The sequence below is a fragment of the Coregonus lavaretus genome (genome assembly GCF_964263955.1).
Source record: "Coregonus lavaretus genome assembly, contig: HAP1_SCAFFOLD_438, whole genome shotgun sequence".
Lineage (NCBI taxonomy): Eukaryota > Metazoa > Chordata > Actinopteri > Salmoniformes > Salmonidae > Coregonus > Coregonus lavaretus.
The window spans coordinates 246,740-299,360 of NW_028159714.1; the positions used below are offsets into that span (position 1 = coordinate 246,740).

General features: G+C 43.5%; 3 protein-coding genes and 1 long non-coding RNA gene across 6 annotated transcripts in view; all 4 read left to right on the forward strand.

Annotated features, from left to right (window-relative positions):
• The first annotated feature begins 1,660 nt into the window (after positions 1 to 1,660).
• LOC311122524 (sulfide:quinone oxidoreductase, mitochondrial-like) lies at positions 1,661 to 16,157 on the forward strand. The gene is made up of 10 exons (XM_084196868.1): positions 1,661 to 1,963; positions 8,826 to 9,072; positions 9,273 to 9,443; positions 12,663 to 12,716; positions 13,248 to 13,448; positions 13,688 to 13,897; positions 14,327 to 14,510; positions 14,695 to 14,762; positions 15,049 to 15,227; positions 15,676 to 16,157. The coding sequence occupies exons 2-10, from the start codon at positions 8,848 to 8,850 to the stop codon at positions 15,731 to 15,733; spliced, it is 1,350 nt and encodes a 449-aa protein (XP_084052994.1). The 5' UTR covers positions 1,661 to 1,963; positions 8,826 to 8,847; the 3' UTR covers positions 15,734 to 16,157.
• A 45-nt stretch (positions 16,158 to 16,202) lies between these two features.
• On the forward strand, positions 16,203 to 36,229 carry LOC311122525 (CTD small phosphatase-like protein 2-A). Of its 2 annotated transcripts, none has more exons than XM_084196870.1 (13): positions 16,203 to 16,304; positions 21,475 to 21,731; positions 27,607 to 27,739; positions 28,301 to 28,438; positions 29,093 to 29,326; positions 29,502 to 29,595; positions 29,821 to 29,932; positions 31,486 to 31,572; positions 32,407 to 32,469; positions 33,739 to 33,818; positions 34,081 to 34,207; positions 34,373 to 34,468; positions 34,574 to 36,229. In XM_084196870.1, exons 2-13 carry the CDS (start codon positions 21,495 to 21,497, stop codon positions 34,637 to 34,639), a joined length of 1,467 nt encoding a protein of 488 aa, XP_084052996.1. In that variant the 5' UTR covers positions 16,203 to 16,304; positions 21,475 to 21,494; the 3' UTR covers positions 34,640 to 36,229. The 2 variants fall into 2 exon arrangements, with proteins under 2 accessions (XP_084052996.1, XP_084052995.1); XM_084196869.1 differs by lacking the exon at positions 16,203 to 16,304 and adding an exon at positions 18,839 to 20,342.
• Positions 24,100 to 26,300, forward strand: LOC311122526. Its single transcript, XR_014612464.1, has 3 exons — positions 24,100 to 24,884; positions 25,105 to 25,901; positions 26,068 to 26,300. It is a non-coding gene; the product is annotated as an uncharacterized lncRNA (long non-coding RNA).
• A 4,984-nt stretch (positions 36,230 to 41,213) lies between the features above and the next one.
• LOC311122517 (uncharacterized protein) overlaps positions 41,214 to 52,621 on the forward strand; it is a 12,443-nt gene continuing 1,035 nt past the window's right edge. Inside the window, exons 1-6 of one of the 2 annotated variants that reach the window (XM_084196857.1) lie at positions 41,220 to 41,266; positions 41,387 to 41,484; positions 48,519 to 48,573; positions 48,669 to 48,757; positions 49,539 to 49,737; positions 50,300 to 52,588. In XM_084196857.1, the coding sequence (XP_084052983.1) occupies positions 41,245 to 41,266; positions 41,387 to 41,484; positions 48,519 to 48,573; positions 48,669 to 48,757; positions 49,539 to 49,737; positions 50,300 to 50,547 (711 nt within the window). In that variant the 5' untranslated portion in view covers positions 41,220 to 41,244 and the 3' untranslated portion in view covers positions 50,548 to 52,588. Of the gene's footprint in view, positions 41,267 to 41,386; positions 41,485 to 48,518; positions 48,574 to 48,668; positions 48,758 to 49,538; positions 49,869 to 50,299; positions 52,589 to 52,621 lie in introns of those variants that run through there. The other variant, XR_014612463.1, reaches the window with a different exon arrangement.

The following is a 52,621-nucleotide window of genomic DNA, read 5'->3' on the forward strand; positions in this document are numbered from 1 at the left end:
CCAGAGCGCTCAGGACCTCAGACTGGGGCGAAGGTTCACCTTCCAACAGGACAATGACCCTAAGCACACAGCCAAGACAACGCAGGAGTGGCTTATGGACAAGTCTCTGAATGTCCTTGAGTGGCCCAGCCAGAGCCCGGACTTGAACCCAATCGAACATCTCTGGAGAGACCTGAAAATAGCTGTGCAGCGACGCTCCCCATCCAACCTGACAGAGCTTGAGAGGATCTGCAGAGAAGAATGGGAGAAACTCCCCAAATATAGGTGTGCGAAGCTTGTAGCGTCATACCCAAGAAGACTGCCAAAGGTGCTTCAACAAAGTACTGAGTAAAGGGTCTGAATACTTATGTAAATATGATATAAACGTTTTTTTTTTGTGTGTGTGTGCAAAGAAATCTAAACAACTGTTTTTGCTTTGTCATTATGGGGTATTGTGTGTAGATTGATGAGGGAAAACACTATTTAATCCATTTTAGAATAAGGTTGTAAAGTAACAAAATGTGGGAAACGTTTTTTGAGATTACTAATGTAACTGTCACCACTACAACAACAACATACTTAAATACATGTCATTTTGTCCTTGAAACAGTTAATTGAAATAATGTAGAATTCCATTCATTCCTATGGAAAACTGCTCCTTCTGGGGAGAGACAATATGGCCGACCAGTGGCTTCAAAGCCTCTCAAACCGTCTCTCAATGGCTAATACATAGCATCTGCATCCAGGGTTTGTTTATGTACTTGTACGTTATTGGCAGTGACCCATTGTCTCGCCATCACGGTTGACAACTCCGTTGTGTCCTCCTCCCAGAGTGCGAAGAGCCTTGGCGTGACCCTGGACAACACCCTGTCGTTCTCCGCTAACATCAAGGCGGTGACCCGATCCTGTAGGTTCATGCTCTACAACATTCGTAGAGTACGACCCTGCCTTACACAGGAAGCGGCACAGGTCCTAATCCAGGCACTTGTCATCTCCCGTCTGGATTACTGCAACTCGCTGTTGGCTGGCCTCCCTGCCTGTGCCATTAAACCCCTACAACTCATCCAGAATGCCGCAGCCCGTCTGGTGTTCAACCTTCCCAAGTTCTCTCACGTCACCCCGCTCCTCCGCACACTCCACTGGCTTCCAGTTGAAGCTCGCATCTGTTACAAGACCATGGTGCTTGCCTATGGAGCTGTGAGGGGAACGGCACCTCCGTACCTTCAGGCTCTGATCAGTCCCGACACCCAAACGAGGGCATTGCGTTCATCCACCTCTGGCCTGCTGGCTCCCCTTCCTCTGCGGAAGCATAGTTCCCGCTCAGCCCAGGCAAAACTGTTCGCTGCTCTGGCACCCCAATGGTGGAACAAGCTCCCTCACGACGCCAGGACAGCGGAGTCACTCACCACCTTCCGGAGACATTTGAAACCCCACCTCTTTAAGGAATACCTGGGATAGGATAAAGTAATACTTCTATGTAAAGATTTTTTTTTTTTTTATAAACAATTGTAAAGTGGTTATCCCACTGGCTATAGGGTGAATGCACCAATTTGTAAGTCGCTCTGGATAAGAGCGTCTGCTAAATGACGTAAATGTAAATGTCAGGGATCTCTTTTGACAATGGTGTCATCATGTGGACATTGCGAGTAATGCACTAACGTGTTGTGTTCAACAGGTCGATGAGCTTGCGCATTCATTTCTGTTTACAACTCACGTTTCTGTACATGCAGTCGTTCATGTCTTTATTGTAGGCGGAACGTTATTTCAAGCGGCATGAAGTCTGGGTTTTGTGAAACGAGGCCTATTAGTACTTACTGTAGTGGCTAGCTTCGAAAACTAATTACGCAATCGGTGACACACTGTCTAGGTGTGTTGAAGACACTGAAGGTAGATCGCCACTACATTTGGCCGGAGCAAGGAGTCTGAGTAGCCTGGTATAGATCGCAAGGATCAAATCCGTTTTCGCAACTTTCTTCTTAATAAGGTAGGTTTCTAGCTTCGACGCAACTCATTCTGGGAGTCTGTTGGGACATTGGGGCTCGACTCAGGCCAATGTCTTTTTTTTAGCAATTCAAAATATACAATATAGAAAAAAGTATACAAACATTTCAAACAACAGTACAAAAGTACAAACATTCAAAGTTTTGATAGCTTTTTTGTTATGAGAAAAAGAAGAAATTGTGTTTATATTGTTCAATTTCATTCTCAAAAAATAGTGGTTTTCGACTCATACGTTTAACGTACATTTATGAATTTGGAATTGAGCTAAAATAACGATGAGGTTGATTAAGAAGGCTTCGCGTAGTCTTTGCTATACTTTGTAAAACCAAATATAACATTTTCAAGTAGAAGTGCAAAACGTGCATGTATATGATCCAAAACAAATCTACATATATCTTGCCACAGCTTCCGGGTTTAAGAGCGATACGAAAAGAAATGTAAAACAGTCCGGCTGTTCATTACAGAAGGTACAATAAACATCAATGTCTTTAAAAACGGTTTAAGTTCATGTTTAGTAGGGTAGCACTTTTGGATTCATTTATATGAAACTAATGTAATATGATTACTTAAAAGAAACTTCTGAGAAAGAGAGCAACCATTTTTTGCAAATAATATTTCTTAAAAGGCCATTCCAAAAGCTTGGAAGATGCGACAAGATAAATGTTATACTTGAAAGGTTTTTATTTTGTTTTCTCAATAGTTTTTCACTGCCGTATTCGGCATTATTAAATAAAATACCTTTATCATTGAACAGTTGACTCACCGATAGAAGATTGTTTTGGAACCATTTCTCAAAAAACAAGGACTTGCCTTTGGATAAAATATCTAAACTGTTTTTTTCCAGATAAAATATCTGTGTGGATAAAAATGGTGCTTGTAGATCAAAGACCATGCTAAAAGGGATTGTTTATGGAAATTAGATAAATTAGTCGGGATACACTGTAGGAGACATTTGAGGCCACCTATATGTAATGATTAAGCCGCATAAGTGAGCCTGGAAATACCCTCAGCCTCTGTGAGCAATATTCTACCATTTACAGTAGAGATACATCCCTTTGTAAACAGTGATTACGTTTATTTTGAGTTTTCTCTATGAGGGGGTTAAAGTTCAGAAAACATCTAGCTTTTGTTTCTTAGTTATTGTTATTCCCAGATAAGTGATTGTATCCTTAACTGGGATGTCAGAGATTGAGGGCATATCACAGGTTTTTACTGGCAACAACAGTTCAAATTTATTTACGTTCAAACCAAGACCAGATGCTTTAAAGAATAAATGAATCACATTAAGCGCAATTGGAATCTGAAATAAATATTTTAATGTGCCATAAACTCACTCCAGAGCTAGCATGGAATGTATCCGATGGAGCTACCAAATTGGTACCTTTCGCATGTTGTCAAGGAGTGCGGTCAGGTGTGTTGAAAGTAGAGGATCTCTGGTTCCAGCCAGGTATGGGGACGGGGGAAGCTGGACTGTTAGCAGCATACTGACTTCTGTTTCACTATTGCCGCTTGTATACAGACATTTAATAGTTGTACAAAATGTATCTCCAAAGCCAAAATTAAGGGCATGAAAAATAGTAATGTTCTACTGTATTAAAGGTTTTATAAAAATCCCAAAAGAGTATAGTTTATTTTTATTTTATTTCACCTTTATTTAACCAGGTAAGCCAGTTGAGAACAAGTTGTCATTTACAACTGCGACCTGGCCAAGATAAAGCAAAGCAGTGCGATAAAAACAACAACACAGAGTTACATATGGGGTAAACAAAACATAAGGTCATAAAATACAACAGAAAATATATATACAGTGTGTGCAAATGTAGCAAGTTATGGAGGTAAGGCAATAAATAGGCTATAGTGCAAAATAATTACAATTAGTATTAACACTGGAATGCTAGATGTGCAAGAGATGATGTGCAAATAGAGATACTGGGGTGCAAAAGAGCAAAATAAATAACAATATAGGGATGAGGTAGTTGGGTGGGCTAATTTCAGATGGGCTGTGTACATGTGCAGTGATCGGTAAGGTGCTCTGACAACTGATGCTTAAAGTTAGTGAGGGAGATAAGAGTCTCCAGCTTCAGAGATTTTTGCAATTCGTTCCAGTCATTGGCAGCAGAGAACTGGAAGGAATGGCGGCCAAAGGAGGTGTTGGCTTTGGGAATGACCAGTGAGATATACCTGCTGGAGCGCAGACTACGGGTGGGTGCTGCTATGGTGACCAATGAGCTAAGATAAGGCAGGGATTTGCCTAGCAGTGATTTATAGATGGCCTGGAGCCAGTGGGTTTGACGACGAACATGCAGTGAGGACCAGCCAACAAGAGCGTACAGGTCACAGTGGTGGGTAGTGTATGGGGCTTTGGAGACAAAACGGATGGCACTGTGATAGACTACATCCAATTTGCTGAGTAGAGTGTTGGAGGCTATTTTGTAAATGACATCGCCGAAGTCAAGGATCGGTAGGATAGTCAGTTTTACGAGGGCATGTTTGGCAGCATGAGTGAAGGAGGCTTTGTTGCGAAATAGGAAGCCGATTCTAGATTTAACTTTGGATTGGAGATTCTTAATGTGAGTCTGGAAGGAGAGTTTACAGTCTAACCAGACACCTAGGTATTTGTAGTTGTCCACATACTCTAGGTCAGACCCATCGAGAGTGGTGATTCTAGTCGGGTGGGCGGGTGCCAGCAGCGTTCGATTGAAGAGCATGCATTTAGTTTTACTAGTGTTTAAGAGCAGTTGGAGGCTACTGAAGGAGTGTTGTATGGCATTGAAGCTCGTTTGGAGGTTTGTTAACACAGTGTCCAATGAAGGGCCAGATGTATACAAAATGGTGTCGTCTGTGTAGAGGTGGATCTGAGAGTCACCAGCAGCAAGAGCGACGTCATTGATATACACAGAGAAAAGAGTCGGCCCAAGAATTGAACCCTGTGGCACCCCCATAGAGACTGCCATAGGTCCAGACAACAGGCCTTCCGATTTCACACACTGAACTCTATCTGAGAAGTAGTTGGTGAACCAGGCGAGGCAGTCATTTGAGAAACCAAGGCTATTTAGTCTGCCAATAAGAATGCGGTGGTTAACAGAGTCGAAAGCCTTGGCCAGGTCGATGAAGACGGCTGCACAGTACTGTCTATTATCGATCGCGGTTATAATATCGTTTAGGACCTTGAGCGTGGCTGAGGTGCACCCATGACCAGCTTGGAAACCGGATTGCATAGCGGAGAAGGTACGGTGGGATTCGAAATGGTTGGTGATCTGTTTGTTAACTTGGCTTTCAAATACTTTCGAAAGGCAGGGCAGGATGGATATAGGTCTGTAACAGTTTGGATCTAGAGTGTCACCCCCTTTGAAGAGGGGGATGACCACGGCAGCTTTCCAATCTCTGGGGATCTCAGACGTTACGAAAGAGAGGTTGAACAGGCTAGTAATAGGGGTTGCGACAATTTCTGCGGCTAGTTTTAGAAAGAAAGGGTCCAGATTGTCTAGCCCAGCTGATTTGTAGGGGTCCAGATTTTGCAGCTCTTTCAGAACATCAGCTGTCTGAATTTGTGTGAAGGAGAAGCGGGAGGGGCATGGGCAAGTTGCAGCGGAGGGTGCAGCGGAGGGTGCAGCGGAGGGTGCATAAAACTCTCATCAGATACCAAATCTGAGTGATCTATGATATTTAATACCAGTCTGACATTATTCGAGATGTCTATTTCTCATAAACCCTGACTGGGACCTATCTATAATGGTTGAAGGCCGACCGCAGTACTGGAGGCATTGTTTCCAGAAAACAGGATCCCCCCCATTATGGTGAATGGGTAAATGGCGATCTTCGTGGTCAATATTTGTGTATATAAAAAAATAAAAATATCGAACACAATTATGGTACCAATAATTGCTTCTATTTCACCAGATGTATGTCCTTGAACCGATTACTTGAAAATCACACACAAAACGAAGTTATAAGGATAATTTAGTTGCTATTGGCAGGCTGCAGTACCTCGGTCAGCCTTCAATTTGAGTTACTCCATGAGAGGGGGCAGCACTGAGCTAGCCTGCAACGTCACTTCCTAGAGTAGCTCAAACTGCGCATGCAATGTTTCCAAAAACTCCTCCATGTAGCAAGATGGCGACGCGCTGAAATCACACTTCCTGATCATCAAATCACACTTCCTGATCACTGAGCATTCTCATAGGGAACAATGGGGTGACGTCATCAATCGCTTCGTCCATATGTTTTACAGTCTATGGGATCATCACAGATCCTATCGTTCACCTTTTAACTGTTGAATGGTGTTAGAGTGGTCCCAGCCCAAAGTACCAACAGACTCCCAGAATAAGTTGCATTGAAGCTAGTAGAGGTCTTGGTAGAAGGAGATGAATAGGAGTGAATAGGATGCTCTGCAAAGACTTCAAATCAATTTGCTCAATGCTATTATTATTTTTTGACATGGGGGCTATGAAATATGCATATGTATATGCCTAGGCCCTATGTAATCACTGCCTGTCAATAATCTCAGTCACTCGGCCTAGGCCCTATGTAATCACTGCCTGTCAATAATCTGTCAGTCACTAGGCCTAGGCCCTATGTAATCACTTATGGGCAGAAAGACAAATTCAACTCCATCTTTCATCGAATCAGATGGCTTATTCATCACAAAACCATTTGATGTTGCCAATAATTTTTATGATTACTTCATTGGCTAAGTGGGCAAATTTAGGCAGGAAATGACAACAATGAACAGTCAGCCATCGTATTCATGCCTAAAAAAAACAAATAATGAAAGAAATACATTGCAAGTTAGAATTTTGTAAAGTTAGTGTGGGAGAGGTGAAAAAATTATTGTTATTGCTCAATAATGACAAACCTCCTGGCATTGACAACATGGATGGAAAGCTACTGAGTATGGTAGCTGACTCTATAGCCACTCCTATCTGTCATATCTTTAATCTGAGCCCAGAGGAAAGTCTTTGTCCTCAGGCCTGGAGGGAAGCCAAAGTCATTCCGCTACCCAAGAGTGGTAAAGCGGCCTGTACTGGTTCTAACAGCAGACCTATCAGCTTGCTGCCAGCTCTTAGCAAACTGTTGGGAAAAATGGTGTTTGACCAAATACAATGCTTTTTTTCTGTAAACAAATTAACAACAGACTTTCAGCATGTTTATAGAGAAGGGCACTCAACATGTACTGCACTGACACAAATTACTGATGATTGATAATTGATAATAAGAAGATTGTGGGAGCTGTACTGTTAGATTTCAGTGCAGCCTTTGATATTATTGACCATAACCTGTTGTTGAAAAAACTTATGTGTTATGGCTTTTCAACCTCTGCCATATCGTGGATTCAGAGCTATCTATCTAATAGAACTCAACGGTTTTCTTAAAAATGGAAGCTTCTCTAATGTCAAACATGTAAAGTGTGGTGTACCACAGGGCAGCTCTCTATGCCCTCTACTCTTCTCTATTTTTACCAATGACCTGCCACTGGCATAAAACAAAGCATGTGTGGCCATGTATGCTGATGATTCAACCATATACGCATCAGCAACCACAGCTAATGAAGTCACTGAAACCCTTAACAAAGAGTTGCAGTCTGTTTTAGAATAGGTGGCCAGTAATAAACTGGTCCTGAACATATCTAAAACTAAGAGCATTGTATTTGGTACAAATCATTCCCTAAGTTCTAGACCTCAGCTGAATCTGGTAATGAATGGTGTGGCTGTTGAACTAGTTGAGGAGACTAAATTACTTGGCGTCACCTTAGATTGTAAACTGTCATGGTCAAAACATATAGATTCAATGGTTGTAAAGATGGGGAGAGGTCTGTCAATGATAAAGAGATTCACTAGAGCGCGACGGGACAAGGACATCCCGGCCGGCCAAACCCGGACAATGCTGGGCCAATTGTGCACCACCTCATGGGTCTCCCGGTCACGGCCGGCTGTGACATAGCCTGGGATCGAACCCGGGTCTGTAGTGACGCCTCAAGCACTGCGATGCAGTGCCTTAGACCGCTGCGCCACTCGGGAGGCCCATGCTCTGCTTTTTTGACACCACACTCCAAAATGCATGTCCTGCGGGCGCTAGTTTTGTCTTATCTTGATTATTGTCCAGTCGTGTGGTCTCGTGCTGCAAGGAAAGACCTAGTGAAGCTGCAGCTGGCCCAGAAGAGAGCGGCACGTCTTGCTCTTCATTGTAATCAGAGGGCTGATATAAATACTATGCATGCCAGTCTCTCTTGGTTAAGAGTTGAGGAGAGACTGACTGCGTCACTTCTTATTTTTATAAGAAACATTCATGTGCTGAAAATCCCAAATTGTTTGCATAGTCAACTTACACACAGCTCTGACACACACACTTACCCCACCAGACATGCCACCACGGGTCTTTTCACAGTCCCCAAATCCAGAACAAATTCAAGAAAGCATACAGTATTATATTGAGTCATTATTGCATGGAACTCTGTTCCATCTCATATTGCTCAAGTGAACAGCAAACCTGGTTTCAAAAAACAGATAAAGCAACACCTCACGGCACAACGCCTCTCCCCTATTTGACCTAGATAGTTTGTGTGTATGTATTTATATGTAGGCTACGTGTGCATTTTGTAAAAAAAAAATGTTTTATGTTGTTTTGTCCTTGAGCTGTTCTTGTCTATTAATGTTCTGTATTATGTCATGTTTCATGTTTTGTGTGGACCCCAGGAAGAGTAGCTGCTGCTTTTGCAACAGCTAATAGGGATCCTATTAAAATAACAAAAAAATAACAAAAATACTTCCAGTCAATAATCTGTCAGTCACTAGGCCTAGGCCCTATGTAATCATTGTAGCTGAATCCTGACTTTGAATCCATTCTAGAGGATCACACAGAAGGGAATAGATGGCGACAGTCAGAGCGGTGCATCGGCAGCCGGCCCTGTGGAGGCAGTGCCATAGGACTGCTGCTATTGGCGTCTGTCATCTCCACACCAGCAGCAGTCACGCCTCCTCCAAAGAACACTACAAGGTCCTGGTGCTGGGAGGAGGAAGTGGTGGCATCACAATGAGCGCTCGGATGAAGAGGAAGCTAGGGGCGGAAAATGTGGCAATAGTGGAACCCAGTGAGGTATTAAAGACTATGGTTGAGTCCCAAATGGCATCCTATCCCTATATAGTCCACTACTTGACCAGGGGCCTATAGTGCATTACATAGGGAACAGGGGGGCCATTTGGGACGTCCCCAGGCTATTGGGGGAGGAACATGTAGTCTGCTGTCTGGTGCACAATACTATATATTGAGCAGAATTCTTCCTCTGTGGTTTACAGATGCACTATTATCAGCCCATCTGGACATTGGTTGGTGCTGGGGCCAAAGGCTTGGCCTCTTCCGGTCGCCCTACTGCCAGCGTCGTGCCGTCTGGAGTCAAGTGGGTTAGATCCAGGGTTCAGGAGATCAACCCAGACACAAACACTGTGCGCACAGGCAATGGCATGGAGGTAGGGTAGGGCTGTTTACTTTTCGTATCGTTTATTTGATTTAATACATGTTGATTGAAGTGATAAAACGTAATTATAGGGCTTGGTCTCAATCTGGGACAAAGGTCAGTCAAGTGTCGGCATAATCTACACTGAACAAAAATATGAACGCAACATGTAACAATTTCAAAGATTTTACTGAGTTACAGTTCATGTAAGGAAATCTGTCAATTTAAATAAATTCCTTAGGCCCTAATCTATGGATTTCACATGACTGGGAATACAGATCTGTCGCGCTGCATGAGGTAGGGGCGTGGATCAGAAAACCAGTCAGTATCCGGTGTGAAGATTATTTGCCTCATGCAGCGCGACACATCTCCTTCGCATAGAGTTGATCAGGCTGTTGATTGTGGCCTGTGGAATGTTGTCCCACTCCTCTTGAATGGCTGTGCGAAGTTGCTGGATATTGACGGGAACTGGAACATGCTGTCTTACACGTCAATCCGGAGCATCCCAAACAGGGATGTCTGGTGAGTATACAGGCCATGGAAGAACTGGGAAATGTTCAGCTTCTAGGAATTGTGTACAGATCCTTATGACATGGGGCCGTGCATTATCATGCTGAAACATGAGGTGGCAGATGAATTGCACGACAATGGGCCTCAGGATCTCGTCGCGGTATCTCTGTGCATTCAAATTTCCATTGATACAGTGCAATTGTATTCATTGTCCATAGCTTATGCCTGCCCATACCATAACCCCACCATGGGGCACTCTGTTCACAACATTTACATCAGCAAACCACTAGCCCACACGACACCATACATACTGTCTGCCATCTGCCCGGTACAGTTGAAACCAGGATTTATCCATGAAGAGCACACTTCTCCAGTGTGCCAGTGGCCATCAAAGGTGAGCATTTGCCCATTGGTTACGACGCCGAAATGCAGTTAGGTCAAGACCCTGGTGAGGACGACGAGAATGCATATGAGCTTCCCTGAGACGGTTTCTGACAGTTTGTGCAGAAATTCTTCCGTTGGGCAAACCCACAGTTTCGTCAGCTCATCTCAGACCATCCCGCATGTGAAGAAGCCGGATGTGGAGGTCCTGGGCTGGCGTGGTTACAGGTGGTCTGCGGTTGTGAGGCCGGTTGGACGTACTGCCAAATTCTCTAAAACGACGTTGGAGGCGGCTTATGGTATAGAAATGAACATTAAATTCTCTGGCAACAGCTCTGGTGGACATTCCTGCAGTCAGCATGCCAATCACACGCTCCCTCAAACCTTGAGACATCTGTGGCATTGTGTTGTGTGACAAAACTGCACATTTTAGAGAGGCCTTTTATTGTGCCCAGCACAAGGTGCACCTGTGTAATGATCATGCTGTTTAATCAGCTTCTTGATATGCCACACCTGTCAGTTGGATGGATTATCTTGGCAAAGGAGAAATGCTCACTAACAGGGATATAAACAAATTTGTGCACAACATTTGAGAGAAATAGGCTTTTTGTGCGTATGGAACATTTCTGGGATCTTTTATATCAGCTCATGAAACATGGGACCAACACTTTACATGTTGCGTTTATATTTTTGCAGTGGTGGAAAAAGTACCCAATTGTCATACTTGAGTAAAAGTAAAGATACCTTATTAGAAAATGACTCAAGTAAAAGTAATCCAGTAAAATACTACTTGAGTAAAAGTCTAAAAGTATTTGGTTTTATATATACTTAAGTATCAAAAGTACATGTAATTGCTAAAATATACTTAAGTATCAAAAGTAAAAGTATTAATAATTTTAAATGACTTATATTAAGCAAACCAGATGGCACCATTCTCTATTTTGTAATTTTTTTACGAATAGCCAGGGGCACACTCCAACACGCAGACATTTACAAACATAGCATTTGTGTTTAGTGAGTCTGTCAGATCAGAGGCAATAGGGATGACCAGGGATGTTGTCTTGATAAGTGTGAATTGGACCATCTTCCTGTCCTGCTAAGCATTCAAAATGTAACTAGTAGTTTTGGGTGTCAGGGAAAATGTATTGAAGTAAAAGTTGTGAAAAATATAAAGTAAAGTACAAATACCCCAAAGAAACTACTTAAGTAGTACTTTAAAGTATTTTTACTGAAGTACTTTACACCACTGTATTTTTGTTTAGTATATTTAGCTCATCCTTTCTGGGGATAATAGGCTGAATCTACCGCACATGGCAAAACAGATTAGTGAAGGTGCTGGAGGCAAAATGCAAAACAGGAAAAAGCCTCCACATGTCAACATCAGATGGCAACATCGGAGGCTATAGAGCAGGGCTCTCCAACCCTGTTCCTGGAGAGCAACCCTCCTGTAGGTTCTCTCCAACCCTGTTCCTGAAAAGCTACCCTCCTGTAGGTTCTCGCCAACCCTGTTCCTGAAAAGCCACCCTCCTGTAGGTTCTCTCCAACCCTGTTCCTGGAGAGCCACCCTCCTGTAGGTTTTCAATCCAACCCCAGTTGTAACTCACATGATTGAGCTTATCAAGCAGCTAATTATTGGAATCAGGTGCGCTAAATTAGGAACAGGGTTGGAGAGGCCTGCTGTAGAGATCCTCTTGATATGAAACAGGTCTTGATATTCAAGGAGCCAAATGACGATGAAATACACTGAGTATACCAAACATTAGGAACACCTTCCTAATATTAAGAGCACCCCCCTTTGCCCTCAGAACAGCCTCAATTCGTTGGGGCATGGACTCTACAAGGTGTCAAGCGTTCCACAGGGATGCTGGCCCATGCTGACTCCCAATGCGTCCCACAGTTGTGTCAAGTTGGCTGGTGGACCGTTCTTGATACACACAGGAAACTGTAGAGCATGAAAAACCCAGCAGAGTTGCAGTTCTTGACTCAAACCAGTGCACCTGGCACCTACTACCATACCCCCGTTCAAAGGCACTTAAATATTTTGTCTTGCCCATTCACCCTCTGAATGGCACACATACACAATCCACGTCTCAATTGTCTCAAGGCTTAAAAATCATTCTTTAACCTGTCTCCCCCCCTTCATGTACACTGATTGAAGTGGATTTAACAGGTGACATCAATAAGGGATCATAGCTTTCACCTGGTCAGTCTATATGTTTAAAAGAGCAGAGTTCTTAATGTTTTGGACACTCAGTGTATGTTGTGTTAATAACAAGGAAGTAGGTCTACAATCATTTTACTTTTCAACTGACTGGAACTTGTATTGTCTTCCCTGTAACAGATCTCCTACCAATATCTGATAGTGGCACTAGGTTTACAGCTACACTATGAGAAGGTAATAATGCACATCATGTTTATTTCATGGCCTTTCACCACTCTCTCTCAATATTGTTTTAAAGGTCCAATGCAGACATTTTTATCTCAATAGGAAATCATTTCTGGGGAACAATTAAGTACCTTACTGTGATTGTTTTCAATTAGAATGGTCAAAAAGAAACAAAAATAGCTTCTTAGCAGACTGTCTGGGAGTGGTCTTAGTGGGGAGGGGGAAACTGAAAACAAGCTGTTATTGGCAGAGAGGTTTGGAACTCTCCTATTGGTCTATTAAGACATTTACCGCCTGGTGATGTCACCAGGCAGGCCAAAACTCCATTCTACCAAAACAGGCTGAAATTTCAGGTGGTCTTTTCAAACAGCTCTTACACTAAAAGGGCATTATCATAATGTTCACAATTTCACAGTACTATTCCAACCTCATAGTGTGGAAATATATATAAAATACAGGAAAATCATGTTCTTGACTGCACTGGGCCTTTAACATAAGTTTCTATATAGTATGAGACAGTCTCTTACAATCACTCTCTAGATCAAGGGCCTGCCTGAGATTGAAGATTGGGTCAAATTTAAGATTGGTTCAAACTACTCCGTACAAACTGTGGAGAAGACTTGGAGCGTACTGCAGAACTTCAAGGAGGGAAATGCTCTATTCACTTTCCCAAACACTCCGGTGAAGTGTGCAGGAGCACCACAGAAGATCATGTACCTGACCGATGCTTATCTTAGAAAGGTATTACAATACTAGTGATACAAAATGCATCAGATAAACCATTACATAAAGGTATTATGAATCTACGTTTTTTTGTATCTGGGTTGACTCGTGTTCATTAGTGCACACCGTAGCAAAACGTTTTGAAACGGTAAAAGTGTATTTCTTACTGGTACCTACTGAACACGACCCAGCTTTCATCTGTGTTATGCCCTTCCTCAATAATGTAACAGCTTATTCTGATCTGATCCCTCTCGAAGACAGGAAAAAGGGCTACGGCCAACGTCGTGTACAACACATCACTGCCAGTGCTGTTCGGGGTCAAGAAATATGCAGATGCATTGTGGGAGATTGTGAAGAGTCGCGACATCCAGGTGAATCTCAGACAAAATCTCGTCGAGGTCCGGGCCGACAAGCAGGAAGCTGTGTTTGAAAACCTCGACAACCCTGGAGAAACCAAAGTGTTTGAGGTAAGTTCCAGGTAGCCTGATCCCAGACCTGTTTGTGCTGTCTTGCCAACTCCTATGCTTATGGTCATTACCATGTATCACAACGACCGTAGGAGTTAGCAAGACAACACAGACGCATCAGGGACCAGGCTAAGTTCCAGGAAGCTATGATGTGCAAATGGAAAAGAAAACAATGTAGTTGAGGGGTTCTCTCACAGTTTTGTAACATATTATCTAAGTTGACATAGAATTCTGATGCTAAGTAACGTAGTATGCAGATGTATTCATAGTTATTGGAGCATTCACCAACTCAGTGGCCTTGTGGTTAGTGTTTCTGCCCTAAGATAAGAAGATTAGGAGCATCCACTGGGCAACAACGACACAGTAATATGATTTGATTTGTTTGTGCTAATTTTCAGTCAGGGAATCAAGCTTTTCTTTCTTTGTCAGTATGAGATGCTTCATGTCACTCCTCCGATGGGACCCAACCCGGTGGTTAAAGGATCCTTATTGGCTGATGAGGCTGGCTGGCTGGATGTCAACAAAGAGACCCTTCAAAGTAACAAGTATCCCAACGTGTTTGGGATCGGAGACTGCACCAACCTGCCGACATCCAAAACAGGTGCTGCGGTGGGTAAGTCCTTTTGGTTCTTCTAAATAACAGAGTTACCACAACTAAACACCATGTGAGTGGAAGCAGCTCTGGCAAAACTTTTGCTGTGGTATTTGGCTACGCAATTGCAAGGTTGAAAACCTGTACCTACATGTACTACGTGGGGAAGAGTATAAGAACGTGACATGGTGTATTTTATTTCCAGCTGCCCAGTCTAGTATTCTGGACAGAACAATTTCAAAAGTGTTGAAGAATGAAAAGCCGGATAGGAAGGTATGTTACCTGACTAACACTAATTACACTTCACATTATATATAAAAAAATATATATATATATATACGGATACGTTGCGTATTTGTGTTTTCAGAATCTTCAAGATAACACAGATGGTATTGGTCAAAAGTAATGCACTATGAAGGAAATAGGGTGCCATTTGGGATTCAGGCTGTATTGTTAACTACCCATAGGGTTCTGATCAAAAGTAGTGCACTATGAAGGAAATAGGGTGCCATTTGTGACACACAACAGTAATAGAGTGCTAAAACACTTGTGTTTACAGTATGACGGCTACACGTCCTGCCCTTTGGTGACGAGCTACAACACTGTCATTCTGGCTGAGTTTGACTATAATGGGCAGCCATTGGAGACATTCCCTATTGACCAAAGCAAGGAGAGATGGACCATGTACCACATGAAAGCTGACGTGATGCCTCATCTGTACTGGCATGGACTTCTCAAGTAAGTAGCTATCAAAGACAATTACTGGCACCAAAAGCGGGGGGGGGAAAAAAAACACAAAACGGGATGGATTTACTTTGATTTGACCAATAAGAAACGCTCATTTTCATTTTCCGTCACACAATGTTTAAATATTTTCCGGTGTGCCCTAATGAACACAACCCTTCATGTAGACTAAACAGGGAACACATGTTTTATGGAGCTCTTTGTTGCTAATATTACATTAAATTTTTTTTTTTTTTACATTTTAGTCATTTAGCAGACGCTCTTATCCAGAGCGACTTACAGGAGCAATTAGGGTTAAGTGCCTTGCTCAAGGGCACATCGACAGATTTTTCACCTAGTCGGCTCGGGGATTAGAACCAGCGACCTTTCGGTTACTGGCACAACGCTCTTACCCACTAAGCTACCTGCCGCCCCGAACATACATCTGATCTTTTTCCCGTAGGGGGTTCTGGGGTGGACCAGGACCATACAGGAAAATCATGCACCTTGGGATGAAATAGACGCTTACAACCAATTCAGCTGTTCCAGACTGCTACAATGTAATCAACTTTTTTCACTGATCTTTGATTCCCAGATAGGGGTTGCAAAATTCCTATAACTTTCCCAAAATTCCAAAGATTTCTCGAAAAACCTGGCAATTTTGGGAAAGTTACTTGAAATGTGCAACCCCATTCCCAGACCACCATTACAATAACCATCATTTCATGGATAAGAGCGTCTGCTAAATGATGTAAATGTATAATACAATTAAGCATCCATAAAACCTCAAGTAATATTGTAAAGTGCTTAATTTGAGCCAGATCCTGCAGGAACTTGATCCGGCACCTATTTTCCCGGATCCGGTACCTCTCACGGCATGATGTATTAATTATTTCACTGTTCGCACTGTAAACATTCTAATAAAAGCGATCAGAGTCAAATCAAGTTGCCTGCTTGTTATTTCTCCTGCCCCCCAGGAAAACCATCAGGTAAAAGTGTGGGGATCCTGTGCAATCATCATCCTATCCTGCCACACTGATTCCAGACCTGCTCTCTTATGTGTACTTCAAGGTTATGGGGAGGGCCGGTGGGGTAAGTAACTGATCTTGACACAGGTCTTGGTAGTGGTGGTCAGCTAGGGAAGAGGTCCCTACGTAATCACGTCACGTAGCTTAGGCTAGCCGTCTCCCTACTGAATTTAAAACGTGGGAAAGACAAATAAAAAATGGATAAGAAAAGGCAATCGAGTTTGATTTAGAAGTTAAAAAATCCAGAGAAAATTGTGAATCAAACCCGAAACGAGCCAGAGAACTGTCAATGCCAGAGGAGAGGAGTGGGGGCAAACTGCTCCTGATGGCGATGCCTTAGCTAGCAGCACTGCTAATCCTGCCAGTTCAGCATCACCACCGGCACCTCCACTAGCAAGTAGACCTTCGAATCTCATCACAGACAACTTTAGCATTTTAGCAACTTTTCAACGACTTACTACTTTGCGACTACTTAGCATGTTAGCTAACCCTTCCCTAACCCTTTAACCTAACTCCTAAACTTAACCCTATCCCCTTAGCCTAGCTAACGTTAGCCACCTAGCTAGAATTTGTAACATATTGTACGATTTGCCAATTGGTAACATATAATACGAATTGTAAATCATAACATATCACAAGAAATGGGTGATAGACACCCACAAAATAATATTTACGTACAAAATAATACGAAATGCTCTGAGTCCAGGTTGATCCACCGAATGGAGGCTCAGTTCAAGAACAAGCAAATGTATAACCCCTGGCTTGTCATGCGAAATTAAAAGCTGGGCTGTACAACATGCACAAATGTAGAGAGCTTGGGTCTAGAAATGACTGGATTAATTAAAGTAGCAAAATATTGGGTGGAATGTACAGTAATGCCTCTGCCTCCGACAAAAAAAAAAAAGCCCTCTGATTAAAGTTTTTTTTAACATGCCCGAACCAAGGCGCATTTAGTGGAAGCAAGCATTGTAGACGAGGCTAAAGAGGACATCCAGGTTATACACTGCTCAAAAAAATAAAGGGAACACTTAAACAACACAATGTAACTCCAAGTCAATCACACTTCTGTGAAATCAAACTGTCCACTTAGGAAGCAACACTGATTGACAATAAATGTCACATGCTGTTGTGCAAATGGAATAGACAACAGGTGGAAATTATAGGCAATTAGCAAGACACCCCCCCAATAAAGGACTGGTTTTGCAGGTGGTGACCACAGACCACTTCTCAGTTCCTATGCTTCCTGGCTGATGTTTTGGTCACTTTTGAATACTGGCGGTGCTTTCACTCTAGTGGTAGCATGAGACGGAGTCTACAACCCACACAAGTGGCTCAGGTAGTGCAGCTCATCCAGGATGGCACATCAATGCGAGCTGTGGCAAGAAGGTTTGCTGTGTCTGTCAGCGTAGTGTCCAGAGCATGGAGGCGCTACCAGGAGACAGGCCAGTACATCAGGAGACGTGGAGGAGGCCGTAGGAGGGCAACAACCCAGCAGCAGGACTGCTACCTCCGCCTTTGTGCAAGGAGGAGCAGGAGGAGCACTGCCTGAGCCCTGCAAAATGACCTCCAGCAGGCCACAAATGTGCATGTGTCTGCTCAAACGGTCAGAAACAGACTCCATGAGGGTGGTATGAGGGCCCGACGTCCACAGGTGGGGGTTGTGCTTACAGCCCAACACCGTGCAGGACGTTTGGCATTTGCCAGAGAACACCAAGATTGGCAAATTCGCCACTGGCGCCCTGTGCTCTTCACAGATGAAAGCAGGTTCACACTGAGCACGTGACAGACGTGACAGAGTCTGGAGACGCCGTGGAGAACGTTCTGCTGCCTGCAACATCCTCCAGCATGACCGGTTTGGCGGTGGGTCAGTCATGGTGTGGGGTGGCATTTCTTTGGGGGGCCGCACAGCCCTCCATGTGCTCGCCAGAGGTAGCCTGACTGCCATTAGGTACCGAGATGAGATCCTCAGACCCCTTGTGAGACCATATGCTGGTGCGGTTGGCCCTGGGTTCCTCCTAATGCAAGACAATGCTAGACCTCATGTGGCTGGAGTGTGTCAGCAGTTCCTGCAAGAGGTAGGCATTGATGCTATGGACTGGCCCGCCCGTTCCCCAGACCTGAATCCAATTGAGCACATCTGGGACATCATGTCTCGCTCCATCCACCAACGCCACGTTGCACCACAGACTGTCCAGGAGTTGGCGGATGCTTTAGTCCAGGTCTGGGAGGAGATCCCTCAGGAGACCATCCACCACCTCATCAGGAGCATGCCCAGGCGTTGTAGGGAGGTCATACAGGCACGTGGAGGCCACACACACTACTGAGCCTCATTTTGACTTGTTTTAAGGACATTACATTTACATTTTACATTTTTAGTCATTTAGCAGACGCTCTTATCCAGAGCGACTTACAGTTAGTGAATACATATTTTTTTTATACTGGCCCCCCGTGGGAAACGAACCCACAACCCTGGCGTTGCAAACGCCATGCTCTATCAACTGAGCTACATCCCTTCCGGCCATTCCCTCCCCTACCCTGGACGACGCTGGGCCAATTGCGAGCCGCCCCATGGGTCTCCCGGTCGTGGCCGGCTGCGACAGAGCCTGGATTCGAACCAGGATCTCTAGTGGCACAGTTAGCACTGCGATGCAGTGCCTTAGACCACTGCGTCACTCGGGAGTACGCCTTGGTCATCAGAGTTGGATCAGCCTGTAGTGTGGTTTTCCACTTTAATTTTGAGGGTGACTCCAAATCCAGACCTCCATGGGTTGATACATTTGATTTCCATTGATCATTTTTGTGTGATTTTGTTGTCAGCACATTCAACTATGTAAAGAAAAAAAGTATTTAATAAGATTATTTCATTCATTCAGATCTAGGATGTGTTATTTCAGTGTTCCCTTAATTTTTTTGAGCAGTGTATTAAGCACTTCATACTGTACACATCGTTTAAAGTGCCACAAGGCAGGATTTGTTTCACATATGGCCTATAAACATATACAAATATGATAATGGATTGTATATAATTGATTGTCTTATAAATGGGAGTAACAGGGATTCTCACAACTCATGAGGATCATTAGGGGAGAATTGACCAGCTTTATACTTCAATGCATTTAAATACGAATTTGTAACAATCAGCCTTCAATAGATCTCTAGGGCTAATGTAACAATCAGCCTCACCTCAATAGGATTTTATTACATCTGATTTTCCTGCTCTCATTTATATATAGGAAATCATAAATAATATTATGCTATAATAAAAATGGAGTAATTTTAATAAATAACAATTGTATTATTTTGTAATTGATTTTCTTCCAGTATTCTATTTTGCTGATAATCTACACTGAAGGGCTACTCCTATGCCTGCCCCTTTGTATGTTTGAGAAATTCTATAGTATGACATCCTTCTCGGCTTACAATGACCACACCATATAAGGCATCCACACATACCGTTACTCACTATGCTTAGTAGGCTATGGAAGTATGTGAGATCAGACTTTGCTTTCCAAACCTATTTTTGAAAACTGCTGGACTGTTTTTATAGATACATTTTTGTACCTGTAATGCTGAGGTGCGCCTGCGCAGGTCAAATGTATCAATCACCCAGGGTTTCTGACGAGGTAGCTAGCGTTCGCATTACGTGGGTGCACTCGGTTTACACCCGTATTGAAACAGATCTGAGCCGTCAAACCATGTCATGAAAATAATACATTTCTTACCGCGTACCTGTGACGTTATTCAGTGGTTGCTTTTAGCTGCTTTTGCGATGTTGGGCACGGTGGTGGTACACTGTAAATTGCATGTACTGTAATCCACATTCCTATATATACCAACCGCCGATAAACCCCACTGAAGAAGAAGAAGACACATTCCTAGACATCACAATAGCGCTGGAGTCAGTGTAGATTTATCGAGTGCACCCATAGGGTTTGTGATGAGGCGGGAAATGGCGTCCAAAGAGCCCGTCGATGGTCTGTGGTTCTAAACCCAGCTGGTAGCGATAACGACGGCCAGACCTCTCTCTCGGTGGCCGCCCCGTTGCGGCTACCAGTGTGGACAGGCAAGCGGCAAGTTTGGTTACGAATTTCTTGGACCATCGGTAAGTAACGTTAATTGGTTATGGCTGGTGTCAACATGTTTTTTGATTCAAACGATTGCCATATCACCAGACAGTGAGGCAACTTGGTGTGTAGCTAAATGCTACCAGCTAACGTTACTAACTAGCGACATGTTTTGCAATACTAGTCTACTGGCCATTTTTTTTTTATTACAATACTTGCTAGCTAATATTAAAATGCTGACCGACGCTATGCATGTTCGTTGTTTGGTTGGCAATCGTGAAATCAAAATGGCTAGTTAACCTGCTAATGTGAAGTGGATACCGTTAGTAAGCTCTAACGTTAACTACTTCGCTAGCCAGACAGCTATTCCGTTACTTTTATCGTTAGTCCCCATTTCGTTGGCTAGCTAGCCATTTTACTATGTGAATACCGGTAGATTATTTTTTGAATGGCCGTAATCAAATAATTGGGTAGCTAACTGTTAAGGTTAGCTAGCTAACACTGGTTACATAAGTTATCTAAGCTAATGCAATGTTCATGCTTGTCACTCGCTGTTCACGGTCTTGCGCTTACATTTTTGCTAACAAATTAGTCAAGTGTAGCGCTAATATAGATGGCTTTGGTCAAGTCTCATATTTGGTTTAACGTGTGAAAGGGAATTGTCGTGGTTTTCTAGCTGGTTACCTAGGCCTCCCACTAACCGCTAGCGAAGTTTGCCAACAACTTCAGCTATAGAAAACTAGCAGAGCGAACACCGCCCACTTTTATGGCAGCGTTCATAAAACAACTCAAAGTAGTGTAGCGTAGATCCATAGATATGTTCCTGTGCTCCTGGACTATGTCTTTAAATGAGTTGTATTTAAATCTGTATTTTGAAATATTTATAAACTATAATTACAATGACAAATATAATTATTAGCATAATTATATAGTTAATTATAATTCTCAATCTTTTTAGATGTAATACTTTTTGGGAATTCAAATGTCAAGAATATGCCTAACATCCTAACAAAGTAAAATAAACACATTGTTAGGGCTATAATAAATAAAAACGTGTTGTGGCTGTTGAAGCTCTGATATTGCTACATGGCACCTCACGGGTTTCCTGTGTTCTCTTTGTTGTACCTGTAATATATATTGCCCTGCCTGCTTGCCGTGCTGCCACACCAGACTTCCATGTAACGTGTAGGATGATGAGGCTGAGAGTGCGGAAAGCTTCTCAGCAGCCCAGCGCTAAACCGAAACCTGGTCCCAAATCCAGCCCCGGCCGTCAAGCCCAAACCTCACCCCCCCGCCCAGCCCAGGCCAAGAGGAAACACTGTGAGGTGGAGCCCACTGCCCCGACCAGGAGAGGCCTCAGAATGCAGAAGAATGAGACGGGTCTGTTTTCCACCATCAAGAAGTTCATCAGGGGAAATGCTGTCAAGGTGTGTTTGTGTGAACTGATTCCAAATGCTGACATTTAAGCATTTGTTGCACATCCCATTCATGTCATGGGACCGATATTAGCGGGGGTTTTTTCTTCACGCTTTGTGTTCAAATAATCCAATTCACTTTGTTGAGCTTCACAATCAACTTGAGATACTTTCAATTGATTTGGTCATGATGCGGGGAAAAATGCTAATATCGGTCCCATGACTTGAATGGGATTTGTACCGCAAATGCTAAAACATTAGCATTTGGAAACAGTACCAGGGACAGTTTACAGGGTAAGGAAACCAATATGTTTTGGTAATTTGGGTGAACTATCCCTTTAACATTAAAAGTTAAAGCATGCACTCTTGCAGGCTTTGTTTACTAGTCCCTTTCCCCCCTCTGTTGGAGCACTTAACTAGTCCCTTCCACTCCTCTGTTGGAGCACTTAACTAGTCCCTTCCCCTCCTCTGTTGGAGCACTTAACTAGTCCCTTCCCCTCCTCTGTTGGAGCACTTAACTAGTCCCTCTACCCTTGTTCCTCTCCCCCAGGTGACAAAGTATAAAAGCTACCAAAAGTATGTGGACACCTGCTTGTCGAACATCTCATTCCAAAATCATGGGCATTAATATGGAGTTGGTCTCCCCTTTGCTGCTATAACAGCCTCCACTCTTATGGGAAGGCTTTCCACTAGATGTTGGAACATTTCTGCGGGGACTTGCTTCCATTCAGCCACAACAGCATTAGTGAGGTCGGGCACTGATGTTTGGCGATTAGGCCTGGCTCAAAGTCGGCGTTCCAATTCATCCCAAAGGTGTTCGATGGGGTTGAGGTCAGGGCTCTGTGCAGGCCAGTCAAGTTCTTCCACACCGATCTCGACAAACCATTTCTGTATGGACCGCACTTTGTGCAGGGGGGCATTGTCATGCAGAAACAGGAAAGGGCCTTCCCCAAACTGTTGCCATAAAGTTGGAAGCACAGAATCGTCTAGAATGTCATTGTATGCTGTAGCGTTAAGATTTCCCTTCACTGGAACTAAGGGGCCTAGCCCGAAACATGAAAAACAGCCCCAGACCATTATTCCTCCTCCACCAAACTTTAGTTGGCACTCTGCATTGGGGCAGGTAGCGTTCTCCTAGCATCCGCCAAATCCAGATTTGTCCGTCGGACTGCCAGATGGCGAAGTGTGATTCATCACTCCAGAGAACGCGTTTTCACTGCTCCAGAGTCCAATAGCGGCAAGCTTTAGACCACTCCAGCCGACGCTTGGCTTTGCACATGGTGATCTTAGGCTTGTGTGTGGCTGCTCAGCCCTGGAAACCCATTTCATGATGCTCCCGACGAACAGTTCTTATGCTGACGTTGCTTCGAGGCAGTTTGGAACTCAGTAGTGAGTGTTGCAACCGAGGACAGACAATCTTTTAAGCGTTTCAGCACTCGGTGGTCCCCGTTGTGTGAGCTTGTGTGGCCTACTACTTCGCGGCTGAGCCGTTGTTGCTCCTAGGCGTTTCCACTTCACAATAACAGCACTTACAGTTGACCGGGGCAGCTCTAGCAGGGCAGAAATTTGATGAACTGACTTGTTGGAAAGGTGGCATCCTATGACGGTGCCACGTTGAAGGTCACTGAGCTTTTCAGTATGGGCCATTCTACTGCCAATGTTTGTCTATGGAGATTGCATGGCGGTGTGCTCGATTTGTATACACCTGTCAGCAATGGGTGTGGCTGAAAGAGCCAAATCCACTAATTTGAAGGGGTGTCCACATACCTTTAGCCATGTAGTGTATGTACAAGCCACCTATTCCGGACCTGTCTGCAATTTTTAAAGAGCGACTGCTAAAAACCAACAAATCCCTTTGAAAACGGCCTATGTGGCATCTATACGAGTCAGAAACATTTTATTCTAGTGTCAGAATTGAGTAAAAAAATGTAAATAGGATCATTTTGGTCATAAAGTCAGTCTTGTCTAAAATGGAGTTTGGAACCTCCGAGTGTCACGAGTAAGTAAAGGTTGGGTTTGCATTACAATTGTCAATAAATCATGTCCCCTCTTTGCCAAGCTCCATGTGCAAATCCGCCTCTCAGCCCACTTCGCTTCCCTTTATTGAATGGGGCTCCGTTTCATCTCCCCAACCAACAAGTTCAAAGAATCACAGCCGTTTTTGAGACTGAGAAGCCCTATACGGATTGACCATGCAACGCATGCTTCCAGCAAGGATGAACAAGCAAACATAAATGGTTTGCATGCCCTGCCGAAGGACCCTATCATGCGGAATAGGTGTTTTGGAGTTCGTTGGTCCCCAGTGGTGGTGAGTATACTGGTAGCTATACCATTGACTGCTGGTTATGTATATTTTGATCATCATTGTGCTACTAACTAGCTACCTACCTAATTACCTAGCTAGCTAGCTGGCTGGCAAACGTTAGCCTACCTCAATACAACTAGGAGTTGTCTTGGAAACACAATAACATTTCAAAAGAAGGCAAAAAATGTGTAGGAAAACCTTTTTGTCATTATTGTGATGTCGCCAGATTGACTAGATGCAGTATTACTGTAGTGCGCTAACATCATTTTAGCTAGCTACCATTACCATTGCTAGCTATTTTTGACAAACTTTGCTAGTAGCAGAATGGGAACTTTGACATCCTCATAATATGGCAAAGTTGTTTCCTACTAATGATTTGCCTACTTTAGCAATGTCATTGTATTTCCATGCCACTCTGAGTTAGTGTAATTTAGACAACAGTCACATTAGCCTTTGAGGTGCAACCCGTGTCTAGGGCAGTCTACATCTGTAAAGCATAGAATTGGCTTCCAAACTAGATTATGTTATTTCTCTACATATGTTTATAATTGAGGGATGATGAGTCGTTGACTGATCCTTTGGTCATGAACGAACGCTGCGTCCTATAATATGTCTAGCGATGGTTTTTAGCGACCTCCAAAAATCATTTTTGTTCTCTGTTCACTTGTTATTTTCACCGCTTGTTAGACAAGACCTCAGAATAAAAGTATGTCATGTGACAATAGTACCCTTGTGACACCACTTCCGTTGTTGCCAGAGTCTCCCTGGACTCCTATGAAAAGGACACGCTGTCATGAGGCCTCTGATAGTGACCCTAGTTACTGCCCTGATGACACAGACAACTTAATCAACAACTACAGGTAATGTGTGTTATGTGAAAACGTATATAAAAATAAAATAAAAAAACTTTTAAAAAAAATACCCGGCTTGGTAAAATAGTAGACTAATTCCCCAGCCAAACAGATACAACTAGTAGTTAGTCATTTTGGTTGTGAAGTGCATTAGCAAAAAGCGTAGTCCTTTTCTTTAGAACAAAATGCCATTTACCACTTAGCTGTCTACTATATCAACCTGTCACAGGCCCTCCCAGTCAACACCACCTCATAAGATTGCCTGCTGCAGTTGTTCGAGAGATGTCCAGTTTGCAGCCGGACATGCAGCATAGAGAAGACCAGCAAGCGGGCCCCTCATCAACATCATGCAGACATGCCCTCGCTGTGAGCATTCCTATGAATGGAACAGTCAGCCACGTGTTGGCAAGTATCTGGCCAGCAACCTTCACCTGCAACAGCTTTCACAGGCTTATTATTTGTACAAATACAGAAGGTGACCCACTTCATTACTTTGATAACCCAATTATGAAACATAATTTATGTAAACTGACATTTATTTGTTGCTTATTTTCTACTTCTTAGATACATATAATGTCCAGTGTATAACCTAGCCTGGTGGAACCAGCCTTATCACTGTTCACCATATAATGTCCAGGGTATAACCTAGCCTGGTGGAACCAGCCTGATCACTGTGTTACTATATAATGTCCAGGGTATAACCTAGCCTGGTGGAACCAGCCTGATCACTGTGTTACCATATAATGTCCAGGGTATAACCTAGCCTGGGGGAACCAGCCTGATCACTGTGTTCACCATTCTATTTCACTTCACATGTTATGATATCTGAAGTGAAATAGAAAGGTCAATCCATTGATCAGGTTGGTTTCCACCATGCTAATCATAACCACCATTGATCATGTGTAATCAGTGCTCTGTGTGTGTGTGACCGTCCTGTATCTTTGAGTGGGCCAGGAGCTGATCCACGCTGCTATGGCCATCAACGGGCCGCTGGCGAAGACCGCATCTCTTGGCTGCTCACTAACGGTCGGTATGTTTAGTCTGACCTGTGCAAACTTCAACATTAGTACCTGTTTGTCTGTCAGATATCACCTATCCTAACTGCCATTGGTAATAGAACAGTGACTGTGTCTGTCAGATATCACCTATCCTAACTGCCATTGGTAATAGAACAGTGACTATGTGTTCACAGAAACATGTATGGAGCCAGCACATGGAGACTTCCAAGACGATGTGATGAAGTCCAGACTGACAGACAGGCTTGATACTGATGTCTCTGAATGGAGAGAGACCTGGTACTGACAGACGGGCTTGATACTGATGTCTCTGAATGGAGAGAGACCTGGTACTGACAGACGGGCTTGATACTGATGTCTCTGAATGGAGAGAGACCTGCCACTCGACATTAAACATTTTACTAGACAACTTTGACTTGTATTGTCTTTTTATTGTTGAATTGAATGGTATCAGTCAATATGGGGAGAGGGAAACCCTTTTTATTCTGCACCAGGATCAGGGAACTCCTGTTGTATACTGGACACCACACAGGAAGCTAGGACCACTCTGACATGTTACCAAGGTAACCCCATTACCACCAAACAGGAAGTTATGACCCCATTGACATGTTACCAAGGTCAACCCCATTACCACCAAACAGGAAGTTATGACCCCATTGACATGTTACCAAGGTAACCCCATTACCACCAAACAGGAAGTTATGACCCCACTGACATGTTACCAAGGTCAACAACATTACCACCAAACAGGAAGTTATGACCCCACTGACATGTTACCAAGGTAACCCCATTACCACCAAACAGGAAGTTATGACCCCTCTGACATGTTACCAAGGTCAACCCCATTACCACCAAACAGGAAGTTATGACCCCTCTGACATGTTACCAAGGTAACCCCATTACCACCAAACAGGAATTTATGACCCCACTGACATGTTACCAAGGTAACCCCATTACCACCAAACAGGAAGTTATGACCCCATTGACATGTTACCAAGGTAACCCCATTACCACCAAACAGGAAGTTATGACCCCTCTGACATGTTACCAAGGTAACCCCATTACCACCAAACAGGAAGTTATGACCCCACTGACATGTTACCAAGGTAACCCCATTACCACCAGACACAATGCAGATAGGCACAGTATCTGTATCGGCTGGGAATGACATGAAAGGTGAAAGGTGCACATTGTTATATTTTCAGAACACTGCTTCTATAATGTTATGTAAAGGGTTGTTTATTCTACATGGACCTGTTACTACATTTGAAAGTTGTCAAAACACTTCATTTAGAATATCTACATAAATTCAGCAATTGCATTCTTCTCATATTACTCTGTAGGCGACTGACCTATTCAAAGCTTCCTCCGGCATCTCTCAATACATCTGCCTGCCAGGAAGTGGTTTGGTGGTGGTGGTGGTAAGGACACACCCACATCAAACCACACCCCCAAAGCCAAGTCACGTTTGCCTTCTGTCTTTGCTGCCAGCGTTTCTTGAGGAGCAAGCCCCCCCCCCCAAAAAAAAATAGGCCGACTCAGCGGGTGCAATTCACCTTTTTAAAGTTTGAATGGCGTTTCGATCTTAAAAACGGTTTAAGTGTAGCATCCTAAAGAAAAATTAAAAAGTACAAGTCTGAAGGTGTGCCATAATGAGTGTTGCTTTCAACAAATCATGACACTAACTACTGTTCCACCTGCTTCCCGTGTTTCAGGTGGAGCATGACATCCCAGCGAAGAGGAGTCGTATCGATTGTAAAGTGGACAGCAGCAACCTGATCACGTCTTCTCCTCACCCTCCCAACAAAGCCATCCCCAGGGGCTGCCGGAGAGGAGCTAACATACCTGGTGAGTCAAGACATTCCTCTGGCGTAATCTGGAAGAATAATACTATTTACTATTTACATTTTAGCAGACGCTCTTATCCAGAGCGACTTACAGGAGCAATTAGGGTTAAGTGCCTTGCTCAAGGCCACATCGGCAGATTTTTCACCTAGTCGGCTCAGGGATTAGAACCAGCGACCTTTCGGTTACTGGCACAACGCTCTTAACCACTAAGCTACCTGCCGCCCATAATAATAATAGTGTGGAAGAATAATGGAGTCGTTTCGTAGCGCTAAATGACATCAAACTGTAGCCACGACGCCATCTTTGTGCATGTCGGCTTTTGGAAACGCTGCAACAAGTCAGTTGGTCATTTTTTTATGTTCACGAAATCAAAATGTCCTGTTTTGCTATAATTGTGTGGACGTTGTAGTGTCCATTGGAACAGTTAGGGCCCCCCCCCCCCCCGCTACAAGGAGGTGGTGATCATTAATGCTCGTGAAATTGGAATATCCTGCATTGCCATAAGCAGTCCGGATTTTGCGGTGTTCATTGGAAATAGTGAAGTTCCCTTCTTTCCCTCAGATCCAATGACGTTGAACAGTAAGCCCAATGGTAAGCTGGAGGTCCCCGGGGAGGAAGCCAGCAGTCCGCCTCGCACTACTCTCCTTGGGACCATCTTCTCGCCAGTCTTCAACTTCTTCTCACCTGCAACTAAGACGGGTAACAGAATCTGCCTCAAGTCTCATCATTGTGTCTTGTTTTTGTATTTATTTTTATTTTTTTTAACCAGTAGGACCAGTCAAAAAATGTGACCGGTTACAGATGAACCCTAGTCCAGGACTAAAACGCATTTACTCAATGGAGATTCTCCAATGATAGTGCTTTATTAGTCCAGGACTAAAACGCATTTACTCAATGGAGATTCTCCAATGATAGTGCTTTATTAGTCCAGGACTAAAACGCATTTACTCAATGGAGATTCTCCAATGATAGTGCTTTATTAGTCCAGGACTAAAACGCATTTACTCAATGGAGATTCTCCAATGATAGTGCTTTATTAGTCCTGGACTGAGCTGAATCTGTCTGGGATACCAGCCCCTTGTTTTTACCTAAAAGGAATTCTCTAATACCTCCCTCTTCTCTGTCACTCCTGTGTTTTTTAAATGTAAAACATATCTGTGGGTTACAACAACAAAAAAATGTCATCCATGCTCACACGCTTCTCTCGTCATTCCCCTTATTCCTCTCTGTGTACGGAGTTAACGAGAGAAGATGCAAATAATCAAAGAAAATACTTTTGAGATGAACCCTGTGTCTCTCCTGTGTATCCCCCCACCCCCCCCACCCCACCCCCCCCACCCCACCCCCATCCAGCCACTCTTGGGTCTGACTCACCTGGGCTGGAGGCTGAGGAGATTGTGAAGCAGCTGGAGGTGGAGGCAGTGGAGGAGATGCCCACCTGTACCCCCACATCTGCGGAAGGCATCGTCCTGTCCCCTGTTGCCCTAGCTCCAACAGTACCACCACCACCGGCTCCTCTGGCTGCCCCAGAACCAGCCGTCGAGGAAGGGGAGATGGTTACAGAAACAGATATGCCCCCTCTATCAGGTAACCATGACATTTGATTGATCTCAGGTTAAAACCCAGCGATTTTTTTTTTTTTTAGTGATCTGGAATATTCAGTGGCATTTTTACTTACTGTGTTTTCTATGATGAATTACCCGGGGAGAAAAGTAAATGTGAGTTTAATAAAAGCTGTGGATAATATGGTGTCGTCGTCCAGCTCCAGGATGCACCCCGGTTAGCTGTTACCCCCACGCCCCTCCCACGGCCCCTGCAGACGGCACCTACGAGGAGGACTGGGAAGTCTTTGATCCGTGAGTACCGCTTAGTTTTATTTAGCAACCTTACCAACCAAACAGCGTTTTAAGTGCCTCTCTTTTTAAAAAATGTCTTTTGAATAATAAGCAGTAGAAATAAGTCGGCCGTCTGTGTGTCATCACACCATCTAACCGACTGAAGAATGGTATTATGTGTGTGCAAAGTTTTATTTTTTCTTAACTTGGACCAACTAAAATCTCCTGTGCCTGCTCTGTTTTCAGGTACTTCTTCATCAAGCACGTGCCTCCGTTGACGGAAGAGCAGATATCCAGGAAACCAGCACTGCCTCTAAAGACACGCAGCACCCCCGAGTTCTCCCTGGTCCTAGATCTGGTGACTAGCACATTTTTATATTTGAGTTATTGGCAAGGCTCTTATCTAGCCTGGGTGCCTGTCTGTCTCTCTCCTAGCCTGGGTGCCTGTCTGTCTCTCTCCTAGCCTGGGTGCCTGTCTGTCTCTCTCCTAGCCTGGGTGCCAGTCTGTCTCTCTCCTAGCCTGGGTGCCAGTCTGTCTCTCTCCTAGCCTGGGTGCCAGTCTGTCTCTCTCCTAGCCTGGGTGCCAGTCTGTCTCTCTCCTAGCCTGGGTGCCAGTCTGTCTCTCTCCTAGCCTGGGTGCCTGTCTGTCTCTCTCCTAGCCTGGGTGCCAGTCTGTCTCTCTCCTAGCCTGGGTGCCAGTCTGTCTCTCTCCTAGCCTGGGTGCCAGTCTGTCTCTCTCCTAGCCTGGGTGCCTGTCTGTCTCTCTCCTAGCCTGGGTGCCTGTCTGTCTCTCTCCTAGCCTGGGTGCCAGTCTGTCTCTCTCCTAGCCTGGGTGCCAGTCTGTCTCTCTCCTAGCCTGGGTGCCAGTCTGTCTCTCTCCTAGCCTGGGTGCCAGTCTGTCTCTCTCCTAGCCTGGGTGCCAGTCTGTCTCTCTCCTAGCCTGGGTGCCAGTCTGTTGCTGCTCTCTTGCCAACTCATGGAATTGACCCTTCGCTAAGCCCCACCCCACTTGGTTACTGTTGCAACCTCGGTCAACATGTTCCCGGGAAGCCCATTTCCCATCTCAAACCACTGGCGAAAACCCCTCACAATGATCTCAAACTGTGTTTTTAATACACAATTAAATTAAACGCCAACTCCACCTTGCCTCGGGTATGTTGTGGTGAACTGGACAAATTCAGGTTCCTGTCTCCCTGTAGCGCTGTCTTAGGTGTCTCACAGTACGGACATTGCAGTTTATTGCCCTGGCCACATCTGCAGTCCTCATGCCTCCTTGCAGCATGCCTAAGGCACGTTCACGCAGATGAGCAGGGACCCTGAGCATCTTTCTTTTGGTGTGTTTCAGAGTCAGTAGAAAGGCCTCTTTAGTGTCCTAAGTTTTCATAACTGTGACCTTAATTGCCTACCGTCTGTAAGCTGTTAGTGTCTTAACGACCGTTCCACAGGTGCATGTTCATTAATTGTTTATAGATCATTGAACAAGCATAAACAGTGTTTAAACCCTTTACAATGAAGATCTGTGAAGTTATTTGGATTTTTACGAATTATCTTTGAATTAATTATTTTGCTGAGTTTAGTTACGAGTACCCCTGGTGCACTGTTCAATTTATACTATTTTTTATACTCTTTTGCCATAGCCCTCCTTGGCTTCCAAGGGTTTGAAACATGAACTTGTCTGAGGTGTCTGACTCCATGACAGTTGCTAATCATCGGAGCGCTACGATTGGTTTCCCGAAATTCTGGGGCGGGGCTTAACAAAGTTTACATTTGCCTTGACAATGGAGTAGGCAGAAGAAGCAGAAACCGATCTGGGAATAGGCTAGCTCTCAGCGACTTACAGTCGTTGCTTTCAAACTAAAGAAGGTTAAACAACCACCAACCAGAAGGTGTACTATTTTGTGTCTTCTCCAGGACGAGACGTTGGTGCACTGTAGTCTGAACGAGTTGCAGGACGCAGCCCTGACCTTCCCAGTGCTGTTCCAAGACGTCATCTACCAGGTACATGGTGTGATACTATAGAAATCCACAGGTGTTAAGTGATTGTCAAGGGCTCTTTCTCAATTATTTTTCCTTGATTCTTTCCTTGATTCCTTGTGTCGTCTCTCCTCGCCTTCTTCTCAAACCACATTGGAAGAGAATATCCAAGGTCTTTTCCCGTACATTACTTCTATGCGTTTTGAGGAGGAGGCGAGGAGAGGGGGGACATGAGGAATCAAGGTAAAACAAATTGAGAAAAAGCCACTGGTTTTATGTGATTGTCATGTGTTAAAATGGCCGGCTTCAGTCATCTGATTCTAGTCATGGTTACGTCGAGTCAGGCAGCTTAGTCTCCCATTCAGAGGACCCCAAGTCCTAGTCGTACATGCAGTAGTACTCGTCGGTGTCTTCAACATCAAATTACATAAGTGACCTGAGAACCGGAACCTCCACTTTTCCACTGGAATGGGAATCTGGACTAGGATCACTTGGCATGATTAATCTCCAGAGCCGTTCCAGCCAAGCGCAACAATTTGAACCGTAGTTAATGTCAGTTCTCACTGGACATGATTCTCAGTTATCTGAACCAGTGGTCAGATGTATGTGAATGTGGACATCTTCTTCCATTAAACTCCCCCTTAACCTGGACATCCGCCTCATCCTTGTTCTGACCGGACATTCTGTAGTGGTTGCTACCGGCCATAAGACAGCAGCTAAGGTTTCTTATTACGTTCATGGTCCTTCGATTCTCTACAACCCTACCCCTATTTTGCATCATGGAAAAACGTATCTTTCGCCGAACAGGGAAGGCTGTTGACGTGATATGATTTCCATATGATTCTTTCTTCTCTGCAGGTGTATGTGCGGTTGAGGCCGTTCTTCAGAGAGTTCCTGGAACGCATGTCTCAGATTTACGAGGTGAGGTCCTACAGATTATACACATGGACACCAGACCACTGTAGACGAGGTTGACACAGGAGTTGTGTCAACTTGTTCTGTCAAATTTTATTTCCCTGTACTGTCCTGATCCTGCAACAGTTCTATAACCCCGGGAACTTTCCTGTCCTTTGTCGATAAAATCACTCCCGTCCCGTGCTCAATTTTTTGCGCGCAGAAATATATGTAGGTTATTGTGTTTTTTTTTTTTTAGGAAGTATTTTTATAAATAATTTCAGCAATGCAATATGCGACTGTGATATGTGGTAGCCTTACCTGTCTTAGTTAAATGCACTGACTGTAAGGGCTGGAGGATGAGGACAGAGACCCACCCGAGCAGAAAGCTCTGCTCAGCACCGCACCGGGATAAAACTGTAGCCTGCAGCTGAGCACTGCACACACATTCACATTTACAACACATTACAATTTACAACGTGAACATAAAAACAAATATAAAAAATAACAGAGCGGCAGTACTACATACTGTAAGTCGATGTCATTTGTATTTGACACTTCACCTCAGATGGTATAGGTTTAGTTAAACACGCCAACGATTGGGCTTCATGGTAAAGTTGTTGGGAGTAGAGCTCTGTGCTGCTTCAGGCCCCTTGTCCGCTCTCCGGTTGGTAGCCTATTTCATTAAACCGCTGTATATATATATTTTTTTTACAAGCCATGTACTCTGTTCCTTTTTGTCAAAGACAACTCCTTCAAATGTAGCTAAAACATCGCTCTTTCCTTGGTTCTGATGTTAACGTTAGTGACTGGTCCTTTGCTGCAACAGTCCTCTATTGAAGGCTTCATAATTGAGACTACTGCCTAGCCGTCTGAGGTAGCCTGGTGACTGGAGCAAGGCGCGAGATTGAGCCGAAGGAAGGGAGGGGGGAAATTACCATTTGTATTTATTTTTAGGAAGTAAACTATATTAGGCCTACAGTTTTTAAAAATGTTTTATGTATTTCTTTTATTTTATGAAATGCTCCACACATGACATATTACCGACCAAAACAATCTCAGTTTAGAGCTATCACTGCACTGCCCATTCCCGTGGACTGTTGATCCTGTCCCGAACTTGACTCACGTTCCTGTCAGATTCCCCACGGGGATCCACAAAACCTGCGGGGGTTCTGCTCCCGTGTCAACCTCTACTGTAAACTTCACTGGGTCAGACAATCATACAGAACGGGATTGTCATACAGAATAATATTGTGATTAACATAGATTATTCTCATATTTTCTTGTTGTTCACAGATCATTCTGTTCACTGCCTCTAAGAAGGTGTACGCAGACAAGCTGCTGAACATCCTGGACCCAAAGAAACAGTTGGTCAGGTCGGTTAAATTAAAAACGTTATGGCTTTCGGAATGATTACAGCTAACCAGTGTTGAGTTGCACCATGAATTGTCCGTCCCAAATGGCACCCTATTCCCTATATAGTGCACTACTTTTGACCAGGGCCCCCATAGGGATCTGGTCAAAAGTAGTGCACTATGTAGGGATTAGGGTGTGTGTCTGTGTATAAAGCGCGTGCCTAATGTCCAACACCCACCACTACGCTTGACTAATCATCGGTTGTTTTCTCCTCTCCTACAGGCATCGGTTGTTTCGGGAGCACTGTGTATGTGTTCAAGGAAACTACATCAAGGACCTGAACATTCTTGGAAGGGATCTTTCGAAAACCATAATAATCGACAATTCACCTCAAGCCTTCGCCTATCAGGTTGGCCTTCATACCTTTTTCACAGTAGCTCTTGTTATTATATTCCACAGGAATCGCATACTTAAAATATATGCACTCAATATAAAATACGTTTTGGGATAAAAGTGTCTGCAAAGTGGCATGTAATTCATGTACTATTCAAAACGTCATGGTTCTCCATCACAGCTTTCCAATGGGATTCCCATCGAGAGCTGGTTCATGGACAGGAATGATAACGAGCTCCTCAAGCTGGTGCCTTTCCTGGAGAAGCTGGTGGAGATGGTATGCTCTCATTCTAAAGAAAATAAAATAAAAAATAAAAACGAATGACTATTAGGATGTGCATCCAACTCAGACGCCTACGTCTGCTCTCTCTCTCCTCCACAGAATGAGGACGTAAGGCCTTACGTCAGAGAGCGGTTTCGTCTTCACGACCTCCTTCCTCCAGACTGATCTGTGATTGGCTGACCCAGCAGGCTAACCCATAGAAATATATAATGTATATTTACATTAGAATATTCATTCCAATTCTATGGGCTAGCCCTCCAGTAAATGGAGAGGGATGCCTTCCCTTCAACACGGTGGAGATGAGGAGAATCAAGTTCAATTGACTCTAATGGGGATGCTGTTCAAATGGATCTCTGTCTACAACTATAGCATTTTCATTACCGATGACATTTTTTATGAAAATACCAACAAAACACCGTTACAGAGGACTTTTTTTTTTTTTTTTTTACAGAAAACAACAAAACAAAACACCAACCTCTATAATTCCTGAAGCTATGTACAGTTTTGAGTTTGTTTTGTATACTCAAACTAAACTGTTATACTCAAACTAAACTGTACCCCCAGAGTAGAGTAGTCCCCTTGTATTGTAAAAGGCTTCTGCCTGGACGGACCTCTCGTTTATTCTTGAAAGCAGGGCCCGTGTTTGTCAGGGCATAAACGTCCACGTAGAACCTCTCCAATTCGGACCGTTTTTTTCTTCTGTTTGGTGCCTAATGAACAAGACCATGGCCACTTTCTGGGAGATGTTTCTCATCTGCAGCGACAGTTTTGGACTGACTGAACTGAATGTCATGCAGTATTTTGAGTGAGGACCTGACTGCTCCAGACTTATTTTAACAGGAACGGGCAGTCAAACCTGTATAGTATACACTCGGTTACATGTATATACGACATGTGTATATTTTTTTTCTTCAAGGTTTTTAAAAACTTTTTTCATTGTGCTTCTGATTTTAGCATTCCTCTTTGCCCTTTTTTTTTTTTTTTTTTTAAACAAGTTGGTGTTACAGATCTTCTGTTGTCTGCCTGAAAATGTTGCATCCCAAATGGCAACCCTTTCCCTATATAGTGCACTATGATTGACCAGAGCCTTATGGGCACTAGGAAGAGAATAGGGTACCATTTGGAACGCGTTCTGCTTTTTAGACCCATTAACTGCAGTTATGTGGTCTCTAACAAGGTGCGGTTTTTAAAAAAAAATGTATCTTTTGGGAGGAAATGTTTATGAAATCATGATGTGTATAGGTTGTAATATTAATGTAGTAATAAGGTTTCACTTGAAGACCTTTTCAACAAGCCATAAAGATGGCCCAGATATTAACTTAGAACATTTATGAGATTTCACCCCTTTTTAAAGATGTTGTTTAAAAGACCCTTAAACTGCTCTGTTTTGGGGTGTGGTGATGATGGGTTTAGGGGGGAGGGGAGGGAAGGAGGGCTTCGGATCTCCTGCACTTTTTGTTAAAAAAACAATACCTTTTACATCCAGCCCTATGTAAAATCCTTTTTGTACACAAGTTATCACCTCAATTGTTATGTCCGGACTATTTTGAAATCATAGCACCAGCAAAATGGCCAACATTGTTTTATCTTTAAATCTTGTTTTCAATGCTGTTCTTAGTCTTGTGTGTGGAATCTCTTATGTACGAGTCTCCGTTTGGCCGATAAGACTCCATGTTGTCATTGACCCTCTTGTCACTCCTGTTGTACTCAGTGTTACTCCATGGTTTCCTTGATCATAAATACATTTTTATACAATTTAATGAAAATGAGTGACATTTTTTAAATTTTATTTATTGAACTGCATCAGTATGAGCCGAGAGACATTTCTACATTATTTAGCAAGATACTCTTATTCAGAGCAATTTAGTCTCACACACTATATATAAAAAAGTATGTGGACACCCCTACAAATTAGTGGATTTTCACTATTTCAGCCACACCCGTTGCTGACAGGTGTATAAAACCGAGCACACAGCCATGCAATCTCCATAGACAAACATTGGCAGTAGAATGGCCTTATTGAAGAGCTCAGTGACTATCAACGTGGCACCGTCATAGGATTCCACCTTTCCAGCAAGTCAGTTCGTCAAATTTCTGCCCTGCTAGAGCTGCCCCGGTCAACTGTAAGTGCTGTTATTGTGAAGTGGAAACGTCTAGGAGCAACAACGGCTCAGCCGCGAAGTGGTAGGCCACACAAGCTCACAGAACTGGACCGCCAAGTGCTGAAGCGCCTAGAGTGTAAAAATGGTCTGTCCTTGGTTGCAATATTCACTACAGAGTTCCAAAATGCCTCTGGAAGCAACGTCAGCGCAATAACTGTTCGTCGGGAGCTTCATGAAATGGGTTTCCATGGCTAAGCAGCCACACACAATCCTAAAATCACCATGCGCAATGCCAAGCGTCGGCTGGAGTGGTGTAAAGCTCGCTGCCATTGGACTCTGGAGCAGTGAAAATGCGTTCTCTGGAGTGTTTAATCACACTTCACCATCTGGCAGTCCGACGGACAAATCTGGGTTTGGCGGATGCCAGGAGAACGCTACCTGCCCCAAAGCAGAGTGCCAACTAAAGTTTGGTGGAGGGGGAATAATGGTCTGGGGCTGTTTTTCATGTTTCGGGCTAGGCCCCTTAGTTCCAGTGAAGGGAAATCTTAACGCTACAGCATACAATGGTATTCTAGATGATTCTGTGCTTCCAACTTTGTGGCAACAGTTTGGTGAAGGCCCTTTCCTGTTTCAGCATGTCAATGGCCCTATGCACAACGCGAGGTGCATACAGAAATGGTTAGTCGAGATCGGTGTGGAAGAACTTGACTGGCCTGCACAGAGCCCTGACCTCAACCCCATCGAACACCTTTGGGATGAATTGGAACGCCGACTTTGAGCCAGGCCTAATCGCCCAACATCCGTGCCCGACCTCACTAATGCTCTTGTGGCTGAATGGAAGCAAGTCCCCGCAGCAATGTTCCAACATCTAGTGGAAAGCCTTCCCAGAAGAGTGGAGGCTGTTATAGCAGCAAAGGGGGGGGGGGGACCAACTCCATATGAATGGCCATGATTTTGGAATGAGAGGTTTGACTAGCAGGTGTCCACATACTGTTGGTCATGTAGTGTATGAACTGTAACCGTGTTGCTTCCGTCCCTCTCCTCACCCCAACCTGGGCTTGAACCAGGGACCCTCTGCACACATCGACAACAGTCACCCTCGAAGCATCGTTACCTATCACTCCATAACAACTGTGGCCTTTGCAGGGCAAGGCAAAACAACTATACTGGACAAAAATATAAACGCAACATGTAAAGTGTTAAATAATAAAAGAGCCCAGAAATGTTCCATATGCACAAAAAAATGTATTTCTCTCAAATTTTGTGAACAAATTTGTTTACATCCTTGTTAGTGAGCATTTCTTCTTTGCCAAGGTAATCCATCCACCTGGCAGGTGTGGCATATCAAGAAGCTGATTAAACACCATGATCATTACAGCATCTTGTGCTGGGGACAATAAAAGGCCTCTCTTAAACGTGCAGTTTGTCACACAACGCCACAATGCCACAGGTGTCTACATTTTGAGGGAGTGTGCAAGTGGCATGCTGACTGCAGGAATGTCCACCAGAGCTGTTGCCAGAGTATTGAATGTTCATTTCTCTACCATAAGCCGCCTCCAACGTTGTTTTAGAGAATTTGGCAGTACGTCCAACCGGCCTCACAACCGCAGACCACGTCTAACCACGCCAGCCCAGGACCTCCACATCCGGCTTCTTCACCTGCAGGATCATCTGAGACCATCCACCTGGACAGCTGATGAAACTGAGGAGTGTTTCTTCTTCTTCTTCTTCGGTGGAGTTTAACGGTGGTTGGCATCCAATATGTTGCATTACCACCCCCAACTGAACTATAATATACATCCATTACACATGCGAGTTCTTCTTCGATGAGGTTTAACGGCGGTTGGCTTCCAATAAATGTTTCATTACCGCCACCAACTAGACTGGAGTTTTTTAAGTATACTTTTCTTAAAAAATATATAAAAAATAAACAAATACCCTACACTCATTAAAAACCCACCACCCTACTCCACTAAATCTATCTAGTCGTACCTCAGACCAACAGCCTGAAAGGACGGGACACCACCACTCAACACACCCTGTAACTCTTCTGACGTCAAATCTCCTACACCCAAATACCTCTCTGCAGCTGCCACTACAACCTCCATTTTCTGCGACTTACATGCCACCCCTGCAGCACAGTTGATAACCATTTGCTATAAATACTAAAAATCCAATCTTACTGAAACATATATCACTTGTTGGTTTATCCCTCTGTACTGGTACAGATCTACTACTCACACCACTCCTCCCCCTTGACCCATCTTCCTCTACTTTCTTCACTGCACTAGTCTAACCCTGGAAACCACCAACCTGCATCTCTCTCAGCGGACATTTCTGATCCCCAGCCCCATGGGCACCCCTACAATTAACACATACCGCTATTTTGCCCAATGCTACACATTCCTTTGTCTCATGCCCTTCTGCACACTTCTCACACCTTGGAACCTCCCTCCTACACACTGCTGCCACATGCCCATAAGCGTGACACCTGTAACAACGTAATATATTCGGCACAAAAGCTCATACAGGATAACTTATATATCCTAACATCACTTTGTCGGGCAAAGACTCAACATCAAAACTCAGAATAACAGACAATGACTCTTCTGTTTCACCACTCACGCCACCCAGTCTGCGTCGCACCAAATGAGGAGCATCACAAACACCGTGAATCTCCCCCTTTAGTTGGTCCACTTTCACATTTACCGCTACCCCGAGTGATCACTCCTTTCAATGGCGCCCTTTTCTTGAGAGCAAAACAATTCACATCTCTTGTCCCAATCGTTTGACGCGGAGCTTCTTCTCCCTCTGACCAACAGAAATAAACAATTATCACAATACCACTTTGGGTTACCTTCACCGATTCCACAGCACCTAACTTTGTTTTCAACCACCCTGAAACCACATATGGATGGATCAGCTAAAAGGCAAGGGTCCACTTTTTCAGAAAATGTCACTCCTACCATCACAGATTAATCTTTATCCTGACCCTCGGTGCAAGCTTCGGGCTCCGAAAAACTTCACCACACCTACCACCTCTGATACTTTGCCCTCATTCACATCCATTTCTCCTCCTGTCTTCACCTCACTCTGCTAACACTTTCTACCATTCTTTAACAAACCATCTCTCTTTTTCCCGCCCTTTTCAACTGACTCAAGCTCACCCTCTTCCTCCCTCTCTCTCTTCGACCTCCTCACCCTCTTCCTCCCTCTCTCTCTTCGACCTCACCCTCTTCCTCCCTCTCTCTCTTCGACCTCCTCACCCTCTTCCTGCCTCTCTCTCTTCGACCTCCTCACCCTCTTCCTCCCTCTCTCTCTTCGACCTCCTCACCCTCTTCCTCCCTCTCTCTCTTCGACCTCCTCACCCTCTTCCTCCCTCTCTCTCTTCGACCTCCTCACCCTCTTCCTGCCTCTCTCTCTTCGACCTCCTCACCCTCTTCCTCCCTCTCTCTCTTCGACCTCCTCTGCCGCTCTTTTTCCCTCCTTCTCCTCCATATTCCAAGTATACGTCTCCTTATGATAATACTGCACTTCTCCTGACGTGCATCTCATTCTGGCCCTCTTAAGGGACGCCATTCCCCGCTCGCTCCAGTCCTCCACCTCCAGCAGTGACACAAGTGGGTACTTCAAACCAAAATCCAGCTAGCTAAATCACACATTGAGAGTACTTCTGTCTGCAATAAAGGCTTTTGTGGGGGAAAAACACATTCTGATTGGCTGGTCCTGGCTCCCAGTGAGTGGGCCTATGCCCTCCCAGGCCCATCCATGGCTGCGCCCCTGCCAAATCATGTGAAATCCATAGATTAGGGCCTACTGAATGTATTTCAATTGACTGATTTCCCTATATGAACTGTAACTCAGTAAAATCTTTGAAATTGTTGCGTTTATATTTTTGTTCAGTATACTTCAAGGTCTCAGAGCGAGTGACGTCACCGATTGAAACGCTACTAGTGCGCACCGCTAACTAGCTAGCCATTTACATTTTAGTCATTTAGCAGATGCTCTTATCCAGAGCGACTTACAGTTAGTGAGTGCATACATTATTTTTTTATTTTACATACTGGCCCCCCGTGGGAAACGAACCCACAACCCTGGCGTTGCAAACGCCATGCTCTACCAACTGAGCTACATCCTTGCCGGCCATTCCCTCCCCTACCCTGGACGACGCTGGGCCAATTGTGCGCCGCCCCATGGGTCTCCCGGTCACGGCCGGAAACGACAGAGCCTGGATTCGAGCCAGGATCTCTAGTGGCACAGCTAGCACTGCAATGCAGAGCCTTAGACCCACACCGGTTACACATATACACCATACAAATGAAATGAAGTTGGCCATGTCATCCGGTAATGTGTAGCCTACTATAATATCCTGCTATTCGAAACACTGAACTGAACAAACTACAAAGCATCCTAACTTGTGACATCTATATTCAATGGTCTAAAAATTACTATTTTAATGGTTATTCTGAAATGATATAACTGACATTATGTTTTGGCTTGAACTAATGATGCTATGTTGCCACTAAATAGGGAAAAGCAATGACTGGACAATAATAATGGGAGCATGACAGTACATATCGGTGTGTGCATCATTCTCTCTCGGGAACCAAAGAGCCAGTTACCGATTGTACACCCACGGAATTCGTTCTGATCAGACACACAGGGAATATGGCGGAGGGAGATTCATGGGGTAAGAATCCAATCCACTTGTGTGGGAATGGAGCATTCTTCAAATTTGACACTTAACCGAAACATTGCCAATAAAAAATACAAGATATTATAGTTTACATTTGTGTATTGTTTGTCTTAGATGCTGAGCCTTTCGATCCGGACGAGCCCGCCATCGGGGCCAAGAAGGCTGTTGTGGCAGACAAATGGGAAGGCGAGGATGCGGATGAGGATATCAAGGTAACGATAGCCGGCTGACGTTAGCTAGCTAGGAACCACATACACCGTAGTTGATTTCGAGAGCGTCACCTCTTCGCATCCTAACTAGATCGTACAGATGATGTTAGCAGTGTTAACTACCTACCTACCTAACTAGCTAACAGTGGCTATCTAATCAAAGTTAGCCGAGTGGTCCACAGGCTAGGATCATACAGATGATGTTAGCAGTGTTAACTACCTAGCTAACAGTGGCTATCTAATTAAAGTTAGCCGAGTGGTCCACAGGCTAGGATCATACAGTTGATGTTAGCAGTGTTAACTACCTAGCTAACAGTGGCTATCTAATCAAAGTTAGCCGAGTGGTCCACAGGCTAGGATCATACAGTTGATGTTAGCAGTGTTAACTACCTAGCTAACAGTGGCTATCTAATCAAAGTTAGCCGAGTGGTCCACAGGCTAGGATCATACAGTTGATGTTAGCAGTGTTAACTACCTAGCTAACAGTGGCTATCTAATCAAAGTTAGCCGAGTGGTCCACAGGCTAGGATCATACAGTTGATGTTAGCAGTGTTAACTACCTAGCTAACAGTGGCTATCTAATCAAAGTTAGCCGAGTGGTCCACAGGCTAGGATCATACAGTTGATGTTAGCAGTGTTAACTACCTAGCTAACAGTGGCTATCTAATCAAAGTTAGCCGAGTGGTCCACAGGCTAGGATCATACAGTTGATGTTAGCAGTGTTAACTACCTAGCTAACAGTGGCTATCTAATCAAAGTTAGCCGAGTGGTCCACAGGCTAGGATCATACAGTTGATGTTAGCAGTGTTAACTACCTAGCTAACAGTGGCTATCTAATCAAAGTTAGCCGAGTGGTCCACAGGCTAGGATCATACAGTTGATGTTAGCAGTGTTAACTACCTAGCTAACAGTGGCTATCTAATCAAAGTTAGCCGAGTGGTCCACAGGCTAGGATCATACAGTTGATGTTAGCAGTGTTAACTACCTAGCTAACAGTGGCTATCTAATCAAAGTTAGCCGAGTGGTCCACAGGCTAGGATCATACAGTTGATGTTAGCAGTGTTAACTACCTAGCTAACAGTGGCTATCTAATCAAAGTTAGCCGAGTGGTCCACAGGCTAGGATCATACAGTTGATGTTAGCAGTGTTAACTACCTAGCTAACAGTGGCTATCTAATCAAAGTTAGCCGAGTGGTCCACAGGCTAGGATCATACAGTTGATGTTAGCCGTGTTAACTACCTAGCTAACAGTGGCTATCTAATCAAAGTTAGCCGAGTGGTCCACAGGCTAGGATCATACAGTTGATGTTAGCAGTGTTAACTACCTACCTACCTAACTAGCTAACAGTAGCTATCTAATCAAAGTTAGCCGAGTGGTCCACAGGCTAGGATCATACAGTTGATGTTAGCAGTGTTAACTACCTACCTACCTAACTAGCTAACAGTAGCTATCTAATCAAAGTTAGCCGAGTGGTCCACAGGCTAGGATCATACAGTTGATGTTAGCAGTGTTAACTACCTAGCTAACAGTAGCTATCTAATCAAAGTTAGCCGAGTGGTCCACAGGCTAGCGGTGACAAGTCACCGGGATTGGAGAAGCTATTAGCGTCCGTTGCTATATCAACGGCGTGATGAGCTAATGCGTGGCATTTTGGAGAGCATTACAGCCAAAAGTACATTATTTTCATCCATACTATGTAAACAAAGCTTATTTCCGTGACAATTTCGCTGATTTAAGATGAAAACATTACTTTGAACTACTTTTGGGTACCTTAACATTTCAACAACATTAAAAGTAAACGGTTCTTAGTTTTCGAAATGGCAAAGTGAGCTCCCATGATGCTATTAACGCTTAATTCATGTGCAAATCAGTTCAATTCATACATTGGCTCCTCTGGCTGGCATATTTTTTATTTTGAGCTGCCCATGTGTCTTGTCTTACTAAAGTATGCTATTAGTCCTACTGTGATTATTTTTCCCTACCTCCCTTCCTCCACCACCACATAGCACAGCTCAATAATACAGCAGTACACTTGTGGTTGAATATAATGTAGGACACAAGACAGTTGAATAGTGTTGAACTCACGAATACCAAAAGGGATTTATAACAGTTAACACCCTGTGGAAAACAACAAAGTTGCAATATTTAAGATTGAAATATGAAAAAGTTGTTTTTTGTGGAAGGGGTGTTTCATGAACTTGTTGATTTTATTTAATATATCCACATGGTAGTTATAGACTGAAATACATGAGTATAGGCTAACATCAACAATACAATACCATTATACAGTTATAGACTGAAATACATGAGTATAGGCTAACATCAACAATACAATACCATTATACAGTTATAGACTGAAATACATGAGTATAGGCTAACATCAACACATCAACAATACAATACCATTATACACAGTTATAGACTGAAATACATGAGTATAGGCTAACATCAACAATACAATACCATTTAGTTGAGAACACAGAAGTATGAATGAAAAGTACATAATGAGATGGGGGCAGTCTTGGCAGAAGTAGGGTATGGGTGATTTTAAAAAAAAATCTCAGTTCTGGAGTGTGGGATAGAGAAGAGGTGGGTGCTACAGGTGGTTCTGCCGGTCACTTTCCCTCCACAGGGCAGCCAGTCTCAGAAGGTGGACTTAAAGAGGGAGACTGTAGTCCAGGCACAGCTGTTCTCTTTGCTCTTGGAGTGTTTGCAGTGCTAGTGTATCTCACTGTGCCCAGGATGATATGTCAACCACAGGTCCCTTAGCAGATGAGATCAAACCACATGACATTAACAGTAGCTGTAGATGATGTAATGAAAAGTGGGATCTTGGAGGACATCAGGTGGATCTAGGGATCTTATTGATGAATCAGCAATACACAAATTGGCTTAATTATTTATTTACTAACTAATTAAATAATAACACAATACAAACACACACACACAGGTTATTGATTACTAACGCAATACAATGAAAACAGGTCCCTAGTGGACTGGACTAACACTAGCATGAATGCTTGGGTAGAAGGAGGGGTCAGAATGGAAGGGAGAGACAGCGATTCAAACTATCGTGGTTAGTTTGGAAACTACGCTCACAGTAATCATAATACTTATGCACCCTAATAATCCTTGGTAGAGTTTCTGGTCGTAGTGGTGGTTAGAATGGATACTTCAGATGTACCAGCGGTTGTCTGAGAGGGATTGTCCTTCCCAACTCGTGTCTGTAGTGAAAGTTCTCTAGACGACTATGCATGCCAGCTGCAGACTGAGATGATAAGGTCTAGTGCATTGTCTTCTTCTTCACCTCGTGTAGAGGTTGAGAGTTTCAGAGTTTCTCCATTTCAAACGTGTGGACTAACGTCTCACGTTTTCTGGTCTTTCTGATCTAACCATTTTGTAATGTGTAGCTTCAGCTTCACGCTTCCTGGTCTTGTAGAAATTCAACCATTTGCAGCATCCGGCTTATACCGTAATATGCTTGGTCTTCCTTTGGTGATGGAGTTGTAGTTTTAAACCATTTTGTAACGTTTAGCTCACGCTTCACGTCTGCTGGTCTTGTAGAGTGTCAACCATTTTAAGCCGTGGGCTTCCTGGTCTGAGGTGAATTTCGTCACAAGGCTTTTTATGCACTCGGGGTAAAAGGGCCGTTTGTGCTCATCTGGGCGTGGCCACTGACTGAGAACACATCAATATGGAAACAATCATCTCATCTAGAATGTTAAAATCACATTGTGTTATCTTCACAATGTATTAAATATACTTAATAATTAGTTTTATACAACAATTACAGCAAACCTTATAACTGGGAAGTGTACACCCCCAGAGATACAGTTATGTTGTTCCACCGTCTTTAATGACATCACAGCATAGTAACGAATTCGACATGATTGTTCTTTTAAGTCGCCACCGACCATTTCCCACATTATTTTAAGTAGGAATATTGTTTCATTATCCACTTTTGGATGTTGGAGTCTTGGCGGGAAGACTTCCTTTGGCTCACAGGGAAATTCCCTCTCCCAATACTGCATGGCACAGAAAATAAAGTTTCTGCAAGGAATTAACAACCGGTCATAAAACTGGCTCCCAGGAAAGGGGGTGTTCAAACCTTTGCCTAGCCGGCATCTTTGATCCTCAGCCAATGAGGGCAAGTCATGACACTACCTATCACGAATGTAGTAATTCAGCAATAAATCAATTAATTTACACACATACATACATTGGTATTCAATAGGTACTGTTATTGCTAAAATAACCTCACTGCAACAGGGTTTCTTGTGATCTACTAATACAGGTCCTTCCCCTTATGCATTTCCCTGAATAGGCCTATAGTCTGAAACCATCCTCTCTAATAGTAGACCCAGGTACAATCTGATCATTCATGTTGACCAGAAGATTGATTAATGGAGTTCCCCTTTTTCCCATAAGATTTTACAGCTGATATAGCACTTGTCATAGGCTACTTAGTATAAGAGAGAGCTATTTAAATCAACTGAATTTCTACAAACACAAATAATACAATACAAAACAAAGCAAAGCTTAGCATAGCTAGCTAAATAAAGAGTTTTGGAAAAGTGGTCTTACCTCACAGTAGTGTTTGCATCCATCGTTTGCAGGATCCATGCTTGTTTGCAGTATGTTCATGCTAGCTAAATCAAGGTTTGCAAGCAAGTTATGCAAGCAAGTAAACATCAATGACCATGCATGGATCATGTTTTGTACTTTATTCACCAATAATCGGTGAGATTTAAAGCTAAAACATACCGTAAATAACCTGTAACAATGATCCCATTTCCCCCTGTCTTTTGACTGCAGGTGCTTCTCTCTCCGCACGCCTCAGAACAATCAGAACATAACAACCAGCATAGCAACGAACGCTATCGATTTTTTTTTTTTTTCAGTACGTAGCCTGGGCAGAATTTGGCATGCTCTATCAATGGCCCTAGCAACGGACGCTAATAGCAAATATTTTTTTATAACTAAACCAAGATAGACCACAGCCTGTCGTATCAAATAGGAACAAATGAGCCATAGTGGGCAGAACAAGCAAGGAGGTGGGCAGAGCCAAGCACGAGTTAAAGAGATCCTATTGGCGCGTTCTATTATCATTTGCATATTTCCGTTGGGGAACGCAGACTCTGAAGTGCGCGTGTGCAATAACTCGATTCGCCCAAATGGGGCTAGCATATCAGTCTGATGGCCCAAATGGGGCTAGCATATCAGTCTGATGGCCCAAATGGGGCTAGCATATCAGTAGATGGCCCAAATGGGGCTAGCATATCAGTCTGATGGCCCAAATGGGGCTAGCATATCAGTCTGATGGCCCAAATGGGGCTAGCATATCAGTAGATGGCCCAAATGGGGCTAGCATATCAGTCTGATGGCCCAAATGGGGCTAGCATATCAGTCTGATGGCCCAAATGGGGCTAGCATATCAGTCTGATGGCCCAAATGGGGCTAGCATATCAGTAGATGGCCCAAATGGGGCTAGCATATCAGTAGATGGCCCAAATGGGGCTAGCATATCAGTCTGATGGCCCAAATGGGGCTAGCATATCAGTAGATGGCCCAAATGGGGCTAGCATATCAGTAGATGGCCCAAATGGGGCTAGCATATCAGTCGATGGCCCAAATGGGGCTAGCATATCAGTCTGATGGCCCAAATGGGGCTAGCATATCAGTCTGATGGCCCAAATGGGGCTAGCATATCAGTCTGATGGCCCAAATGGGGCTAGCATATCAGTAGATGGCCCAAATGGGGCTAGCATATCAGTCTGATGGCCCAAATGGGGCTAGCATATCAGTCTGATGGCCCAAATGGGGCTAGCATATCAGTAGATGGCCCAAATGGGGCTAGCATATCAGTCTGATGGCCCAAATGGGGCTAGCATATCAGTAGATGGCCCAAATGGGGCTAGCATATCAGTCTGATGGCCCAAATGGGGCTAGCATATCAGTAGATGGCCCAAATGGGGCTAGCATATCAGTCTGATGGCCCAAATGGGGCTAGCATATCAGTCTGATGGCCCAAATGGGGCTAGCATATCAGTCTGATGGCCCAAATGGGGCTAGCATATCAGTAGATGGCCCAAATGGGGCTAGCATATCAGTCTGATGGCCCAAATGGGGCTAGCATATCAGTAGATGGCCCAAATGGGGCTAGCATATCAGTAGATGGCCCAAATGGGGCTAGCATATCCGTCTGATGGCCCAAATGGGGCTAGCATATCAGTAGATGGCCCAAATGGGGCTAGCATATCAGTCTGATTAATCAGATAACACAATTAATTGGTATATATTCGGCCTAAAAGGAATGACTGCAAAATCGTGTAACTGTTCGTTACAAGCCAGAATGTTTAATAAAATTACATTTGAACTTACTCTACCGGTTGTCTGTGCGGTTTGTCCTTTAGCCGCTCAAAATTTTATACAAAATATCCACAGGAAGGTATTGTTTACCGGACTTTTTAGAGCACCATTACTGAAGTTGACGTTTCTATCACCTGGCACATGCGCAAAACCATGTAAACACCTTGCTGAGTTAGTATGCATGCATCTCGTGCACACATGTTTGCTTATGACCGAAGGCACGTGCACAAGACTGAAGTACATATTGACTGAAGTCGGCAGCTGTTTGTGCATGTGCCAGATGATTTAACTTTCTATTTGAATTTCAACTTCAGTACCAGCACTCTAAAAACTTGGTTTAACAATACTTTCCTGTGGATATTTTGTCTACAATTGACCATCTGAAGGACCAACCGGTAGACTTAAGTTAAAATGTAATTGTATTCAACATTCCTGCTTGTAAGGAACATTTACACGATTTTTGCAGTCATTCGTTTCAGACTGGATATACCAATTAATTGTGTATGACAGCCTGATTTAATCAGGCTAGTGCTAACCAATGGTGAACGATGAATAGGCTAAATAGTGACGGCTTTGGTTGTAACTGAAGCTAGATACATGACTGGATGCAACATTCTGAAGCATCCATTTTTCCCCTGACCGTGTTTTCTTTTCTTCCTCTTTGTAGGACAACTGGGATGATGACGAGGAGAAATTGAAGAACGCAGAAGAGAAAAAAGCAGGTATTTAAACCATATGACTTGAACCAGTGAGTTCCTATTATATTAATACAAGTTCAAGTTAAATCCTATTTTTTTCCATTTTCGTTTCTTTGTAGCAAAACTTTCAGAAAAGAAGAAATTAGCTGAAAAAATCAAAGAAAAGGAAAGTTTACAAAGAAAAAAACAAGAAGAGTTGAGAAAGAGGGTAAGTGCCTTGCATACTGGGATTTCTGCTTGTCGTTGGAGTACATGATAGTAGCCACAGTAACCAACCCAGCTACTGCGAATGCTAGTTTGATTCTCAAAATCCAGCAGAAACTTGCCGTTGCTTCCATAGATATTAGCACATTTGGGATGCCTTGATGATTTTAATTATCTTTATATCATTTGGTTTGGGTACAAATTAGTATACTGTACTGTTGTGCATCCGGTTTTCCCATAGACTGGAAACAAATAGGGTTTTCCAGACCCAGATTCAACCTCTAAAATCATCCCAAAGTGTTTCACAATGTGTGCATGTACACTGAGTGTACAAAACATTAAGGACACCTGCTTTTTCCATGACATAGACTGACCAGGTGAAACCAGGTGAAAGCTATGATCCCTTATTGATGTCACTGGTTAAAGAAGGATTTGTAAGCCTTGAGACAATTGAGACATGGATTGTGTGTGTGTGCCATTCAGAGGGTGAATGGGCAAGACAAAATATTTAAGTGCCTTTGAACGGGGTATGGTAGTAGGTGCCAGGCGCATCGGTTTGTGTCAAGAACTGCAACGCTGCTGGGTTTTCGACACTCAACAGTTTCCCGTGTGTATCCCGTGTGTATCAAGAATGGTCCACCACCCAAAGGACGTGCACAACTCAATATTAGGAAGGTGTCCTTAATGTTTTGTACACTCAGTGTATAGTCTACACTGTGTGCATGTCTACAAGTCAATGTCTGCTGGATCTGAAAGTATACTATTTCTAATTTATTGCTTGGTAGTTAGAGGAATCTCAGGAAACAGAGCTCACACCAGAGGAGGGGCTAGCAGAGAAACTACAGGAAGAGGAAACGGAACTCACACCAGAGGAGGAGCTAGCAAAGAAACTACAGGAAGAGGAAACAGAACTCACACCAGAGGAGGAGCTAGCAGTGAAACTACAGGAAGAGGCTGGTCTTCTACTGGCTCAGGATGCTTTCGGTAAGAGACCAGGGCCCGGTTTAAGGCTGAGTTCATCATTAGAACCATCGTTAGAACAATAGACCCTAACGGTGAATTTAGCCTTAAGATGACTTTGGGAAACCGGTCCCAGTATTACAGGAAAAGGAAAAGTTTGGCCATGTCTGTTTATATAAAACCTGTTTGTCTGTTTATCATATGTCATGATACTGTCAGTAAGCGAATAAGTACATGGTTCAATTTGCTTATGCATTGATCCGTTTATACAGCACATTCGGAAAGTATTCAGACGGCCCTTGACTTTTTCCACATTTTGTTACGTTACAGCCTTATTCTAAAATGGATTAAATAGTTTCCCCCCTAAATCTACACCAAATACCTCATATAGACAAAGCAAAAACTGGTTTTTAGAAATTTTAGCAAATGTATATAAAAAAAAGAACTGAAATATCACATTTACATAAGTACTCAGTACTTTGTTGAAGCACCTTTGGCAGCGATTACAGCCACGAGTCTTCTTGGGTATGACGCTACAAGCTTGGCACACCTGTATTTAGGGAATTTCTCCCATTCTTCTCTGCAGATCCTCTCAAGCTCTGTCAGGTTGGATGGGGAGCGTCGCTGCACAGCTGTTTTCAGGTCTCTCCAGAGATGTTAGATCGGGTTCAAGTCCGGGCTCTGGCTGGGATCTCTCAGTACTTTGCTCTGTTCATCTTTTCCTTGATCCTGACTAGCCTCCCAGTCCCTGCCGCTGAAAAACATCCCCACAGCATGATACTGCCACCACCATGCTTCACGGTAGGGATGGTGCCAGGTTTCCTCCAGACGTGACGGTTGGCATTCAGGCCAAAGAGTACAATCTTGGTTTCATCAGACCAGAGAATCTTGTTTATCATGGTCTGAGAGTCTTTTAGGTGCCTTTTGGCAAACTCCAAGCGGGCTGTCATGTGTCTTTTACTGAGGAGTGGCTTCCATCTGGCCACTCTACCATAACGGCCTGATTGGTGGAGTGCCGCAGAGATGGTTGTCCTTCTGGAAGGTTCTCCCTTCTCCACAGAGGAACTCTGGAGCTCTGTCAGAGTGACAATCGGGTTCTTAGTCACCTCCCTGACCAAGCCCCTTCTCCCCCGATTGCTCAGTTTGGCCGGGCGGCCAGCTCTAGGAAGAGTCTTGATGGTTCCAAACTTCTTCCATGTAAGAATGTTTTTGCTCTGACATGCACTGTCAACTGTGGGACCTTATATAGACAGGTGTGTGCCTTTCCAAATCATGTCCAATCAAATGAATTTACCACAGGTGGACTCCAATCAAGTTGTAGAAACATCTCAAGGATTATCAATGGAAACAGGATGCACCTGAGCTCAATTTTGAGTCTCATAGCAAAGGGTCTGAATACTTATGTAAATACGTTTATTTTTATTTTTTATAAATATGCAGAAATGTCTAAAAACCTGTTTTCGCTTTGTCATTCGGGGTTATTGTGTGTAGATTGATGAGGGGAAAAAAATATTTAATCAATTTTAGAATAAGGCTGTAACGTAACAAAATGTGGAAAAAGGGAAGGGGTCTGAATACTTTCTGAATGCACTGTATTCATACCCCTTGACTTATTCCACATTTTGTTGTGTTACAGCCTGAATTCAAAATGGATTAAATATATTTTTTTCTCTCACCCATCTACACACAATACCCCGTAATGACAAAGTGAAAACATGTTTTGAGAAATTTTTGCACATAAAAATGAAAATTTGAAAATGAAATACAGAATTACCCCTGAGACAATACTTTGTAGAAGCACCTTTGGCAGCGATTACAGCTGTATTGTGCAACATTTGCCCATTTATTCTTTTCAAAATTCTTCAAACTCTGTCAAATTGGTTGTTGATCATTGCTAGACAAGCATTTTCAGGTCTTGCCATGGACTTTTCAAGTAGATTTATGTCAAAACTGTAACTCGGCCACTCAGGAACAATCACTGTCTTCTTGGTCAGCAACTCCAGTGTAAAATTAGCATCCCACCTGTGTTTTCAGGTAGCCCGTGAAAGCCAGCATGTATAGAATACAATAATCTACAAATATTTAACACATTCTAATAATTCTCATGTGCCAATTTATCGCCAAGGTCCGTGTCATGATGAAACTTGCACTCCTGTATATCTGAAATAGTTGGATGGTGAAACTTGCCAGAAAAGCAAGGCGAAACAATTCAGGCATTCTTGAAAGTCAGGACAATCCTTTTCCTGTAAATAAACATTTTTTTTTTTATAGTTGGAAAAAATAGATTTTTGCAAGCAGTAGGCATTTAGAATCAAATGTGGAGTGGAGTTTTATAGTTATGCAGGACATCACTCTGCCCAAAAAATGATTTGTCAATCAATATTTAATCGAAGGAAACACTTTTTCCATCATCATTTGTTGCAATAAAGAATCCTGTCAAAATGGATAAAAATGCTGTTGATATTTAGAACGTTTATCTGCCGTTTCCGCTTTTGTCGAATAAACCCTGGGTCAACGGAAACCTGCCTAGTGTCTGGTGGAAAGCAGATTGAACCAGGTTTTCCTCTAGGATTTTGCCTGTGCATAGCTTTTTTATCATCCTGAAAAAGCAATGTGTTGTATTGGATTTGCCCCAAACATAACACTTTGTATTCTGGACATTAAGTTAATTGCTTTGCCACGTTTTTTTTGCGTTATTACTTTAGTGCCTTGTTGCAAACAGGATGCACGTTTTTGGAATATTTTTTATTCTGTACAGGCTTTCTTCTTTTCACTCTGTCAATAAGGTTAGTATTGTGGAGTAACTACAAGTTTGTTGATCTATCCTCAGTGTCCTCCTATCACAGCCATTAAACTCTGTAACTGTTTTAAAGTCACCATTGGCCTCATGTTGAAATCCCTGAGCAGT

Bases quoted from the DNA above. Each gene is read 5' to 3' on its own strand.
- LOC311122524 (XM_084196868.1), top strand. From the start codon at position 8,848: ATGGCGACAGTCAGAGCGGTGCATCGGCAGCCGGCCCTGTGGAGGCAG. The intron at 9,444-12,662 runs GTAGGGTAGGGC...TCCCTGTAACAG, and splicing joins GCACAGGCAATGGCATGGAG to ATCTCCTACCAATATCTGAT. The intron at 15,228-15,675 runs GTAAGTAGCTAT...TTTTTCCCGTAG, and splicing joins TACTGGCATGGACTTCTCAA to GGGGTTCTGGGGTGGACCAG.
- LOC311122525 (XM_084196870.1), top strand. From the start codon at position 21,495: ATGATGAGGCTGAGAGTGCGGAAAGCTTCTCAGCAGCCCAGCGCTAAA. The intron at 29,596-29,820 runs GTGAGTACCGCT...CTCTGTTTTCAG, and splicing joins GACTGGGAAGTCTTTGATCC to GTACTTCTTCATCAAGCACG. The intron at 34,208-34,372 runs GTTGGCCTTCAT...TCTCCATCACAG, and splicing joins CTCAAGCCTTCGCCTATCAG to CTTTCCAATGGGATTCCCAT.